The 72,089-nt window shown below is 42.1% G+C and overlaps 1 protein-coding gene across 1 annotated transcript; it reads right to left on the reverse strand.

The window, feature by feature from the left end:
* Positions 1–3,746: 3,746 nt before the first annotated feature.
* Positions 3,747–53,047, reverse strand: LOC126175364 (cytochrome P450 4g15). Its single transcript, XM_049922129.1, has 12 exons — positions 52,793–53,047; positions 32,001–32,107; positions 28,137–28,227; positions 27,710–27,892; positions 27,497–27,566; positions 25,438–25,564; positions 16,965–17,115; positions 11,951–12,060; positions 11,793–11,861; positions 10,882–11,050; positions 5,827–6,012; positions 3,747–4,288 (listed from the first exon to the last, which is right to left on the reverse strand). Exons 1-12 carry the CDS (start codon positions 53,025–53,027, stop codon positions 4,101–4,103), a joined length of 1,686 nt encoding a protein of 561 aa, XP_049778086.1. The 5' UTR covers positions 53,028–53,047; the 3' UTR covers positions 3,747–4,100.
* Between the last annotated feature and the right edge of the window lie 19,042 nt (positions 53,048–72,089).

Below are 72,089 nucleotides of genomic sequence, written 5' to 3' on the forward strand. Positions count from 1 at the left end.
CTGTACTTGTTGTTGGGAGATTTTTGATTCAGCTCACTCATTGTACACTTAGGCTCTGAATACTTTATTTCTTCTCTTTTGATTATTTTGAAGGTGTAACTTTATAGATGTGAACTTGTAATTTGTAATTCTAGTAATTTACGTTGCCTGTGCACTTATTTCTATAGTTTAGTGTTGTAAAGTTGTAGTTTTGACTTTGCATCATTTGTCTTGAGACAGAACGTTCCACAGGTCTGTAAATCTGAATGGCGTGTCCTGATATGACTTGTATAGTAGATATTTTTCTTACGTTTTCTGTAATATGTTATGTATCTGATACTTCTGTACATCTGTAGTCTATCTTTTGGCATCGTTTTGTGCAGCATTTGCTAAAACTTATAATAGGACACAAAATATTTTAAACACATTGTTTCCGTATTACTTGAGGGAGATATCAATGTTATTTTTCGAATTTTGGATGGCTCAGTATAATCGTAGTTGTATTCCTGAAAAGTTTCAAATAGTGTTATATTTAAAGCTAAAATTTGTGAATAGGGATTATTATTTTGGATGTTATAATCGATAAATACTAGTTATGAATGTACAGAAAATTATTTTATTTAGAAATGTGTAAAATTACGAGTTATTTGGCACATTTAAAATTTCTATTATTAATTACGCAATCTAGTACTGTTTATTATATTTATTTCGGGATTAATTTACGAATTTGTTATCGAAACTAAGAGAAATTTGTTTCGTCAGGAAAAATTGTAAACTTTTTGGAATACTGTTATTACTGCAAAGTGAAGGTGTAGTAAGAATGCCTCGGATGTGATCGGACGTATTTTTGTATTTTGGGCGACCAATGTGATTTCGGCTTTGTTAATGTGAAAATTAAAAAGAGTGTGTGATATACTGAAATGTGACTAAATAAATTAACGTAAAAACAACAACTCTGCAACAACGATCTTCAAAATTATTTAGATCAATTCAACCATGAGGACCTAAAATGTGAGAATTTCAGCTGCAAGAATCAGACCCCTAGACAAGAAGAACTGGAGCCAACGCTACTAGAAAAAGCAAAGTAAAATAAAGTGTTTATCGTAATCTTACTCCTCTCAAATCGTCAGAAAAGACTTTGCTTATTGTGGACAATAGCTGCAACTAGGACAGAAGGAGTAAATTACAGTCATATACACAGGTCTTAAGTGTATGATAATTTGTGAGTGATCGGGGAAACATAGTGTAAGAGAAGAAGAATCTATGACAATCAAGGTGTTCTTCTCTTAAGGACGCACATATTCAAGTGTCATTATTTATTTCCATCCTATGCTGACTCTTCACACCACTTTCGTAAATACTACGTCTATTCTAGTTGACACTTACTTCTTCAGACTGGTAGAACACGTTGAGTAGAGTACAGTTTTTCAGAGTAATCTTTGGCCAGCACTCTTTGTTTATGATTTCTGATTTGTTCTTGTGCTTTCCGAGAGATGCATCTTCCTTGCATGCAAATTTGACTTTCGTGATTCTTGGTGTGATCAAGTGAGAATATTGTTCAGTTTCGAGACTGCTTAACAAATCTATGCCTAATATCTTGGCCATTCGTTTTTGCAGCCATTTGATGTGCTTTTAGCGTCCTCCAGCTCTACAATGTAAACAAATGCAGCGCCCTACCTTCTCCACGCGAGTTAAGATATTGGACAGTACACACAAGTATCTGTAGGTACCTCCCTAAGACAAAACAAGGACACACCACGTAGGAATTATCCGAATGGTAGGGAAATGGGCCGATGTGACTTACATACACAAATAAGAAATGATAAAAATTTAAAATAAAGGGATGATTTATTAAAAAAAGGTTTCACAAATTGAGCGGGCGAGTAATGTGTTGGTCCACCTCTGGCCTTTATGCATGCAGTTATTCGTCTTGGCATGGCTGTCCTCCTGAGGGATATCGTGCCACATTGTGTCCACTTGGCGCTTTAGATCATCGAAATATCGAGCTGGTTGGAGGGTGCTGCCTGTCCATAATGCTCTTAACTTTCTCAAATGGGGAGAGATCCGGCGACATTTCTGGCCAGTGTAGGGTTTGGTAAGGACGAAGACAAGCAGCAAAAACTCTAGCCGTGTGCAGGTGGGTTTTATCTCACAGAAATGTAAGCCCAGGATGGCTTGCCATGCAGGGCAACAATATGGGACGTAGAATTTCGTCGATGTCACGCAGCGCTGTAAAGACAGCGCGGATGACAAATAAAGAAGTCGTGCTCTGGAAAGAAATGCAATCCCAGATCAGTGCACCTGCCTGTCACACCGTATGGCGGGCGACAGTCAGGTGGGTATCCCACCATTGTCTGGGGCATCTCAAGATACCTCTTGGCTAGTCATCAGTGCTTACCACTGAAGACAGTTCTACTGCAATGAATGAGATTCCAGGCCGAAGATGCCCTGGACAGTGGTGAGATACCACCCTGACTGACGCCCGCCATATTGCCCAGTAACCTGGAGTGATAATCTGGGGTGCCATTTCTATTCATAGCAGGACGCCTTTGGCCGTCATTCGTGGTACATTTGCAGCATAGCTACACGTCGTCGGTATTCTACGCTCCGTTTTGTTGCCCTTCAAGGCACGCCATCCATGGCTTACATTTCAGTGAGGTAATGCCCGCCCGCGTGTGGCGAGAGTTTCTACTGCTTGTCCTCGTGCTTGCCAAACCCTACATTGACCAGCAAGGTCTCAAGATCCTTCCAAAACTGAGAACGTTTGGAGCTTTATGAACACGGTCCTCCAGCCGGCTCGGGATTTTGATGATCTAGAGCGCCAGTTGGACAGAATCTAGCACGATATCCCTCATGAGAATATCCAGCAACTCTTTCAATCGATGCCGAGGAGAATAACTACATACGGGCCATGGTGGACCAATGCTTTATTGACTTTCTCAATTTGTGATGCTCTTTCTCTTGATGAGTCATCCAGTTTTTCTGAAATTATAATAATTTGTTTGTCTGTAAATCTACACCACTTCTACTGATTTCTGTCCCATTCACCCCATTCGGATAATTCCTTAGTGTTTCTTGTTTTTATTACTTAGAGTCTACATGAAGTGCAGCTGCTCATAGAGGTCCAGTATGGGCTCTGATTATCATATGGCAGCGAAACTTGGTAGATATTCTAAAGCGTTAATGAAGAGTCGATTTACACTCCAGAAAAAAATTATTTCAAATTTTGGCCATCAGGTGCAAATCTGGCGCTGTGAACGCAAGAAAGACGTATTGAAATGTTTCCATATATAATATATGAGGAACGGGACGTGGGCAGAAAAGGTCAAACAAGTGAGAAAGGCATAATGTTGATTTTATTATGCACCAACACTTACTCAACTTGTTCAGTATGAGCCCCAGAGAGGTCTACAAGATGCTGTACAGCGCCAGTTTTGCACCTGATACCCAGAATTGGAATTAATTTTTTTCCAACTTAAACCAGTTCTGCGTTAACGCGTAAGCGTATCTGCGAAGTTTCGCTGCCATTCGATAATTACGATTGACACTAAACCTCCGTGAGGAACTTAATACCAATTGTAACCATCTGGTACATAGACAAAGCTAAATATCTGTAATAGCACCGCACGAAATGCTCTTGATAGTTGTAAGTGTAGTGTAGTATTGCTTTCATCATAAATTTGCGCTTGCGGTGTCCCTGCAGTTCCAACCAAAGAAGACGAAGAGACTAGGAAAGGGATGCTGATTTCAGAAAGAAGAACTCTGTATTTATTGGAAAACGTTTATTAAACAACAAATTTCAATATACAGAATGGTCCTTGGATATTCCATACCCTAAACTCAAAAGGCATCCAGAATGTTCACCACGCGCTTACCAGCGCAGAGAAGCTCCGAAGTAGTACCTACAGCGACACGCTAAAGTCTTTGGTGCATTAACATTGTCGATTACTTTGTTACTAGACTAAAATAGTACTGTAGCAGAAAGTGCCTGAGGACCTACATAGTGAGAAACATTGAAGCTAGTTACGTTAAATAAATACGCTCTTTGTATAGGATGCATCTTATGCACGGAGAGAGGTGACGTCTGTCGACCCGGCAGGGAGCGAGAGTGCAGTGTGACGTCAGTGCGCCTTGACGGCGGCGGAGCGTCTCACGCGGGGCTCCATGCGGACTTTGAAGCCCTCGGCGCGCTTCAGGATGATGTCGGCCGTCAGCTTGAAGTCCTTCTCTCTGAGGTCTGAGTACACGCGGTAGTTGCGCAGGATCGTCGACAGGATGATCTTCAGCTTCAGCATGGCGTACTTGCGACCTGTAACAACACACAAGAACACTCCGTTAATTCAAGGGGAAAGCGCTGTTGGTACCACAGATTCATGCATTAGGGTAACACAAGAAATTTAGTCGTAATCAGACACTAATGAATTTTGGGAGATAGTGAATGAGTGCTCTTTAAAGGCAGTAATACTGAACACTTCAGTTACAAAATTTATACATTCCATCAACAAATTCCTCAAATACGTACAATCGTCACAGACATGTAAACAAAAGGCACGTGCTCATTGTCAAGAACTGTAACAAAATCGTTCTGTATGTCAGGTGTGACACCATCTGCAGAATCTGATGTAACTTACGCGAAATTCAACACTGCAGTACACATCGGCTATTGCGTATGCTGCACCATGCGTTAGACACTTGTCACTCGTTGGGAAGAGTGACAAGTGAGTCAAAGAGAATAATTCTTAGTTACAGCACTCATAATGTTGCGTGGCAGTTTATCCCCAACCTGTCATGCAACCTATTTTACAATGTAATATGCACGTCCCAATATTCAGTAACTGGTTCTTTGAAGCTGCACCATAGCTGCAGACAATATTCAACGATACCAATGGTTGCCCAGCTCATTACTTCTTTTCTTGCCCTTCATAATAGTGTTATTTCCTGCAGTTTCTCTTAGCTGGCTCGTGCCACATGGAAGTTTACTGTAAAGGCCTAGAGGAACACAGACATGTCTGGAGCTGAAAGCAACCCTAATGAGCAGGTGGAAGACAGAGAATTCGCTAAGTCCCATCTCCACACAGCAGGAGCCTTAATGGCGGACCGTGAGCCGGAAAATTACTTTGTGTGAGACAACAGAAGAAATCCTTCTTCGAAAGATGAAATCGAAGCCAACTGTAGCCTTCGGAATGGGAGAGTGTGGAACCTGCTGTTTCCCAGCTGCAACGCCATGAAAGAGTGTTCATTTAAAATACTAGTTAACAGAAACTCTGATTGTTTCACAGTAATTATTTGTGTAGAAGACAGACTTTCTCACACAAGTGTATGTGCAAGCATTTAGATTGGCTAGCGTTAGAATATTTCATGAAGTGTAGAGATTTTCCGTGTTCCTCGCCACGCCAGGCCATTATTGGTGAATCACTGCAAAATCAGCAAGAAAAGGACTTTGTTAAACTTATTTATAAAGTTATTACTGGTCAGAACTTGGAAGGTCTGCGGCAGTTGTTAGGAGTGATTGCTAGTTTTGAGAAGTTAAGTTATTCAAGACTTGGTTCAAATGGCTCTAAGCGCTATGAGACTTAACATCTGAGGTCATCAGTCCCCTAGACTTACAAATATTTAAACCTAACCAAACTAAGGATATCACACACATCCATGCCCGAGGCTGGATTCGAACCAGCGACCGTAGCAGCCGCGTGATTCCGGACTGAAGCGCCTATATCCACTCGACCACAGCGGCCGGTCTTCAACACTTGCTGCTGGAGGATCGTTGAGTGACTTGCCGCGTAGACACCGAAGAGAGTAACCTTGCTGCCGAGGCATTGTAGTGTGGAAACAAAAATAGTTACTTACCAACGCAACTCCTCGGGCCAGCGCTGAACGGGATGAAGGCGTAGTAATGCCTGTCAGCGGTCTTCTCTGGGATGAAGTTGTCAGGATTGAAAACTTCCGGGTTGGGATAAATGTCTTCTCGGTGGTGGATCTTGTAAGTGCCCACGACTACGGTGCAGCCGGCGGGCAGCGTTACGTCCATAGAGGCTATAACGAAATACAGCATAAAATTATTTCGGGAAGAGGTACAACGTAAAACGTCTTGAGGAGAAATATAGATACTGAATTACTGCTGAACATATGAAAGACTTCGTACTTATTCTGTCGGAATAAGACTGTTAGTTTGCTGGAAGTTAAGTTGCTTAACAATGCACATTTCCATCCGATTATTTATTTATTCACTGCTGAATTGTCGTGAGGTGTTTCAAAAAGCAAAATGTTTGGCGCCAGTTGAATCTGCGATATTCTTGTGTCGACTCACAATTATCTTTGCTTCGCAGTAGCTCTAGCGTGCCAAAGAATGGTGTTGCAGTAAACTCTAAGCAACAGTAGCAAATACTATTTGCTGCGCGGAAACGAATCGGAAACTAGAAGTAGTCGTCGTCCATCCGAAGTTTCAGCTTTCCTATTTACAGCTGCCAATGAACAACGACGATAAGTATCGGCGAGGCATGAATTTTAATGTTGGTGGTCCGGTTTCGTTTATAGGTAAGACTGCCTCTGTTTTCCTTAACTGCTCAGTCTATAGAAGCTGTTTGGTTAGTAGATATTTTTAATCGAGATATGTAACAGGTTGTTTAAATGAATGGTTAATTAGCTATTTATAGAAAGGTTTCGCTTGGGATAGCGACTAGTGTGCACAGAATAAGCGAGTTGCAAAGACTGACTTTCCGAATGTTTATGAAGGAAATCTTTTTTACTAAGATTATGAAATTTTGTGCAGCTATTTTCGTTTTGTTTGCGCGGCTGTTAACATATTGGTAAAAAAAAAAAAGGTAATGCGAGCCACACCGCCACAAAATTTTAAAAGTATTTTGTGATTGCAGACTGTTTATTATAACAACGGCCATTGTGTGCGACGTAACATAAAACTCGTCTCCTAAACCTATATTTATCTGCTGGGCTTTGCAAAACCTCCATCGTCTTGTTTTAAAGTACCCTTATAGTAGAATGACTACAAAAGTATGACTAGCTTGTAGCTGATTTAGTACCCGGCGTATAGTCGACGGCGCTTGGGTGGGAGGTAGCTGGTATGATTTTTCACTGGAAATAACAGTTCCACAGCGATAAACTTAACTTTTTTTTTAATTTTCTTTGCTCGCTACTAGTTGTGGTATGACTCGAAGTAGCAAAAGGATATTCTGTACGGTGTATGTAGGGAGAGTTTTAACACATTACTGTATAATTCCTGAAAAGCTACAGTTCAATAAGAAATCTAAATCACGCTACAGCTATATTTATTTTAGATATGAAAAATATTTCCAGAGACAGACGTCACGTTAATTAACTGGAAAAAGTATTTTAGCAATTGTAAACTGAACTGTTGAAACTACAAAGATGTCAAGCAGGATTTGTTCCAGTGACAATTTCACTTTCTCCGCATGGCTTCATCTCACAGTTTTCTTAGATATTCAGTTTAAGTGCAGTTGATTTTTCAAGTCTCTGTAGTCACATCATCTGGTCCAAGCGTTCCTAAAAATTCATGTGATTTATCTCGTGCGTTCTTACAGTTCTCAAGTTTTGAGGCAATTTTGGTCCATAACAATAAGACCATTTCTTTTCTTCTTCTTCTTTTCTATAGTGCGATCCAGTGTGCACTTCCTTGGTTGGTTCCCGCCGGAATTTTCTGTCGAACGGCATATTCGATTTGAGACTGTCCAACCGCTGCTCCTTGGGACGGCCACGGACCGTAATGAAGGACTGTTTCGCCATTGAGTTTTCCTCACAACTGGCTGTGTGTTCATACTACTTTGGCATGTTTCCCGAAATTTGGTGGTAATTTCTGTGCCCTTGGGATAACCAGTGACCGTTCAAAGTTTTCATTTTCATTCCATGCAGCGGTTGTTAATGTTTTGTTGTCGCTGGCAAATATTGTAAATGAAATAGAGTCACTGGGCAGATGGCAAGTCTACAAAATTCCCCATTAAGATGATAGGGCAGTTTCTTCCCACACGCCAATAGCATATAATCTTGAAATTCGTTGTATAACAAATGCACATCAAAATAAATTGTATGATACAGACGTAGGGAGAAACTGGTATCGTTAATGGAAAAAAAAACATAAAATGAAAAAAGCCCTTCTAGAGGTCCTATCCGCAGCTGATCCAATGGAAAATAGATCAATCAGTATGCTCGACGAGGACCAACTAACGTTACTGACACCTTGCCCGTGATTTCAGTGCAGGATATCCTTGTCGTCAGAGATGCTGGGTGTGGATCTGCAAAAGTTTCGAAAAAATAAATTGCCTTGGCGCAGCATTCAGTTTAGGATTGGATTTTATTGAGATACAGTGCAATAATGATGGTTATTGTATGGAAGCACGCCGAAAACTACATACGATCGACATCTATTAGAAGTTTAAACTAGTATGTGAACTATTGCTGAAAAAGTTGTGTTGTCTCTGCATACGTTGTCGACATCAGAAAAACTGCACTCTCGTAAATGTTAATACCTTATTCTTTGGGTTAAATGGGCACTGCTTCTCCCTCCCCCCTTCCTCCCCCCGTGAAGAAAAACTAACGTATCGAAAATAGCATTCAAACTGAACGCGGGCGGCTTAAAAGCGAGAGGTTTCCGACAACGGTGGAGGTCGACATTCGTGATCTCAGATGGATGCATAACGACATGATTAAGTGCTGAAGATAATTTTGAAGGCCGAGGTCACCATACACTCGCCACGATCTACGCGCAAGGTCTTAGGTTTCCCTCGTTCGAAAACTAGTCGTTAAACCGGAATACAGCGGTTTGCGACAGCCTGTCGAACCTGTTTGGAAACTGGAGATTTTAACAGAGAAAAGTAACAAAAATGCGTGTGCTGGCCTGTGAAATATAAAATAAGTACTTATCCAGAAACTGGCAGTTGAATTATAAAAGGCGCATCATTCATTTCGATGATCTTGTTGCGGCCGATACCTTCATTCAGTCTGACGCCATTATGAACCAGCACAAAAGGCATAACAACCATCAGCCGATGCTTCCTTTTTGCATAACTCTAAACAAGTAAGTAAAACAAACTCAGGGAATACGTCCCAAAATCAATTCATCAGGAGTTGTTCTCAATTACCGTGGTGCAAATACAATATTAAAGACTTGTCGATCTTAATCCTCAAGTTTTCTTTGAACTCTAGAAATCCAAAATCAATTTTTTTCTACTAGTGATCAACATGATTAGAAACTGCTATGACAAGAAGTCTATTTTTAATGATTGTGGTATCTTTATTGCATTCGATTACATTACGGTTGTAAGTATGAGTTTCGGTTTAAAAATCCAGTTTGAAGTCTTTAGCTGCAGCTGGAGGCAAGCTTAACAATAAATTTGGCACTTCGATACGCTAGTTAAGTCACGTTCTTGAGAGTCTTTAATTGCCTACCATGGTGTAATAAGACATGTCGAATTATATAATTGATTAACAATTAAGTAGACGAAGATGACAGTAGACAGTAGTCAAACACTCACATGTCTGGAGACTTCACTCACTTTGATAGGTATACCACTCGTCAATCGAGACGACGTATTCAAAATCGCGTTGCGTTCCAGCGTTCCGATCTAGTGTGACTTCAGATGGAGTTTTACAGTTAACTCTGCTCTTCTGTAACTGCTTTCTTATAAATTCTCTGTGTTACATGGTTCACATTTATTCAGATACTGTACATTTTGCTGTCAGGTTATCCCGACTGCTTTTTTACCACATCGCAGAAAGTATACGTCAAAGTAGAGTTAAATCTGACGTAAGAGCAAAATTCTAGACAAAATTTGACGTGTACATTCATCAAGGTAAAGGTACTCTGTTGCCTTTTTTTTTCATTTATTCGTAACTGATGAGCAAAGATTTATTGTTTGTTAAAGTAACCCCAGAAAATCATTCATATGTAAGGAAAAACGCAGGGAGATCAATAAGGAGCTAAAGTGGATGAGTACGGTTTACGTGACGTACTGAAGGTCAAGACATAGACAATCTATCAAAGGATACACTACGAAATTCGTTTACGTGATGGCTTGATGTCGTAGGCAGGTGGTATAAATTCTCATATCATAACTGACTACTTAATCAAGTAAGTAGAAATAACATTTATACAGCAAAATATAAATTATCAAATAAACTGGTCTTGTTTCTGTTGCTAAATACATCTGGAAAGATGTCACAGTTGTGAAAAGAAAGCTTAATCATTAAAACTAATAAACTCTTTTACTTCCTTTTCATCAGTTGACATTTAATTCAAGCTACTATAAAAGTATCTGAAGGGATCCTCGTGAGTAGTACTTGACACATGTAAGCTGTCGACCATGCTAAACGCAGGAAAATAACAATATCAGATAGATACTAATATTTTTTGCTTTCTAAAAACAGAATGAAGAGTCACACGACGAAATTGCTACTCGAGAATTCCAATAATAAAACACTGAATGCAACTACGAATTCCATACTTGGAATTTTGATTTAATTTCCCTAGCCATGTCTAGATTATAAATTTAGGAGTCTGTGACTGTAGCTTGATCTTGTATCGATTCAGGCCACTTATTGGCCCGCATAGAAGACTTATGAATTTTCGTGTAGGAACGATCATTTCAATTATGATTTGTCTGAATAAGGTAATTCATTTGCACACTCATTTCTCATGTACAAATGCAACTAAAGTGACGGAAACGTGTTATTCAATGCAAGTGCCGTAAGTCAATAAACTACTTTATGGCCGTAAATTAATATAAAATTGAATTTTGTGTGTGTATGAGAGTTAGGTGTATATATGTATGTGTGTGTGTGTGTGTGTGTGTGTGTGTGTGTGTGTGTGTGTGTGTCTGACAGATAGTTTAGAAGGTATTCCACCTCGAAGTAGACTTTCGTGCAAATATTTACCGAGTTTGAGTTCTTCGTGGAGCTGTCTGGCTATGATAGGCACTGGTGGGAACATGCGAAGCGTCTCCAGGATGCAGCGCTCGAGGTACTTCATTTCCAGAGTGTCCTGGAATGTGGCCGGCCTGTCTGAGTCCCCGAAGATCTCATCCAGCTCCTGGATCACTTTGTCCTGAAACACGTACATTTTCTCGTTTTTTGTTGATTTTTGCGGTGAAGTCAGTAACACTACACACAAACTGTAAAATATACAAGCTTTATGAAGGTACAGATTTTCATTCCGAATTACTATGTCATTCTGATAGGCCTCATACATTTGTCGTTATTGTTCGTCGTAGTTTGCACAAGACAGGAAGAGATGAGAATTTCAGAAGCGGTGGGAGCGAGAAATAGAAAGAGAGAGAGAGAGAGAAAGGGAATGGGTATGAAGAGAAGCATGAGGAGGATGAGTGTGAAAGTATTAGTTTGCCAGAGGTAGCTGTTGCGAGATTACTGGTCATAAACGTTCAGATAAAGAGTGGATACAAGACGAGATTCATTATATTGACCTATATCAGTCAGGTCAAGTTTTATTGGAAGATCACATTTCAGTGGTTTGGTAATAAGTAGCTTATAATCTCCTGGTAGTCTATTAGTGGAATCAACGGACAGTTCACTTTTGTCTGCAAAGTGGCTGCAGTTAAATTTCGCTTTAAAATAGAAGAACTAATACTTGGCACTTTCATAATATCTGTAGCTGTCAAGACTAGTAAAGGATGGTGTAAAAACAGAAAACATTCTAGTTGAGTTTTCCTTAACATATGTACTACAGTTGTTTGATAAGAGAAGCAATCTTGCATGAAAAAAAAAACCTCTAAAGCAATGCTAGAACTTCCCGAATCAGGATGAACAAGACCTCTGTTTAGTTTCATTACCTGAATGTCTTGATGAATGCCCATCAGCGACAGGAAGAAACTACTGCCAGCAGCTGTGGTGTCGTGTCCCTGCAACATCGAGAAGGTAATGTAACATAACGAATGTCGTGGTTTTCATGTTTCTAACACTCAAATGCATAATCTGCCTACACACTCACCTCAAACATGATGGTGTCCACTTCCTCTTTAATTTCTTCATCAGTCAGCACCACTCCATTCTGGGCGCTTTCGATCATCAAGTCCAAGAAGGCCAACCTCTTCTTTTGACCTGGAAATAAACAGTAAATGGTACGGAACATTGGGTGGAAGGTAAACGTATGCGCGTAGACATTAAAATATACGTGAAACCAGCATGTTAGAATTTACTGCGTCTTGATATTTTTAGAATATTCGTGATATAATAGACCGAGCTTTAAGAAGGGAGGCGTTTGTTGCTAAATAATTTATTGCCAGTCTATTTATTTTGTTTTGTGCTAACTTTAAAACTTTGGAAAATTCTGACTGCCACAAGGAAAGTCATGAGTAACTTATATTAAATATTGAACACAAAGAAAATATTTCTTTGTAGTGGACTTAAAGTCAACTTGATAATAAAATGAAATAGATTCAATAAGAAATGGAGGTAGGGTGGAAATCGGACATGACGTTGGATAGACAAGTATTCATTTGTTGTCAATTACGAAAACCAGGAGAATCCTTAATCAAACTTAAATCCTTTCCGTAGTCTGATTGTCGATTTACGATTTCTTTGTAGGCTTAAGTTTTTGTTGCTTATAGCTTTTAGTTAGAAACGTTTGTTTATATATATTCAAGCCATTTTACTACTCTCAGCAAATTTAACGTGCAGTATCAAAGGAAACAAAAGAAAAATTTGGAGTAGGTGTTAAAATCCAGGGAGAAGAAATAAAAACTTTGAGGTTCGCGATGACATTGTAATTCTGTCAGAGACAGCAAAGGACTTGGAAGAGCAGTTAAACGGAATGGACAGTGTCTTGAAAGGAGGATATAAGATGAACATCAACAAAAGCAAAACGAGGATAATGGAATGTAGTCGAATTAAGTCGGGTGATGCTGAGGGAATTAGATTAGGAAATGAGACACTTAAAGTAGTAAAGGAGTTTTGCTATTTGGGGAGCAAAATAACTGATGATGGTCGAAGTAGAGAGGATATAAAATGTAGACTGGCAATGGCAAGGAAAGCGTTCCTGAAAAAGAGAAATTTGTTAACATCGAGTATAGATTTAAGTGTCAGGAAGTCGTTTCTGAAAGTATTTGTATGGAGTGTATGGAAGTGAAACATGGACAATAAATAGTTTGGACAAGAAGAGAATAGAAGCTTTCGAAATGTGGTGCTACAGATGAATTTTGAAGATTAGATGGGTAGATCACGTAACTAATGAAGAGGTGTCGAATAGAATTGGGGAGAAGGGAAGTTTGTGGCACAACTTCACCAGAAGAAGGGATCGGTTGGTAGGACATGTTCTGAGGCATCAAGGGATCAAAAATTTAGCATTGGAGGGCAGCGTGGAGGGTAAAAATCGTAGAGGGAGACCAAGAGATGAATACACTAAGCAGATTCAGAAGGATGTAGGTTGCAGCAGGTACTGGGAGATGAAGAAGCTTGCACAGGATAGAGTAGCATGGAGAGCTGCATCAAACCAGTTTCAGGACTGAAGACCACAACAACAACAACAACAACAACATCAAAGGCATCTTCCTGGAGCACACCCGGCATGCCGCATGCCATTACAGCTACGTAGAAACGGCATTTTAAACCCTCCTCCAGCGCGCTGGGTGAGCTTGCTTTTCCACAGCTCTCTGTATCCGATGGGCGAGACGTCACGCATAGAAGACGCTAAATTGACATGATGTCACTGCCTGCGACCCTACTTGACCAGTGCAGCTTTTTAAGCAGACACGCTCAAAGCTTCCCCTCCAAATTCAATGTATCAACATTTGTGCGGAAGACTGCAGTGAGGGCACATTACTTTGACGTAGCACGATTCAATTAAACATTATTAATATTCGGGGACTATCAGAGCGTATCAGTACTCACGACTGTTGTTTTTTATCAAGTACATTACTCTCATTGCCATTGCATATACCTCAGCACCACAGAAGAACCTGCAGCACTTCGAAGTTAGGTATATCTCAATTACTAAATGTGACAATTCTAAATAAACTTATTAATATTTTATAGTTGTCTTATAGTGCCACTGGCCACATCCACTACCGACACAGGAGACACAGTACATATGTGCAGTAGTAACATGTTAGTCTCACTTCTGTAATTATGGGTCTTCTTTGCTCAGCCAGAATGTGAATCAAAATGCCACTGACCTCTCCTCTCATGCAAGAAATTGGGTCCCATATATCGCGAAATCGTTGAACGTGTATTATTAACATACTGTATGAACAAGACATTTTGCATTTCTTGTAATTCATTAATTTTAATGCAAACAAATGAGGTGATACCTAACATGTTTGGAACAAGTCTAAATATCTTCTTTATATCAAATATGAACGTCTGCACACATCCATAACGGTATTCTTCCTCTTTCAGTTTACCAAGTAGCTCACTACGATCATAATATCGCCTTTTCCCTAATACCAGGGCAAGCTGAAAAGTAATGGCTCCGTATTTTTTATGTGATGATTCTTAAAGCCTTTTAAATAAAATGAACGTTACTAATATTCTACATCTTGATTCTTCATGTCTACATATTTGTTTCTCTACGTAGTCGCCCTGGCGGCGAACAAATTTCTCCCAACGAGACATCAGTTTGTTGATACCGTCACTGCAGAATGTTTGACTTTGTTGACAGAGACACAACCTCATCTCTGCTTGCATCGCTTCGTCACTATCGAACTGAAGTCCTCGAGGGCGTTCCTTAAGTTTATGGAAACAGATGAAAATCGACTGGACGCAAGTTAGCACGGTATGGAGGATGGTCGGTGATAGCGAATCCGAGACGTCGGATTGTAGCAGATGTCGCAGGGCTCGTGTGTAGTCTGGTATTGTCGTACTGAAGGAGAGGATGCTACATGTGTTACAGCACGCTGTTTCTCACGCATCTACGCAGTTACGTTACACATACTGCAGTTCGGAGCCCTCTAGCGGCAGAGGTGTGCAAATATCCAGACATGAACCATAAAGAAGTAGATTGTTAATAACGTTTGTTTTATTTAAATAACATTTGTTTCACTTAATATCGTTTGTTTTCACATGAAAGATTCGGAGATATTACCTTTCAAGCATGCCTTCGTAAATGGGGTTATTGCTGTCCACTACGTGCGTTTGCTTTGGAATGACAATCATTTGCGTATCAAAGCATGTATCAAATTGACGACTGCTGCGGGTCGTCTTCATGATGGTGCATTTTTGTGTGCAGCATGCACACAGGTGAAAAAAGCCGTGGGATACCTCTTAAGATCGTGTCGGATCTCCTTTGCCGGCCTAGTGCAGTAACTCTACGTGGTATGGACTCAACAACTCATCGGAAGTCCCCTGCAGGAAGACTGAGCCACGCTGCCTCTATAGCTGCCCGTAGTTGCCAAAGTATTGCCAATGCTGGATTTTGTATACAAACTGACCCCTCGATATGTCCGATAAATGTTCGATGGGATTCATGTCAGGCGATCTGCATGGCCAAACCATTCGCTCGAATTGTACAGAATGTTCTTCAAACCAGTCGAGAACTATTGTGGCCCGGTTACATGGACACTCTCATCCATAAAAATTCCAACGTTGTTTGCTGCGAACCGTCTCCAAGTAGCCGAACGTAACAATTTCCAGTCAATGATCGGTTCAGTTGGACCAGAGGACCCAGTCCATTCCATATAAACACAGCCCTTTCATTATGGAGCCACCACCAACTTCCACAGTGCCTAGTTGACAACTTAGGCCCATGGCTTCGTGCGGTCTGTGCCAAAATCGAACCCCACCAGTAGCTCTTACTAAGTGAAATCAGGGTTCATCTGACCAGGCCATGATTTTCCAGTCCTCTAGGGTTCAACCGATATGGTCAGGTGTCCAGGAAAGTCGCTGCAGGCGATGTCTGCTGCTAGGAAAGGCACTCGCGACGGTCGTCTGCTGCCATAGCCCATTAACGCCCAATGTTGCCCCACTGTCCTTACGGATACGTTCGTCGTACATCCCACAATGATTTCTGGGGTTATTTCACGCTGTCTTAGCAGTGAGAATTCCACGCAAACGCCGCTGTTCTCGGTCGTTAAATGAAGGCCGCCGGCAACTGCAATGGCCATGGTCAGAGGTAATTTGGTATTCTCGTCATTCTGACATTGTGGATCTCGGACTACTGAATTCCGTAACGATTACTGAACTGGAATTTGCTTCAGCGCATGCTAATTTCCGCCGTGCGGCCATTATCACGCCGGAAACCTTTTCATATGAATCACCAGGGTACAAAGGACTGCTTTGCCAATGCACTGCCCTTTTATACCTTGTGTACGCGATACTACCACCATCTGTATACGTGCACTTCGCTATCCCCTGACTTCTGTCACCTCAGAGTTTACGGCCCGCGCACATTCCTGTGCATCTCCACTACAGTGTCCCATTTAAACACTAAGAATTTATACACCGTGGATATTCCGAATAGCCGAACAAAAGAAGCGATTTTTCTGTACTTGATGTGCAAGAACTGGTTTTCTGCCATCGCTGCCCTTCATATCGCTTCACAAGGCTCGCCCTTATGTTTGGTCCATATAATCGAGTGCCTGCGCCTCTGTAGCTGAGTGATGAGTGGAGCTGACTGCCACGGAAGAGGCCCACGTTCGATTGGCAACCGGATCGGGGATTTTATCTGCTCGGGGACTGGGTGTTGTGCAGTCTTAATCATCGTTTCGTCATCGACATGGAAGTTGCCTAAATGGCTTCAAGTAAAAAGACTCGCCCTCGGCGGCCGAACAACCTCTGATGGGGTCTCCCGGTCAATAATGGCACACCTATCGTTTGATTCCCCTCAATTGGGATTTAAGCGTAGTCGCAGCCCAGTGGAACAGAGTCGTGATCAGATGGGCCGAGGAACGCAGCTCGGGCGGCCACGTGCCGGCCAGCACGAGCCGCGCGCATCTGTAGGCGGCTGCTGTAGGCTGACATCACGCCGCCTGGCGACCACGCGTGCTCGCTGCCCGCCAGTCACTGCTTACCGACGTCGTTCTCGTCCTGCTCGTCGAGGTCGTCGCGCAGCCCCTTGTTGGCGGAGAGCGCCGCCGCCGCCGCCGTGTCCGTCTGCTCGGACGCGATGTACCGCTTGGCGCCGCCGCCCTTCTGGAACTCCTCCTTCTTCTTCTTCAGCACCTGAAGCCCAACACGCCAAACTTTAAACACCACTCTGCCTCTTAACAGATCAGTGTAATAATGTGGTCGTCCTCTGAACGAAGCAGCGACCAGTTACTAGCGATTTTTGTCTTCGTTTTCTCGTACAACTCATTATACCTCTTATCAGCACCGGATTACGAATCGAATACATATCCAAACCTGTGTATGCTTTCAAGTCCATTATTTCCCAGCGATCACGTTCGTCGTTCTTGAATTGGGTATCAGATTCAGACAATGTACACAAATGAATCGCATCGTGTTTCAGACTGCAGTGTCTTACGGGTCAGCCCCTGATACAGTTTCCAAATGCCAAACAAAATCACATACATTCTAAGAAAAAAAAAAAAAAAATCGACGCACCACGAAGCAATTGTCCGAATAGCATGGAAATGTATAGACAAATAACATTACAATTTCAGAACTATTAGATGATTTATTCAAGAGAAAGAGCTTCCAAAATTGAGGAAGTCAATAACACGTTGGTCCATCTCTGGCCCTTATGCAAGCAGTTATTGGCCTTGGCACTGATTGATAGAGTTGCTGGATGTCCAGAGTAGTATCGTCAGAAATTCAATTCAACTGGCGCGTTACATCGTAAAAACCCCGAGCTGGTTGGAGGATCCTGCCCATGATCCTCCAAACGTGCTCAACTGGGAAGGGATCCGGCGACCTTGCTGGCCAAGGTAGGGTTTGGCTAACACCAAGACAAGCAGTAGAAACTCTCGCTTTCTGCAGACGGGCATTATCTTGCTGAAATATAACTCCAGGACGTCCTGCTATGAAAAGAAATGGCACCACTGATCATCACTCCTGGCAGCTGAGCCATATGGCGGGCGATATTCAGACTGGTATTCCACCGCTGTCTGTGGGATCTGCAGACACGTCTTCGGCTTGGAATGTCATTGAGCGGTGAAGAATTGTCTTCAGGAGTCTCACTTCGAACAGAGCCCCGTTGGCCAGCGAAGACGTGTCTGGAGGCGCCTCAGACAGCGCTGGGGTGCCAACCTTACTTTAGTCCGCCATACTACCCGACAACCAGGAGTCACGGTCTGGCGTGGTATTTCTTTTCATCGCAGGACCCATTTGGTTGTCATCCGTTGCACCTTGAAAGCACGATGGTACGTCTGCGATATTCTACTCGCTGTTTCATAACCCTTCATGGTTAGTTAACCTGGGCTTACATTTCAGCAAGGTAATGCCCGCCTGCACACGGTGAGAGTTTTTACTGCTCCTCTTCGTGCTTGCCAAACTCTACCTTGGGCAGCAACATCGCCGGATCTTTCCCCAACTGAGAACGTTTGGAGCATTACGGGCAGCTCCTTCCAACCATCTCCCGATTTTGACAATCTAACGCGCCAATTGGATAGCATTTGACACGACATCACTCGGAGGACACCAAACAACTCTATCAAGCTCTTCCAAACAGAATAACTGATTGCATAAGTATCATAAGTGGAGCTACGAGTTACTGGCTTGCTAAATTCGTGAAGTTATTTCTCTTAAATCAATCTCTCAGTTTTTCTGCAATTGTAATAATTAGTTTTTCTTACATGTACATCACATTTACTGATTACGTTCCATTCGGATAAGCCCTTTCCGGTACGTTGTTTTTTGTGTCACAGAGTGTTTTTCATTTCGTCTTCGTCGACAGGTGTCTTGAGTTTATAAACCCATACAGAGGTGGTTCGTGTAGGCCTCTTCTGAAATTGTGGTAACACTCGACACTACCTCACCGAACAGTCCATGATATATGCACACAGTCCAAGAGACATAAGGACCATTATAAGAGCCAGATGACACTTGACAGCCACGTGGTATTAGCCGAGCGGTCTGACGCGCTGCAGTCATGGACTGTGCGCCTGATCCCGGCGGAGGTTCGAGTCTTTCCTCGGGCATGGGTGTGTGTGTTTGTCCTTAGGATAATTTAGGTTAAGTAGTGTGTAAGCTGAGGGACTGATGACCTTAGCAGTTAAGTCCCATAAGATTTCACACACATCTGAACATTTTTGACACTTGACAATAGCCGACGAGTACTCGGACGATGGGCCTGGGGGTTAACTTGGCTGAGGTGCCTGGAAGCCCGAGAAGATTTTACCTTATCGCCGCAAGACGAAGCATTCGTAAACTACAATTATAATAAGAGAATTAATTTGTGTAGACGGTATTAAATAGCTATACTTATCTTTATTTTGACAGTCATCTCAGTCACCATCTGACCACCCTTGGACATAAATTATGTATTTAACTGTGCTTTCGGCAATTGCAATATTTGATTAAAATCCTGAAATATGCCGCTTTTATGTAATCTGTGATAATACTGATCCTGTTCTTCTACCTTCCAACGTACACTATGATAGTTTGCTCTGGAAAGCTAAAGCAGGTACATGATTAGTTACATCACAAGTTATGCCAAAATGGAGCATTTCAAGATTTTAATTAAATACTGTAGTTGAGGAATACAAAGTTAAATACGACTTTTATGTCTGAGGATGCTCCGGTTATGACCCAAATTGATTTGCAGAATTTCTCTGTATTGCAAAATTCCATTCCTAACGCTTATAATAAGATTATTTTTTATACTTATATCAGAATGTAATTGTAAACAGTTATAGAGTTATTTTTTCTTACTCGGCGCACTTCACGGACTCTTTGGTAGACTTACGTATCCTGAAATTTTTGGCATGTTTTAATCTTATCAAATCAACATCTTCTGCCCCTTACCTATTTACACGTTAATAGCTAACTGACGACGTGCTCTGTTGGTTTTGAAAGGCGTTAGTCAATCAGCCTCTCACATAATTCTGTGGTTTAGCGTTATGAAATGCGGGAGAGTATCTTTTCTCTGCCTACATTTGTTCATATTTTCCGCACCAGAGAATATCACATTGAGAAGCTAACTTGTGTGTTTTTACTCTCCGTTTAACCATAGCTGATAGAACAACATCTGTCCCTGTCCCCAACATGGATAATCGCTCGTTTGAATGAATGTGGGTGTAATTACAACTGCATACAAGTAGACTAATTTAGATGGAAGTCCTTGGCTTAGCTTTGCAATAGGAGCCTGAGAAGACAGCTGAATGTGATCTTGGAAGCCAGCTCTGGTGACGACAGTCTGTCGTAATCTCTGTCGCCACAGGCGACTGCGCCTTTCGAATCCAAGCGTAAGGACACCGACTTCAGAATTTTTAGCCAATGAACAGAATGGAAAATTTTAGTCCGAAAGAACCTGGCGTTGTCTCTCCTGTCTTCTGACTGGAGGAGATGCATGTTCTTACTAGCAAAATCATCTTGGTGATTTGTCAGTTCGCCTCCTAAGACTTTGTTCACTCTCTGTACGCGAGGCGAGGCAGTATAAATTTTGATAGAACTTACCGGGGCGCCGAGGAGTCGTGTAACAGCATCAATATCTGCTCCTTGGTCAAGTAGGTATGGTGTGCTGTCTCTGTGCACACGTGAGCAGTGGTTTTTGGATGGAAGTTAGTTCGATTTTGAGTTAGCATTCTCTATAACGACCATACTCAGTCGTGGGGAGCACTGGTGATTTCTGTGTCATATTAGGTAAGTTCAGATGGGGTCATTATTCTTGTTACTCTGAGTCACGAGCCGGATTTGACAATTCGTTCGTTAATGGAAAGTGGTGAACTTTGCTTTCGATTACTCATATGAATCGTTGTGTGTGAGAAATAGCGCCACCATGTTGCATTTACACAGCCCACAAATCCTTGCTGACCGGTATATTATTATACTCTGCTCATGAAGAACCATAGGATTAGTATTTCTATTTGTGTTACATGTAAATACAGTTTTTGGAGTACGCTTCATATGTTAAATGTTCATTGTGCAGCTACTTAGTTGGTTAAAATTCGCTACAACGACAACACTTACACACTTGCCCCCTCCTATAATACCTAACTTCAGGCGCCCTGTGAAAGAAAACTACTTCAAATATTTAGTAAAGTGTAAGCTTTTATCGAACGTTTTGCAGTCCACTAACTACAAATCCACTGCGTAGTTTTCTCCTAGGATAGGGTCTAAGGCTAATAATTACTCTTCATTAAATTTCAGACGATTTGGCACTTAGTGCTAGGTAGATAATGTTAAGCGTGCTACTTGTGCAACAGATAGCTATCCGTGGTATAAGATGAAAGCCAGCCCTACCAAGAAATTAAACAGGTGGGACTATTATTTGCAGCCTTCCCATTCGGCAAGCAAGAGTCCCTTCCTTCACTTTACAATTCAAAGCTTACGAGGTCCCGCATAACCTGTGCTATAAAAACTTTAGCACCAGAGCAAATTTTTGTCTGTGACAACCGCTGCCCTGGTAAATTCTGAAATAAAATTTCGCTTAATAGTATAAAGCTTTCCATAGATGAAAAGCAGAAATTACTGCTTCGGCAATGCAATACTCTCAGCTTAAGGCCCCAGATTGATATGTAAGCTAAATTACGGAATGTCAGTTTACAGGAGAAGCTATAGCACGCGTAGAGTTTCTTATTGCCAGGTGGAAGCCCATTCTCTATGAGAGACTGTTTAGGTTGCTAGTGAAGTGTTTTGTACATTTGAAAATTATTCACAAAAATAAGAAACAATGCTATTTACCTCGAAGGGTTCCCTTAATGCTATTGATAAGATGCAAATAAGTGGAAATAGCTAAAGGTGTTGCTTGTTACGGAGACATCACGTGCTTCTCACATAATCATCGCGGAGACCAATTAGCAGCAACGTCACACATTTTGTATGCTCATCTGGCTTAATGGTCAACGACCTACCGTTTACGAGTAACAGAATGTATCTACCGAAGAAGCACGAGGACAGTTTCATGAAATTGCCCAACTGGATTTACAACAGAATGCAATAATTCATCGAAGATTTGCAAGTCATAGAACAATCATGATGAAATGGCACCACCAAATTTGTACACTAAATTGTTCTGCCAGTGTTTGGTTTATTGATACATTTCCCATCAGAATAAAATCCATACTCGACAGTTTATGGTAAGATGATTTGCGTGTAGCTCGAGTAGGCTGAGTTCAGTTTGGTGCAGAAATGAGACGCATAATTCTCCACTTTTTGACCACGGATATCACATATGTATTAGGAGCTTCACTAAATGATTACCAATGGCAACGAACGACGTATGGTATTCACTGTCCAAAGCAATGAAAGTGGCATACAGTCTAATACTTATTGCAAGAACTACCTGAACTGTATGCAGCAAGAAAACGAGACAGCTGCTAGCTCACAAGGGATACTCATGGACACATTCGTTTGGATATGAGAGGGCAAGAAACCCCTGACTTGCTTAAATTAGTCGCTGTACCGCTTGTTGCATGAATTATTCATATTAAGATAGGGTGCAGACTTCATGGCGTTTGTATGTGTAGAAATCACAGTGGAGGCTGCGGAAGACGGTGTAAAAGTATGCTTCATTGCCTCACTTCTGCTAACGGATCATCCAGACATGTCAGACATTGGTGCTCATTATGATAAGTTCAAAAATTAAATTGCTCTGAGCACTATGGGACTTAACATCTGAGATCATCAGTCCCCTAGAAGTTAGAACTACTGAAACCTAACTAACCTGAGGACATCACACACATCCATGCCCGAGGCAGGATTCGAACCTGCGACCGTAGCAGCAGCGTGGTTCCGGACTGAAGGGCCTAGAACCGCTCGGCCACTGCGGCCGGCATTATGATAAGTGTTTAGGAGAATATGTTTATATTTGAGTGCAGTTTACGTGCCATCAGATGGTAAGTTCTAAGAAGAAAACATGTTTTCTCAAAGGGTATTGGAATATCCATAAACGATTGAAAGCGAATATGTGGTATTTTACAGAAGGGAACCGTTAACACGTTCACTGGATATGAATATTCTCTTATAGAGAAGCTATAGCGACTTTACAACCTCCACACGAAAATTAACTAGTAAACAAGAGTTAACTTCGTAAAAAGTACATCTAAACACATCTCTAGTGAACGTCCGAGCATATCTTTAGTGAATACCACAATTAATTTATGTACTTCGTCGAGCGGGACCCCGAATACTATAACGCGCCATACCTCTGAGTTTTAGGACTTAACGTTAGTGTAGGAAACGTAAGGTGTACCAGACGATTAGGTTTTCCTTAACGCGAACAAGCTGGAGTATTTGTTGGTCACCATACTCAATTTTACCAAAAAAATGCTATTAACATCTGTGTAAGAAAATTATGGCTCTGAAATACTGATGCTATCGAAACTACGTTAACACACTTTTGTTATCTTGGAGAGTTCTTACAATGGTTTCATGAAGTACATTATTAGCATCAAGTATCGTATGTAATATTTCAGTTCGATGAAACCCCAAAAAAAATTTCAAATACCGCGGGTCTATCAAAGGTTGATGACAGTGGCGGTGAGAGATAAGCCGGCGTATTCAGTTTCTGACGAATATGCTTCTCCGCTTTCGTAGACAAAGGCCGAAAAAAGGTATTGCGGCAAACGCGAGGCGAGGCTGAAGAAGTGGAAGGAATCCCCCCCCCCCCAAAAAAAAGGTAAAAAATGCAGGTATCTGAACGGCCAGCGTGTCTAACGGACATTCTGTGTAGACAGGTTCGATTCCCAGTACTGCCAGTGATTTATTTCGGTGGGAAGTCGGAATCGGAGAACACTCAGCTTCCACAAGAGAAACGGTTTAAATTCTCACATTTCATACTACACGTTTAACCGTCACAGCTGTAAGTGAAATAACGCAATTTCACAAAATATCAATATTACGCCCACTATTTGTGTGTATTCCATAGAAAATTTTTGTTTGACTTGGTACGTCAGTGGGTAAGAGCCAGACGGCAAACAGGTCCTGGGTTCGATCCCCAGTCAATCCAAGGAATTATCTCTTTCACCACTACTGACAATAATTTATGTTGTGAAAAATGTCGATATTCACCATCGTGAGGCATCCACGTTAAATTGTAGGTCCCCTCACAACTGACTAGGTATGTTGGTTCGAAGGTTTGACGAAGGCAAGGGCGCACTACGTCCAATAGCACCAGTCCAAGTAAATCACTGCAGTGTTCAAACATTCAGGTTGATAACAGTTTTGTTGTTTTACAGAACGTTAATCCTACATCTACGTGGTCTACAGATGAAACTTCCTGGCCGATTAAAACTGTGTGACGGACCGAGACTCGAACTCGGGACCTTTGCCTTTCACGGGCAAGTGCTCTACCAACTGACCTACCCAAGCACGACTAACAACCCGTCCTCATGACTCTCTCACGAAAGGCAAACGTCCCGAGTTGGTGTGGTGTGACTTGGTCCGTCACACAGTTTTAATATCGGGGCCCACTCCGGTGCAGAGTGAAAATTTCATTATGTTCTACAGATGCCAACATATTCTGCTAAGTGAGTGAGTCCAACTTCTAACTATAACAACAGCACTCATTATCATGTAAGAGACATTGTAGTATTGTCCCGGTTAAGGCTATCGAGGTCAGGGCGAACTGACAGTAATCTATTTGTTAATTTCTTTCCTCGCCGGATGCATTGTTTTATTCACGCAGTACACTGGCGTCACACGGTAAGTCGCACTAAAAGAACCACAATGCTAATGCCCTTCCGTTTGGTTTGCGAGAGCATGAACATAAATCCTGATATTTTTACCTCTTTATGATTCTCACCTACGGATTTCTCCGCGAGAATTTGTCATGGACGTCTTGTTTCATAATGGGAGGTTTATTACAGACAATAGCAAACTCGTATGTTTTCTTTCACTTGTTGCTTCTACTTGTATGAGAAAGATTCTGAAGTCGGATACGCGCAACAACTATAAATTGTCATTTTTTGACGGTAAAAGAGATGTGGATTTACTCTTTGCACATTTTTAGGACTATTCGTGTACAAGGAAGAACCATGCAAGAAGAAAAGAAGGACTGTTGTTTTAGGCTCTGATTACATCTTACCCTAAAGGGATGTGTGACTTCAGTGTCACAGTACAAGAAAGCAGGCGTTTGAGAAACAGTTGTACCAGAGTGCAGAGCCCAGAGTGCCGAGGATGACCATAGGTCGGCACGAAAAATCTTAATACAAGTATGTTTTGCGTATTGATAGTTTTTATCGTGAGTAGTGTGTTTCGCGTCATTTATAATTTTGGTTCTGCGTCACTATGTGCACCTTTTACAAATTACGAGCGTTCATATCTCTGGAGTTAGTGCAGTGTTGCGTCTCAGGACAATTGCCTGTATCGACGTCTGATTACGCATATTATTGTTTTATATGATTCTATGTTTTACTCTTGCCACGAATTACGTAAAATACTCACCTTCTTTGTAAGTCCGTGAATGACATCCAGGAGCTTGACCTGCTCCGTGCCGTATCTCGTCAGGTTGAACAGCCAGTCGGGACGGAGCCACAGTTTGGTATGGCGCAGGTGGAGGATGTCGCACATTCTGAAATGGAGAAGCACCCTATCATTGGAGCGCACAGTGTGTACAGTGTGTATGCGACAGCCGATTGAGTAACGATTAGTGCAAGACGTGGCACATTTGTTTCTATCTATCAGAAAGACGAGATATGGCTCGCTTGAGTTGTGACCCAGTGTAAATGTGTTACATACTGAGGCCCTAAAAATATTGTTACTGAGCTTTTCAAATTCTCACGTATAATTTTCAGTAAATATGCCTTATTTTCTAATTGTTAGAAATTTCGTATAGCAGCCTCTTCGTTATTACGTAGACACTGAGGCACTGTGTAACAAATGGGCAGTTGCTGAAAAGCGATGACAAATATAGCGGCTACTTTAAATTTTGAAATGTAGTGAGAATCAATTTGGAAGCGTTAACTGTTGTAGTTTGCTACTATAACATTAAACGCTGTGACAAGTTTGCTACTATAACATTAAGCGCTGTGACAGAATGTACCAAATGAGCCACTGTTATATTAGATTTTGAAGCATTACGCGTTATTTGATAAGGGTTATATCACTCAATATGTCTTTGCCCTGTAATTTTAGTGAGATAATCTCTTTAGCAGTCTTACACCTGGAAGTGACCCAATAGTTAATTGTAAATTTACCAGAAATTAAAGAGTCCTTGTGATAATGCTCTTCGGATGCCAGATGACGTCGTGGAGAATGGAGAAAGGGGAGGAGGAAGATCATCTGAGAATTCGTGTTTGGTAGGGTATCAGCAGCTATGGCACTTGTGCACCAGTCTCCTGCAAGCTGCAGCTGGATCATAATTATGATGCAACTGATGATCGAACACAACTGATCCAGATAAGAAAGGGGGGGGGGGTATTGATGTCAGTTCGCTGTTGTGCAACATGGCTGCGGCAGCTGCAGCTGTGAGGCTCTTAGTTGCGTTCACGCGCACCTTGTCAATGTGCAGTATTGAGTTTGAATTAAAGGACTTTAGTAACCTTATCACTCCCTTGCTAAATTTCATCTTTGGACTTTCTGTTGGGTTAAATGAGTTTGGAGAAACAAAGCACGCAACGTAAAAGGATTCAACCGTTTGGCCACCTGACGCAAGCCCATTTTCTGATTGTTGTGGTAACTTTCCTGTGAATAATTAACTGTCAGTTATTTTGCTATTATCAGATAAAGAGCCAATATGACAGAACATGATCCATCACCGTTCAGAACGTCATGATCACGTAAGATGTTGACATTTAAACAATCGTTTTAAAGAAACAGTAGCAGAACATATGCTGAACGGCACTGTAACAAAATTGTACATCTTGCTGAGTGTCGTTGGTTGGCTCACGTAGTTTTTCTTTAGGTTCTCTGTTCATATGGACTTGACTTTACTGCTGTTAGGACGCGGTGAGTAGTTGATGATCTATCGGTAATATTAAGAAAAAGAAGCAGTCTCCCTAAATTAGTCAGCAATCATTGTTGATTTTTGCGGATTATGACGCCTAGATCGCTTAATATATTTCTTTATGTGTAACTACGTTTCGGTTAGTGTCATAATTAGATCTTCATTAAGTTTAAAGGAAAATAAGGCTGACGAGTGTTAATTGCGCATTACCATGGGGAAGAAGAAAAATAAGTTAGAACTTAGTATCATACGCTACAAAAACTTTACTTAAGTGAGTAGTTGTTTGTAATGTATTATTGTAGAGACATTATAAATCTAATACAACAAATTCGACATCGGAAACCATCCATTTGTGGCCACCTTTTCCTTGTATCTGACCACTCTACAAACTTCATTGAATACGCTCTAGAAGTCTGTCAACAGAGTTAATATATTTTCTTTTATCGAACGAGGGATCTGTAGAGTAATTCTAGTGCAACATATATTCATTTTCAGTGGTTATTAATTGTAGTCTCGGGAACGAAGCTGGATCGTGACAACTGCCGGAAAAATACTTACTTCATTACAGCCATAGCGTACTCGTATCCGCTCTTATCTTGTGTCGATTTGGTCACTCCCATAGCGGTTTCTGTAAATAATGAACAAGCAACGAGCATTCACTATCTGTCTTCACTTTCGATCATTCACTTTCATTATTAAATACCTAAAGCTAACCATCTACAAGACATACATAGTCGGACGGCGGAGCTTCGATGCAATGAGAGCACTCACCGAGCAAGATTTCGACGGTACACTCGCTCATGTAGTCGTGGACATCGAAAGTCTTGGTGCCTTCCTTGCGCAGTTTGTTGACAACATCGCGGCTGTTAGCGTTGAACAAGTCAATGAATGACTTCAACACATTCAAGTGGAAAGTGGGTGCTATCAGCTTGCGGTGTGACCTCCACTTCTGACCTGAAAAATGGAATTATGATGTAATTAACAAGCGACGTGGTTGAAGAAATTGTGCCAGTTTATTGTAAAGAAATGCACTGAACCCTACTTTGTCTTCAAATCAACTTGAATATCATGATAATCAAAACTTTTTTGTCACCAGAAGCTCTGAAACACTTTTAGTCTCGTGACGTCCCCTATTACTGTGAGATATACTGATCTGCCGTTACTTGGTAAAAACGGACAGGAAATACATATGATGTACCTGAGCTGATTAAAAGGCCTTCTCCCAGCCAAGGCTTGAAGAAACGGTACTCTGTAGACTTGTCAATATACACGTTGCTGCTCAGGATCAGCTGCAACACACGAATAAAACAGATTTGTTAATTACATTTTCATTCAAAACTACTGAATAAATTCTAATATCAGAAGATTGGAAAACTAAAACTGGAGACTACTTCAATGAAATGAGTGTCATTATTTGAGTTTGAAACCCATTTTCTTAATGAAAGGAGACAAACAAGTCAAGGAAATTTCCCATCATTAATTATGAGGCGCGTTATAGTTGCAACTGTCGGAGTCCGGCAATACAAGTAGAAACTTTTTTCAGCGTTTCAGAACATGTAAAACTAAAAAGGCTACATAAAATCTTTCTATTACGCTTGTTAATTCTGTTGCAAAGCTGTTACGTGAAATATACTGTTTTGGCCCAAGATACTGGTAGCTTATAGTCAAGTGCTGGAAGGTAGGATTACGTTTACTGATCATCGTTGTTTCAATTAAGTGCCAATAATCCAGGTTTTTCGGCTAATACGATCTTGGATAAATCTAAACATAACAACTTCGTTAAACATTTATCATTATTGTTGTCAGTTTAAAATAAATCGTTTCTGAATCTTTTGCATTCCCGAGATGCTTTGTAGTGAACATTACAGTAACGCATTTAACTGCGACAACGACGCAAGAAAAATGTGATGAACATTTCAGATGATTCAGCATTGTGAAATGCTAGAAAATGTGAATGAATGTGTGAGAAAGTTTCTCACACACGTAGCTGCAGTATAGACGTTGCTTACTGTTCACAAGCCTTGGTCTCCCTCTACAGTATTTACCGCCCACACTTCCCTCCATTACCATATTGGCAATTCCTTTCTGCCTGTCGATCTACCGATCACTTCTTTGAGCCAAGTTGTGCCATAAATATCTTATTTCCCTAATTCGATTCTGTACCTCCTTAGTTATTCGATCTACCCTCCGGCCATCCAGAGATAGGTTTTCCGTGATTTCTCTAAATCGCTTAAGGCAAATGCCGGGACGGTTCCTTTGAAAGGGTACCCGTTTATCTTCCCAATCCTTCTCTAATCTGAGCTTGTGCTCCGTCTCTAATGACGTCACTGTCGACAGGACGTCAAACTCTAAGCTTCCTTTCTTCCTTTTCAATCTACCCAATCTACCTCATAAACTGAGGTGACAAAAGACATGGGATAAAGATGTACACATATATAAATGATGGTAGTATCGCTTACACAAGGTATAAAAGGGCAGTGCATTGATGGAGCTGTCATTTCTACTCAGGTGATTCACGTGGAAAGATTTCCGATGTGCTCATGGCCGTACGCGAAGCGATAGTTGGAGCTAGACGCGTGAGACGTTCAATTTAGGAAATCGTTAGGGAATTCAGTCAGAGATCCACAGGGTCAAGGGTATACTGAGAATACCAAATATCGCGCATTACCTCTCAGAAAGGACAAAACAGTGGCCGATAGCCTTCACTTAAAGGAGCGAGGGAAGTAGTGTTTGCGTAGAGTTATCAGTGCTAACAGACAAGCAACAGTGCTTGAAATAAGCGCAGAAAGCGTACGACGAATGTATCCGTTAGGACATTGAGGCGAAATACGGTGTTAACGGGCTATGGCAGCAGATGACTTGACGCCAGTGCCTTTGCTAGTAGCACGACATCGCCTGCACCGCCTCTCCTGGGCTCGTGACCATATCGGTTGGACCCTAGACGACTGGAAGACCATGGCCTGGTCAGACGATTCCCGACTTCGGTTGGTAAGAACTGATGGTAGGGTTCGAGTGTGGCGCAGACCTCACGAAGCCGTGGACTCAAGTTGTCAACAAGGCCCTGTGCAAGCTGGTGGTGGTTCCGTAATGGTGCCGGCTGTGTTTACAGGGAATGGACTGGGCGCTCTGGTCCACCGATCGTTGACTGGAAATGGTTGTGTTCGGCCTCTTGGAGACTATTTGCAGTCATACTTGGACTTTACGTTCTCAAACAACGATGTCATTCACCTAGCCACAGTTGTGCCCGATTGATTTGAAGAACATTCTAGACAATTCGAGCAGATCCTTTCGTCACCCACACTGACCGATATGAATCTCATCGAACATTTATGGGACATAATCAAGAGGTGAGTTCGTGCACAAAATCCTGCACCGACAACACTTTCGCAATTGCCCGCATCTCGTGGTCGTGCGGTAGCGTTCTCGCTTCCCACGCCCGGGTTCCCGGGTTCGATTCCCGGCGGGGTCAGGGATTTTCTCTGCTTCGTGATGGCTGGGTGTTGTGTGCTGTCCTTAGGTTAGTTAGGTTTAAGTAGTTCTAAGTTCTAGGGGACTTATGACCACAGCAGTTGAGTCCCATAGTGCTCAGAGCCATTTTGAACTTTCGCAATTATGGGTGGCTGTAGAGGCAGCGTGGCTCAGTATTCCTGCAGCGCCTTCCAATGAATTGTTGAGTCCACACCAAGTAGAGTTACTGCACTACGCCGGTCAAAGGAGCGCCGACACGATTTTAAGAGGTATCCCTAGGCTTTTGTCACCTCAGTGTATGTGGCAGCACAATTCAAAAGCTTGCAATCTCGTCTTGTCTGAAGTGTACATCATCATATTTCATTTCAGTACACGGCTACATTCCAGACAAATATCTTCCGAAAAGACTTCCCACCACTGAAATTTACGTTAGATGTTAACTGATTCCTCTTCTTCAGAAACGCTGTCTTTGCTGTTGGCAGTCTGCATTTAAAATTCCCTCTACTTCAATTGTCACCAGTTATTTTGTTGCCCAAATAGTGATACTAATCTTCTACTTTTAGAGTCCCATTTTCTAATCTAATTCCCCTAGAATTGTCTGATTTAATTCGACCTCATTCCAACTGTTTCAGTTTTGTTTAAGTGGATTTTATAGCCTCTTCTCAGGACAAGGTATTTAGGGTGTTTACTTTCAGTGTTTTGTTACTGTAGTTTTTTGATGATGTATGTACAATGAAGAATAACCTAGTTGCAGGAATTATGATATGGATTATCAGTGAAGCAGATTCTCACAATACGCAGGCGCGACTGCTTCAACAGGTCCCAGGAAAAGGCGTAACTGAATCTTGGAAACCTTGATCATGGAGCTTTCACTCTGAAACACGTATCCAAAAAAAAAAAAAAAAGCCTAACAAACGAAAACAGAGTAGACCGACTTTCACTGATAGATATCTAGTCTTCACTGTATCTGTGCGCCAACTAGATTTATTATGAGCTCTTAATAAAGAGAAAGAAAATTACTATCCGCCCCATCATCTAGGGCCTTTGGAGTCTCTGACAGATTACAATGCCTTCGGCAAGAGTTTTTGATTCCCCTCTTTGAAATTTAGTCTCGTTTCCAGTTTCTCCTTGGTTTCTATAGCTACTTGTTCAATTTATAGAATGAATAACATAGGGGATAGGCTACAGCCCTATCTCACTCCCTTCTCAACTATTGCTTCCCTTTCATGTCCTTCGATTCTTACAACCGAAGGTTTGTTTCTGTATAAACTGTAGATAAATTTTCACTCCTTGTATTTTATCGCTCCTACCTTATGGATTTCAAAGAGTGTACTCCAGTCAAAGGAAACACAAGATTACATGACTATTCTGTGAACATGAAAGATTTTGTTATCGTGCATTAATGTCTGTTGTTGCGACAGCAAGAAGGAATAAATTGAAAAGGCCGTATAAATCGGCAGGGAGCTGCTCGGCAGCAAACCTTGGGTTGAAAGCGCGAAGGAAGAGAAGGAAAGTGCGTAAGCACCTCCATAATGCATGAGGCGGTGCCTGAGGCCTAGTGGCTGGTGGCGAGCTGCCAGCCGCGGAGACTCACCTCCACATCGCGTGGGTCCGTCAGGAAGATGAGCAGCTTGGGCCCGATCCACGTCTTCACCACGCTGCCGAACTCGAAGCTCATCGTGTACACGCGCTCGAAGATCTCTGCAACAGCAACACACAAGCGGTCGCGTTAGCCAGCCACGCCGTCATCGGGAAGTGGCCACGTTATCTATTTTCCTAACAAATACCACAAGAAGTGAATTTTCTAATGGAAGTATGGTACAAGTGGGAAGAGGACTTTACATGAGCTAAGAAAAAGTGTTCTTCTTCTATGGATTTATTCAACAGATATGTTTAGAGTACGATTGGTCAAAGAAAAAGGAAGAGAAACTAACGGTATGTTGCGACCAACAGATGTCCGTCTAATTCGAGACGGTCAATAAGGAACCATGCATTTTATAGCGGGTTCTTGTAGGGAGGTCCTTTTAACTGTACTTGTTGATTTATCTTACTGAAATTAAGGCGGTTTATGAAATACCGTTCTTGTAATGAAGACAGAAAAATATTACCTGGTCCAGCCATCCTCAAATTTAATTTTGCTATTTTCTTCCTTAAGTTTCTCGCAAATGGCGAGATGATTTCTTACCATCAGTCATTAACATCACTTTTCCAATTAACAACTCGTTATGATGCGTTTTAGTGGCTCGAAACTAACATCTTATTCAAGTATATATGTTTTCGCAATTATTGATTACATTTGTTGCGCTGAGGCCGACTGTATGTTTCTTTCTGTTTCCCAGGGGCACTCCTGTGATTTAAATAATTTTACAGACCTTTCCAAAACATCTGTACTGTTCCGAAATATATTGTACTGAATTAATCTTTCACTCTGTTGTGGAGTGTGCGCTGTTATGAAACTTTCTGGCGAATTAAAACTGTCTGCCCGACCTGGATTCGAACCTGGAAGCTTGTCTTTGGTGACTAATGCTCTTTACCGACTTTGTTCTCCATCCATGACACATGACCCGGCTTCGCAGCCTCACTTCTACCAGGTATGGTTCAGCTTTCTGGCCAAGGTGCGGCACCCACCTGCTAGAAAGTTTCAGAACTGCATGTTGCTGCCTTCATGGCATCCTGAAATTTGAGCCTGCTTCCTCTTGAAATTATGCAGTACTGATCCACAGCCATCAGTCACGACAAGAATGACCTAAGACGTTGCACCAGCCACACATTACTGACCTGCACTCTACTGTCTCCTGAGCCGCTTTATCGTCAATATTCGCATTACATGGAATTGCATCATTCAAGAGATTCAGTCTTGTTGTGTCTCATTGCGGTGGAAATGTGTGGACTCCTACCCTTTACGGTTGTGTCAGCATATGTCAGTTTATCGTGCAAGTTAATATAATAACGATAAATACATCATGCTCGGAGCGCAGAGGTTAACGTGCAAAATTATTATTGTTGAATGAATTGTCACCTACAGCGGAATATGCGCTGATTTGGCGACTGGTAAACTGTCAGGACGGATCATGCATCGTACCTGCGTAGCTCTATTGGTAGGTCATTCGGAAGCGGTAGGTGAAGCTTCTGGATTCTAGTCCGGGTCTAGTTCACAGTTTTATTCAACCAGGAAGCTTAATTATACTTTTTATTATTCATTGTATGTAGTTATTGTTCATACAATGTAGTGACGTATGACTTGAACACTTGGCAATGCTATAGTGACACTATAGAATGAAAAATAAAAAAGCAATAGAAAAGTTGCTGCATTCAGGAAAAAAATCACCGGCCACGACAACAAAAAAGTAACGCCAGAGAGTTACATATACCAATAATATCTGAACTGTCTTTGCCTGAAAATGGCGCTGACTGCCGCCTCATGAACCTGTGTAGAAGCGTGTGGGATAATGGAAACATGTAATTAATTTTTTTCTTTGGCAAGAAGCTTGATACACGGAAGTCTATTCTCACGTCTGCAGGTTAAATTGCTGGTTAAATTGTACCTTCTTCCTACTGCATGTTAATCGTCCGTTATTTGCTACACAGACGTGTTCAGTCTTTCATAAATGTTTAGAGGCCGCATCGAGAGTGTTTTCTTAGGTTCTCGATGACATCAGGCATGTGTTTAACAAGTGGTCTGCAGACTTTTTCAGACTTTCCGTGCTGTGTCCGTTTGGTTCCGTTGGACGTGGGAGCGAGAGTATCACCAGAGCGCTCTAGTTACCAAAGCGACGCCTTAAGAAACGGATCATTACGGTTGTTGGCATACCTAATAGCTTGCTGGAGAACTGGCAACGAGGCCCGCTGTGCTTGCGTTAATGATAGTACGGATTTCATTACGTTTCCGTCAGTCGTCGAGTGTGAAATCGTGGCGGCTGCACGCCACACCGTGATCCCATCAGACGGGCCACACCGAGAAAAAAGAACAAAATGCTGGAGACCCATGATTTAGCGCCTACCCCTGTAACCGGCTTTGACTTGTACTCTCACAACACAAGGATCTCCCAGAAGAATAGGGATCCCCTATTTTTGTTATTAATGGTACGTAATACTTGCACGTTAATACGTATTTCAAAGTAGTGATAAAACTGCTGCAGGTAAATGACTTTTTGTTTCATTGTTACTGGCAGAATTTTCGTCCAATAGCTTTGCTATGACTTTTGCTAAATATTCATGATACTTCTGCTACAAATCTATGCCAAAAATTAGAAATAAAAACGAACAAAAATGAAGAAAGACCCACAGTTTTATTTTCTAATGCAGCTACTACCGCTATTCCGATCTCCAAGACGGTGAAATATTATCAGCTAGAGCAGTGATCGCCAAACCGTCAATCGCGAGCTATTAGTAGCTCTCGGGGATATTTTCGGTGGATGGCGGAAACTTTCAGGTTGGCTAACCTGGACTGCTCCATTGAAGTCAGACCGGGCTGAAAGCAACTGATGGTTTCTCCCGCACAGTTGCCATAGTTAGCCAAGAATATTACACTGTCAGCCTTTTAGTTGACTGTAACGCGTGAGGTTATGCACTTCACATTTTTCGTGTGTACATCATCCGTTTCCTAACGTAATAGTGTGATTTACGCATTGATACTAAGCTGAATTTGTTCTGAAGATGGCGTGTTCAAGCAAAAAGCAAAAAACTTATCACTTGCATTCGGTATGGGAAACCGATTATGAACTTCTTTACCTAGATTAAGGAAAAATGTATGTGTTTACTGTGTTGTGAAAGTGTACCAGGATGGGAAAAAGGAAATGTCGAAGGTCACTTCAAAACAGTTAAGTCATGGATTGGAAAGGATATCCCACTGGATTGTGCTCCAAAGAAGGAAGTAAGGGAGCTAAAATTCAAACTTAATGCTCACAATCATCATTTTAAAGCCATTTGACAAGAATGAAGCAGCAATTGAGGCATCATTCTTCGTTGCAAAAACTATCGCACAGAATAAAAAACCATACGAAGACACTGAAATTATCCAAAATGCATTTTTAGTAGCTGCCGACTCACGATTTAATAGTTTCAAAAATAATATTTAATTAAAATCAATATATTTATTAGTAATTTAAGTATATAGGCCATAAAATATAAGATTTTTTAAAGTTCTTATTTCTGTCCTAGTTCATTTTAGTAAATCACAGTAAGATAAGATAACTAATATTAGTGACAACATAGCTGTGCGAAAAGTGATTGTAATTTGAGAGATATATCACGTATTGTGTGCAAAATGCAGTGAGATGGTTAGTTTTCACATTGTAACACACCTCAACGCATCCCGCTCCCCTCCCCCCCCCCTTCACCCCCCTAGTACAACCCTTATAAAACACAAAAATTATGGAGCCAGGTTTGAGCCTTCCAGGTGTGTGGCGTGATAAATTATTTTACAGCTGTCATGGGATGTCGTACATTCCCCTAATAAAAAATCATCTTATCATAATTAAGTAATCCACAAACGACCGCACTCAGAAGGGAGATTATTTTTCGGTATTGTTAACCTTCTTGACGACTTTATTTAGCGATAGTCTGACATAATGGTTTTATTTGTATCTCTCAGTTCTTCAAAATAGCCAGAATACACCCGTGCATCAGAATCCATACCGTTATTTGAAATTATGCTGTCGATATCTTTCTCTTATGTCAGCACAACAACGACTGGGGTCTAGAGAACAGCATAAGGCTCTTGAAATTTTCACAGAAAAAAGAGCAGCAGCTCGTTAATTAACGCTACAATCTCTGCCACGTCCTTTTGTCGCCGCAGTGACTATGAATACGCTCTTCAATGGTGTTTTGACATTCCTGAGGGGATAGTTCTGCCGTGACTAAGGTAATCGCAGTGGCAGTGCAAGAAAAGTTGCTGCGTTATGACCTGCTTTTTGAGATCAACACTAGTATGATATGCCATCCCTGCCACAGCCAAGGACACCCAGACAGCAGAATTTAAGAGTGGTTCGTCTTGAATATTGCCTTAACCCTGGGAGCGGTTTAGTGAGCGAAATACAATCACGATAAACTGGTCTCCTGTTAATGGGAAACAGGTCTGTCCAGCTGGTCTCGTGTAGTTCGATGCTCGGGAGTTCACTGGCCGTCTTGATGTTATTCACTGAAACTACATATAAAACAGCAAGAGCGGCGTAGGATCTACTGTACACTGTGATTTAATGTGGTATTGGGAGATATGTTTCTGTGTACAACAAGGCCTTCAAAAGTATCTGACACATAGTGCCGTACGTAATGAGTTCGAAATTTGTTTTGTTGGCCTTCGGCAACTGTTAAATTAACGTGTGAAACAACACCTAATATTATATAATTCATTAAGAAGAAGTTGATACTTCAGTGAACCATACTATTACTGACTTATCAAACAATTTAGGAACGCAGATGAGAAGTGCGTTTTACCCGTTGCATCCGGAGCAGTTCGGGAAATCTTGCTAAGGGCAGATGTGTTAGGAGCTGATCTCTTAATACGGCACTTGGACATTTAGAGGTATAAAGAGTACTGGATTGGAGCAAGTCAGTAGTCCGTCCAGTTTAGTTTGAAAAGAAGCAGATAACAAATACAGAATTAACTGTGGATTGTAAAGATAGGAAAGACTTGTGAGTGGGGTGTGCCGCGTTGTTGGGCTGGTTCCTTCGAAAGTGCACGGCCAATTTCCTTTCTCATGCTTCTTCCATTCGAACTTGTGCTCCGTCTCTAATGATCTAGTCGTCTACTGTACTTTAAATCCTGATCTTCCTTCCTCTGGTATATTCCATAACAGTGTTAACGAGTGGGCGGTGGGTGGTAATTAACTCAGCATAACTCACAAAGGTAATTAGAACTAAAATCGCTGTTGAAACTCAATTGTATTTTGACATTCAGTTAATTTGTTTGGAACTGCAAGTACACGACAAACTTGATAGCTACATTAGCCCTGATGACAGGCACACAGTGGAAGCCATTTTCCAAGGGGATCAACATCGTATGTTTAGGAAGAAAGGTTGGAGTTTCAGCGTCCCGTCGACAGCGCGTCATTAGAGACGGGGCTCAAGCTCGGATTGCGAAATGATATCGGCCATGCTCTTTCCAGAGCTACCATGCCGGTATTTGCCTGAATAGATTTAGGTTAATCACGGAAGACCTAAATCTGGATAGCCCGACGGGGATTTGGACCGTCGTCTTCCCAGCAGGAAGCCCACTATGCTAACCGTTGCGCCACCTCACTCGTTTCTTGTATCAACCTTTATGCTCGTTTGAGGCGGTTATTGCCCGAAGGCAAGGTTATTTGGGAAGCTACGCATCCCGTATCTACTAATAAAAGTGTATGACTTATTTTTATTCCAGCACCCATTAGAAACTTAGCAGACGTTTGATCCAATGCTGTTGTACTCTAGATAACGTATGAAAAGTAAAAACTTTAATACATTGTTAGTTGCCGGTCGCGGTGATCTAGCGGTTCTAGGCGCTCAGTCCGGAGCCGCGCGACTGCTACGGTCGCAGGTTCGAATCCTGCCTCGGGCATGGATGTGTGTGATGTTCTTAGGTTAGTTAGGTTTAAGTAGTTTTAAGTTCTAGGTGACTGATGACCATAGATGTTAAGTCCCATAGTGCTCAGAGCCACATTGTTAGTTTTGACACGTTGGGGAGAAAGAGAACATCTCTCTTGCCTGCGCGTTATAATGCCAGCTCGTAATCTTTTATTTATCTAATTACTTATTTTTGGACTGTTCGGCACAACAGTCCAACAGGAGCGTTTCATCCCCGACGATAATGTAGGCTTCTAGTCGTGGAAATATCAGCCACGTAGACACTTTAAATTTGTCGAGTACTACGAACAGTGCGTGGAAACGACAGTGGTCGTTTGATGTCCATCTTGAGGGACGTGAGAGGGGCACAGAGTGCTCTCGTAGCCAGTGAAATCGGGGCAGGTCGCTTGGCCAACGGCTCGCAATGCTGGCTCTCGCTGGCGTTGGTGGCGACCACACACATACGAACAGCTCCTCAGCGGCCGCATATTGCACAACGGCGTTTTCCGGAAGCGCTAGCTAGCGTCCAGGTACAATGTGTGCAAAAACAGCCAGCAAGGCGTAGCCTATTCCTCCATGCTCAAGCCGAACGTTCTAGATCCTAGCGTCGCGGTGACATGGCGAACCTTGCACACTCATAATTGCACTACAGAGTTCTCAGAGAGTAACGGATCGAAAAACAACTTCCAAAAACGCAGAGACTGGTTCTTCTGACGTACACAGGAACCAGTCGCACCATTCATATCAGTAAGGTGGCTGGAAATTTCAGGTCAACCCTGTATGTTTCCTTGGAACTTGCACGTCTTTTGGAAGTCTCTAATATGTACGACTGTTACCCTAGTTTTATAAATCTTGCTCTCAATAGATAATCCCAAATGATTTGGTCTTGAATAGTGTTCTGTTCAGAAATTGTGTTTTGATGTTTCGCTTTCCACTTGACCTTTGTAAGGCCTGATAGATTAGTGGTGAAGCGCGTGCCTGGAACCAGAAATCTTTCGGAATTGAATTTCAGTCAGACCATGCGACATCTCAGTGTGCCTTTAACCTATCCTTGTGAGGAAACGTCAGGTACGACACGTGATTCGGATTCCACGTTGAACTATAGGTCACCTTTTTCCAGTAGAGCTACTAGGGTATGTTCGGAACACGTAAGTTGCTGAAGTGTGTCCAGTGCAAAAAATTGCACCAGATCGTTGGGCAACACGAAATTACAGCACTTGAATTTCATTCTTATATTTGTTGATTGTCACTTTTTAACAGGTATTTTAAGGCAAAATTTTTATAAGTTCTTAACCACTGTTGACTTTAATTATACACTTAGGTGACTGAAGTCATGAGACACTTCCTAATATCGTGTCGGACCTCCTTTTGTCCGGCGTAGTGGAGCAATTCGACGTGGTATGGATTCAACAAGGCGCTGGAAGTCCCTTGCAGAAATACTGAGCCATGCTGCCCCTATAGCCGTCCATAACTGCAGAAGTGTTGGCAGTGCAGGATTTTGTGCACGAACTGACCTCTTGATTATGTCCCACAAATGTTCGTTGGGATTCACTTCGGGTCATCTGGGGGCCAAATCATTCGCTTTAACTGTACAGAATGTTCTTCAAACGGATGGTGAACACTTGTGAGTCTGTGATATGGTGCATAGTCATCCATAAAAATTCCATCGTTGTTTGGGAACATGAAGTCCATGAATGGCTGAAAATGGTTCCCAAGTAGTCGCACATAACCATTTCGAGTCAGTGATCGGTTCTGTTGGACGATACGATCCATTCGATACCATATAAACACAGCCCACACCATCATGGAGCCACGAACAGCTTCCACAGTGCCTTGTTGACAACTTGAATCCATGGCTTCGTGAGGTCTGTGCCACACTCGAGCCTTACCACCAGCTCTTACCAACTGAAATCGGGAATCATCCGATCAGACCATGGTTTTCCAGTCGTCTAAGATACAATCGATATGGTCACGAGCGCAGGAGAAGCACTGCAGGTGATGTCGTGCTGTTACTGAAGGCCCTCGGGTCGGTCGTCTGCTGCCGTAGCCCATTAACCCCAAATTTCGCCTCACAGTCGTAACGAATACGTTCGTCGTACGTCCCACATTTATTTCTGCAGTTATTTCGCGCAGTTTTGCTTGTCTGTTAGCACTAACAACTCTACGCAACCGCCGCTGCTCTCGGTCGTTAAGTGAAGGCCATCGGCCACTGCATTGTCTGTGGTGAGAAGTATTGCCTGATATTTGGTATTCTGCGGATCTCGGAATATTGAATTCCCTAACGTTTTCTGAAATGGAATGTCCAATGCGTCTAGTTCCAGGTACCATTCCGCATACGAATTCTGTTAATTTCCGTCACGTGGTCATAATAACGTCAGAAGCCTTTTCCCAGGAATCACCTGAGTACAAATGACAGCTTCGCCAATGCACTGCCCTTTTATACTTTGTGTACGTGATAGAACCTTCATTTGTATATGTACGTGTAGCTATCCCATGATTTTTGTCATCTCAGTGTACAGGCCCTCAAAGCTTCCAGGCTCTAAATCGTCGGAGGCATAGCATCGTTCTCATCGCCATTTATTTTTTGCACCTTATTGAGACTCGAAGACAGGTTAAGATCCTACATAAATGGCTGAAGAAGTGTATCTTGCCTTTTGAGGACATCAGGAGTTAACTGTCTGGCGTGGTGGGGAAGTCATAATCACCCAACATACATTTTTTCGTAATAAATTTATGAACGAGAAACTTTGCCTGAGACCCAAACTGATCCCACATACGTCGAATATCTGTTTCCGTTTTATCATCTTTGGGTGTAGTTGGGCCTCTTTTTTCGCGGTTTGGGTACGTGCATGGAGTTTGCTTGACTGCTCCATAACTGGTTCTTATGAGCAGTCACAGAAGCGGCAACAAATAATGACGTCTTTCTTTAAAGTGCAATGATGCTATTTTGCGTAGCAAACTGGAGCTTTGATCTCTTCCTAAAACTGAATAGGAATAATAATTTCCTGTGGCTCAATGGCCTGATGTAAGCCTTTTCAATTGGACGCCACTTCGCCGACTTGCTTGTCCCTAACATACCGCAGTTATAAAAGCGCGGAAAGGGGACATACAGTTTAATGTGGGGTCCCAACCACGTGTCGTTTCTGGGCTGTCCTCACATCGTAGAAAGAGGAAGATTAGCTTAAAACGCAAACTGGAAAATCCATGTTCCAAACGCGATTCGATCCCGCGACCTCTCGGTTTCGAGGCAAGCGCTTTACCGCTATTTTTACCCCCCCCCCCACTTCCCTCTTCCTTTTTTAGTCATTGTTCTCGACATTTGGTCCGGGCGGACGCCACGTGGCAGACCTTCAAGTTCATCGTTCAATACTTCACTTTTTCTATTTTTTTCTTTTTGGTTCGTGTAATAGCTCTCGTAAGTAATGCATGGGAGATAAAAACTGATATATTTTTTTGTTCATTTCAATGTAGTTGTTATTGAAACTGAACAGTAGAAGTTGTTATTGAAACTGAACAGTAGAACTTTCTATGTGTCCTCACAGTAAGTGGACTAATTGCAGCTTCTTTTTTTTTCATTTTCTGTGCCACGTTCATACATGTCAGTAATCGGTCCACGGTGTGCATAAGAGCATCTTGAGACCAACGTTAATGAGAAGTTAAAAGTCCATATTCTCCAACACGTACTCCGATTTCGGAAAAATAGATGTTGCATTTAGAAATTCAACTACTGTACAAATTTTTGATCTTGCAAATATTCCGATAAGAGTAATTGATTTTATTCTAGCGACATGCGTGGTGGTAACCGTAAGAAATCCTCTCAGATACATCCTTTCTGCCAAGTGCTGGTTCTGTTTCTGTCTCTCTGACAAGACGTTCTAATTTATCACAGATTTAACCAATACCATATTTCGATGAGGTTCAAAGCGCTTTCTCCCAGATTATCTGTATATGCACTGAGTTGGTTAGTTTTGTTTAACAAAAATGTCTTCCCTAATTTCTCTCCGAAATTACTATAGCGGTAATTATACAAAGCAACGATCACCTACCAAATGTGTGTCTACTGTTTCCCCAGAGCATTGTTAACCAGGCCCTCGAAGAGGGTCGTGAATATAAACAGTGGGGAGCTATGGATCAGTAATGCGATAAATCAGATGTTCTATAACGCGATGGAAATAATAGATACACTGGAACTCATAGTACTCGCACTAAAATTTTGTGGTTTCAGGAAATATTTATTTTAAGCATATATCACTCGATTCTTATTTTGTAAGTCGATAAAATTATGGCTACTGACGTAAATCAATACGTTAAACTTAGTCACTTGATAAATTCAGTATCATATAAGTGATAATTGATTTTGGAACACTCGTACTTGAAGCATAAGCAGGAGACTGAGAAAGTTATCTTTATGATGAGCTTGCGCAAGAATAACTCTGTAGACGATGAGAATGATACTCGAGGGCGACAATTAACGTGAGAGCGTTTTCGATGTCGAAGGAACTTTCCGTTTCTGCAGGCTTGCTAGATGACTCAGTGAACGTTGTGAGGCTGCCGTAAAACAGCAGCTCCGTCACGGCCGCTCGCCGTGACATCTGAGGTCGGCAGAAGGACGGATCTGGACGAGTCTACTCTGACATGACGTTCCTACTACTGTAGCAGTCACTGCGAATACGGATCTAAACAACAGTTACGATCGTTGAGACGTCACAGAAATACAGTACAAAAAATGGAGAAATACATCTTAAATCGAAATAACTTGCTGCTTACATGTGTATATAAGCACCATCAACTACGCTGTCAGTTAATAGCTCAAATGAAATGCAGCTGCAGTCAGTGCTGTTTCGCCTTTTTAATAGATCTGGCTGAAGTCACCGGGGCTTTTTTCGATAGTCCGTAACACCTTTGTTACTGTAAACTATTGCTGCACATCTTTATCCCTCAGTACGATAACTGTTAATTTGCTACAACGTTTCTGAATGTAACATCTACACGATCTGGAGTTCTGATTTTGTTAATGAATGTAGATCTACATCTACATCTACATCTACATTTATACTCCGCAAGCCACCCAACGGTGTGTGGCGGAGGGCACTTTATGTGCCACTGTCATTACCTCCCTTTCCTGTTCCAGTCCCGTATGGTTCGCGGGAAGAACGACTGCCGGAAAGCCTCCGTGCGCGCTCGAATCTCTCTATTTTTACATTCGTGGTCTTCTCGGGAGGTATAAGTAGGGGGAAGCAATATATTCGATACCTCATCCAGAAACGCACTCTCTCGAAACCTGGACAGCAAGCTATACCGCGATGCAGAGCGCCTCTCTTGCAGAGTCTGCCACTTGAGTTTGCTCCGTAAAGCTATCACGCTTACCAAATAACCCTGTGACGAAACGCGCCGCTCTTCTTGGGATCTTCTCTATCTCCTCTGTCAACCCGACCTGGTACAGATATCACACTGATGAGTGTCGAACGAGTGTTTTGTAAGCCACCTCCTTTGTTGATGGACTACATTTTCTAAGGACTCTCCCAATGAATCTCAACCTGGTACCCGCCTTACCAACATTTCATTTTATATGATCATTCCACTTCAAATCGTCCCGTACGCATACTCCGAGATATTTTACAGAAGTAACTGCTACCAGTGTTTGTTTCGCTATCGTATAATCATACAATAAAGGATCCTTCTTTCTACGTATTCGCAATACATTACATTTGTCTATGTTAAGGGTCATTTGCCACTCCCTGCACCAAGTGCCTATCCGCTGCAGATCTTCCTGCATTTCGCTGCAATTTTCTAATGCTGCAACTTCTCTGTATACTACAGCATCATCCGCGAAAAGCCGCATGGAACTTCCGACATTATACCAATTGGTATATCAACAATTCCACGTTTTGCGTAAGCAAGCTTTCTATTTTCTCTAAATCTTTTTATATTAGACTTTCTTCATCATACGAAATCTCCACATTTCTTGACGTGTAGTTGACCGTTCTTGTGTCTCTCGGCTCGGAGATGTTTGCGGTTCTTCTAAACGGCATTTGTGTACAGTACATAAAAATAAATAAAAAGTATTTACTATCCCTTAGGTAATACTGTAAAAGATATGCTCCCGTTATACTAAATTCTTTTGTCCTGGCTTGTCGTGAAGATATGATCCATATTTGCAATACAGTTTCACACGAGGCAAAAGTCATTTACATAAACGAATTGAACTGCGTTCGGATCATGACACCCTGGGAAACGCAAGGTGAGCTTACGCTGTGGCCTATTGTGCTTGTTCTCTCGGCTCAAGTTCCCACGATAGTCCTCGAATAATTAGCCCAGCGAACTGTTCCGCAACGTCATTGCGCTACTACAATAGACTTGACAATAACTGATGTACAATAGGAATACGCATAGATGGTTGAAAACATTCGTGCTACTTCAAGTCTAGCGTGTAACATACGAAGGCGCGCCGCAGCGTGGGCGATCGGCGTTCCTGCACGCGGGGCGAGAGCTCACGGCGGCTGGGTGCGTCGTCTCTGCCAGCGGCGTACCAGCGCCGCCCTTACGCAACTCTTACGGCGGCTGCCAGCAGGATAATGGATTCCCACTGCTCTCCTTCCTCCCTTCCGGTGACTTCCCCGGCACCGCCGTGGATAAACACGACGATGTGCTATATCTCTAGTTAATGTCCGTTTGGCTGCGCTATCCCCTGTCAGGGATCAAAGCGGCTGCATGTGTGGAACACAACTTTTCCCTCCACTAGATCACCGCATCGAACTAGCACGCTACGTGATCTGCTTTTAATTTTCACAGAACGTCACACCGCGCGGGGTAGCCGCACGGTCTATGGGGGCCTTGCCACGGTTCGCGTGGCTCCCCCCGTGGGAGGTTCGATCCCTCCCTCGGGCATGGGTGTGTGTGTTGTCCTTAGCGTAAGTTAGTTTATGTTAGATTAAGTACTGTGTAAGCTTAGTGACCTATGACCTCGGCAGTTTGGTCCCATAGAACTTATCAACTTACCACAGAACGTCTGACTCTCGCAAGTGTATCGTACGTATTGCCTCCTTCGATTTTCATCTACGTCTACGTGACTGCTCTTCAACTCACAATTGAGCGCCAAGCAGAGGGTTCATCGAAGACCCTTCAGACTGTTTCTCTACCGTTCCACTCTCGAACAAATAGTTCAAATGCCTCTGAGCACTGTGGGACTTAACATCTGAGGTCATCAGTCCCCTAGAACTCAGAACTACTTAAACCTAACTAACCTAAGGACATCACACACATCCATGCTCGAGGCAGGATTCAGACCTGCGACCTTAGGGGTGGCGCGGTTCCAGACTAATGCGCCTAGAACCGCTGGTCCACAACGGCCGGCACTCTAGAACAACGCGTGGAAAAAAAGAACACTTAAATCTTTTCGTACGCGTTCCGATTTATTTTATTATGATGGTCGTTTCTTCCTACCTTGGTTAACGTCAATAAAGCATTTTCGCATTCAGAGGAGAAAGTTGGTGAGTGAAGTTTCGTGAAGAGATCTCGCCGCAGCGGAAATCGCCTTTGTTTTAGTGATTGCCGTCCATCATATCCGTCCTCTGTTTCACGATAATACAAAACACGCTGCCCTTCTTCGAACTTTTTCGATGCCCTCCGTCAATCCCATATCGCACAGCAGTAATCTAGCCGAACACGGGCTAGTGTAGGTGCCCTGTTAGTGGATTTGTTGCATCTTTTAAGTGTTCTGCCATTAAAATACGGTCTTTGGTTTGCCTTCCCCAAAACATTATCTTTGTGATCTTTGCAATTTAAGTTTTTCGTAATTGTAATTCCTAGATATTTAGTTGAATTGACATCCGCTAGATTTGTGTGATTTATCGTGTGATCGAAATTTGACGGACTCCTCTTAATACTCATTTGGAAGACCACATACATTTTATTACTAAGAGTCAGCTACCATTCTACGCATCATACAATCACTTTGCGTTTGGTTTTCATCTTCAGATGATTTTACTGGACAGGAAATGTCAGCATTGACTGCAAACAATCTAAGAAAACCGCACAGATTGTCGCCTAACTCGTTCATATAGAAAATAAAACACTTTTTTTAAAAAATTTAGAAGTCTGAACTGTGTTATTGAATACTTATTTTGTCATTGAAGAAAAGTGCATTTCACATGTCTGTATCAAATTTTAGTTACCTTTCATGTCATCATAATTAAAAATAAAAATATGTTATTTTTATTACAAAATCGTCATTCAGTCTTTTCTAAACAGCATTCATTTTTTTAATGAATATCCAGTTTAAATAAACGTAAAAAAATGCTACTAGCAAGATTGGAACTAGAGATGTACGATTACAACGCTACTACGCCATGCATACACCTGACAGAGACTACTAATATCCCGGAAACCCAAAAAATGTTTTGTACTCAACAGAGCTCGGAATTTCAATCTACGAAGATTATTTTTTCTTCGGAAATTGCGCTGCACTGCGTTATGACGTTGACGTCCGTGCACTGGTCTTCAGTTCATGTAAGTATGAAAAAATGGAAGTGAGTCAGTCCGTAAGCTGTCCTTGCTAGACTACCTTAGAATTTTTCGGTGCTTTCTCGTAGGCTATTGCAGCTCGCTGTCTGTACCTTTTGCGAGCGGACGCTGAGTGTAAGCGACTGTGCAGTGTGCCTTCGCTATGTAATAGAGCGACCTATAAGTGTATGTCAAAAAATTTCCGTTTGAGGGCGTTACTACAGCGTGTATGCGACGGAGCGCGACTCTGATGCGGGTATAAACGCACCGACATGTAGACTAGGGTTGGTTGGTTTGTGAGATTGAAGGGACCAGACTGTAGGCTAGGGGTTAGTGTGGAATTCGTGTCTCTTCGAAGTGCGTGCAGAAATTGCGGAAACGTGAATTATGGTGAAGTTGTTGCCAAATGTGTCTAAACAAGCCCAACGTGTTGTTATTCTTAACTGCCGAAGGACAAACACCAGTAGACATCCATCGGACAATGAAAAATGTGAGTAATTAAGACGAAACGTCTGGGAAAACTATGACAAAATGTGCTGATGCTTCATAATAACGCACGTCCCCATACCGCAGATATGGTAAAGTAGAAATTACGCCAACTCAAATGGGAGACAGACGAGCACCCACTCTACACTCTTGATGTGTCCCCATGCAAAAAATGGCTCTGAGCACTATGGGACTTTACTGCTGAGGTCATCAGTCCCCTAGAACTTAGAACTACTTAAACGTAACTAACCGAAGGACATAACACACATCCATGCCCGAAGCAGGATTCGAACCTGCCGCCGTAGCGGTCGCGCGGTTCCAGACTGTAGCGCCTAGAACCGCTCGGCCACTCCGGCCGGCCGTAATCTTCCCTTAGTTTTTTAAAGACGTCAAAAGCTCACGTTTCCCACGTAAATCTGCAACTCAAATGGTATGCCTTGACTCAATTCAAAATACTCTCGTGCCAAGCAATTGTCAGAGCACTGACAAATACGAGCTCCCTTTCTTGGAAACGGTTGCCGTATGTCATAAGTTATACAATCTGCGTAATTCACAAAAACGTACCAGACACGTTAATATATAAGTGTAAAACCTCGCCATTTGTGCTGTAAAGACCCCAGAGGGGTGAAAGCGAGGTTGCTGGTTTATAGTCGTATCAGCGGTTGGCCTTGCGTGACAACTACTTTTTTCCCTTTCATCTGCGAGCGCTCCACTGGAATGACCTCCTTCGTTCTCATCATATAATGAAATAAAGCTCCTTGCCGACCTTCGTTCAGTCCAAAATTGTGTACCAAAATTTCCTGGATTTATAACAGTGATAAAGTTATAGTGGAAAATTACAAAGGTGCGCACTGATTGTTTACGCTCTTCCAGCTCTGAATGACACTTCGAGGAATTCGTTTCTCAAACGGCAGTTGGTAGCAACATGGGTTGATACTGACTTCGATAGACACAAAACACTTTTACAGAAGTATGCTCTCACGAGAATTCACTACGTATTTGTGAAGCTGTGTTTCGTATTTCTCAGTAAACTGGAGCAAAACAGTGCCCCGTTGCTTCAGGTCAGACAAGACTTATTGAAGATCAGAATACTGGCCCAGATCGCTATAATGTCAGCTGGTTTTCACATAATGTGCCATACTGGTTTCTTGGCATAGTTTTTATGGGGGCAAATTGATGTTTCAGTTAATATTAATGGTTTGTCACATTAATATAGGTTGGTAATTTGCAATTAACAGCCACTGACGACTTCAAGGAAGTGATGCATACAAAGTGCAACTGTTAGTGAAGAGTTGTTACGCTAAGAGAAACTGCCAAGAAAGCGTTTAATTTTAGAACCAGTTCAGGCGATTATCGAAATATTTCTCCAACAATAGCTTGAGAATTTTAGAAATGAGAACTTTTTAAAGAAAAGGAATCTAAGAAATCTGAGCAAAAAAAGGTAGCATTAGTGTTCTTGCCACTGCAAACTACGAAAACATCTGTAAAAAATTCTGAAAATTTTCACACAATTGCGCCGTCTCCTGCGAAGTACACTTCGTTAAGTACTGACAAGCGGCATTCTTTCTGCAGTAGCGCACAGAACTGTTGTCTGGAGGTAATACTGTTCAGGACGCAGACCACGCAGAACCGGTTCATACGTTGCTGGCGCTCCGACCACGGTCACTCTTATTATCATTCACCTTCAGCGACCAGTCTGCATACTAAGCCGTTTGTGGAGAAACCTCCAATAATTTCTCCAACATTTCGTGTTCAAGACGTTCATCTTGAACATAGTTACACCTTAAGGGCGATCCACGAAGCAATGCATGTAACTTCAGTCAGGCGATATTTCTGTTGTTTATTTCACGCTTGGTCTGTTCGGTTTACTAATATACAGTGATTGGACCAAGTAGAATCGCGTCTGCCAGGATGTTTTCTTTCACTGGTGTCTTTTGTCAACAAATACGAGACTCTGCTAATAGCTCGTAGCCTCTCAGCTTACTTTGTAAAGTATCTAGAAATGAACAGCAAGGTTGGCATGTTGTATAATAGATTTGTGCAGCAAAGTAGCAAAGATCCTGGTGAAAAAAGCCTTAATTAGCCGAAGCTGTCGATCGGACAAGTACGGTGACGAATGCGAAAGAGAACAAACTAGGAATTAGATGTACTCTGCCTAGGGGTTGAGTGATCTGTAAATATACTGAATTTGTCTCTGTAAAAATCGTCTAAAACAAACTAAAATACAAATTGTAACGAGGTCAAAAAGAGCAATTTTTCTTTTTATTTGTGCCATTTCTGAATAAGAAAGTATCATAAAAATTTATAATTTCTCGCTACAAACGACCAAAAAACGACGCTAACTGTTCAGCGCTTCTGTGCTATTTTCATTTATTTTACTCTGAGAGGAATGAAACGTTAACAGTAAATCATAACGCATAGACTGCCCTCGTATCGTTTATGTAGTTGAAGAAGACTAACACCGGAACAAATTATATGCACTAAATATTGTTGTAGTAAACAATGGTGAAGGAAATCGGCCGTGCCCTTATCAAAGGAACCACCCCGCTATTTGCCTGGAGCGACTCAAGGATATCACGGGAAACTCAACTCAAGATGGCGGTACGCGGATTTTAACCGTCGCCAAATCGAATGCAATACCAGTGTGCCAGCCACTGCGCCACCCCGCTCGGTGATCTTGCTCCTACCGTCACTAAAGAAAGAAAAGGCACAAAGGTAGTTGACTAATGCAATTGCTTTCATAATTATGCTTTTGAAGCTTCCTTTTCCCTAAAGATATGCACAAAATGTCATTTTTTAACGTAATATGATTAGAAGGTCGCTAACTTTATGAGTTTAGATTCGAAACTCGGCAGTGAAGTTCGTACAGCAATATCATTGCGTTGTTAGACTTCTCGCATCGCCTTCAGAAACAGAATTTGTTGGGATGGTGTATCTAATACCGTAGTCCCAAGTTCATTCTGCTTCCACGCTGCATTTGTCGACTATGAGCGGGAATTAATCTCCTTGTTGCATAAAACATTGGTCGTGCGGTAGCGTTCTCGCTTCCCACGCTCGGGTTCCCGGGTTCGATTCCCGGCGGGGTCAGGGATTTTCTCTGCCTCGTGATGGCTGGGTGTTGTGTGCTGTCCTTAGGTTAGTTAGGTTTAAGTAGTTCTAAGTTCTAGGGGACTGATGACCATAGATGTTAAGTCCCATAGTGCTCAGAGCCATTTGAACCATTTTTTGCGTAAAACATTGAAGTGAGCTATAAAACAGTCGATGATAAGACGGAACCATTGCCTGTGAAGAATGTCATAGGCTGTTTCCGGTGAGCCGGTGATGTCACTGACAGCCGCTGTCAGGGAGATAGCGGAACCGGCCATTACCAACGGACTGTCTCCAGAGGAAATCTAAATGAGCATCTGTGGCCGCCGATACGCAATCCAGAGGGTTCCATTGTGCGTCTCGGCAATGCAACCACAACAGATGTAGTTGCTGTTATGTATTGAAGGAAAACTAGTAATAATCGGTTTTGCGTAGTTGAAAAGTCTCAGGAAACCCACAAAGAGTAAATTCCAGACAAGCGTATCCTGCAACTGCCATCATCTAAGTGGACTGGTCAGCTTTTGTTTACTGTTTTAATTTCGGTTATTTTTTAACTAGAGATTTACTGTTTCGCTCGTTTACGAAATTTGTGCTTGTAAAGGATCTTCACCAGTGTTGTCGGTAGTCTTAATTATATGTTGTTTGGCCTCACAAACTCAGCGTTGTAGGTTTGTTTGTTTGTTAATATAGTCTTATGTCACAGGTCTTCGTGAGAAGATAATAGCAAAGCACCATTTCTCATTAGGAACGATGAGATAAGTTTTTGTTTTATGCCGATAGGTCATTAAAGCAATAGCGGGATGAATACGAGTAACAAAACTTTAAAGTGAACTACTATAAATTTTAGATGTAAGACCATTTCAAAAGTTGATTGTACGAAAACAAGTTTGTCTCTCCAATAACAGTTGATTAGTAGTGTGTGGAAATAAGAAATTCTTAGTCTCGCTGTATATGCATCTTAATTAGTGTACGTTCATTAATGCTAAGTGTTTAAGGGCAGTTAGTTCGTACTTAAGGATTATGGAAGTTTGTGTCCTTGCTAATTTCCTACGTTCGTATTTTGAATTGTATGTTGTGGATGTATCAGCCACAAATACTTTCCGATCTCCTTCTAACTTTCCGAATAATTCTCCTTTTATCGATCCCTCGTGGGCGGTGGCGCCTTATAGGCCGAACAGTCCCGAGGCGAAGTACCGCTCCACTCCTAGCATTTTTTCCATTCGAGCATTTCGTACACTCAAAGAATTTTATTCAGTACGTATTTTTTACGTTGGACGAAATTTCCATCAGCTGACTCTTTCTACACGCACATTTTTCCTGTCCACCTGGCACCGGATGATGTCAAATGGTAGATACGTAGAGGAAGTACTGCTTATACTCTTTCCTCTCCCCCAAAAATTCTGTGTACGGCTCTGAACGCGACTTAATATATTTCACACTGTGGGCTATGCCTGATCTTACGTTGAGATGAGTAACATAATAATGGTACCATTGGATGTATAATATAATCATTGAATTGTCTTTAAAGACAGGTTCTTCCCTCCCTCTGCGACGCCTTACTCGTAAAAACTTCAGTTGGACTTCCCCAGGCGTTTTTGTAACTACTTCTCCAGCAGAGAAGTTACACCTCCTCCGCACCCCGTCCCCCACGCCCAGGGTCTTCACCATCACCTCAGGATTATCCAAGTCCATTACGAGATTTACGTGGTCGTTCCAGTTTACGTCACAATGAATGATCATTGCGAGTATTTACCTGATGTTTCCACTTCATGGCGGTATGGTACAGCTATCATAGATATATTAGATATATATTTTGGAGAGAAAAGCAGTATTGGCTACAAAGCAGGCTTTATTGTTTTGTATTCTGCCAATAACGAGTTTCGCCTTAATTAAGGCATCTTTAGATTGGCTGGTATAACAGATATTAAACACAGATGCTGCCGTCCATGCAAATGTTTTAGCAGGGACACACCATTGTCAATATTTTAAGGACATCGCGTGGTGCCCTGATATAAAGTAGTATTGAGTTAACGGGAAGTCACTTTTAAAATACATAAAAAGCTTCAGCGGGCAGTTACTCTTATCGAATTTTAAAAGACTTTGCGGAGTGCCCTAGCATATGGTGCAGCCCAAAGAAAACAAAAAACCGTATCAGGGCTACAGAAATGCATCACTTGTGCATGAACTGTGGCCTGTTTCCTTTGGACTGCGCCGTATATTCTGCAAGGGCACTGTCCTAAGTCTCTTAAAACTCGACAAGAGCAACTACCCGCTTTGATTTTTTATATATTTTAAACGTAACTTCCCGTGTACTTATCACGATTTTCTATCAGGGCACCATGCAATGTTCTGAAAATACTGACAACTGTGTTTGCATGCTAAGACATTTGCATGGACTGCAACATATGGGTTAACACCTGTTATGCAAGCCAATCTGAAGATGCCTTAATCAATGCGAAACGCTTTATTGCCAAAAATAATAAAGCCTGGTAATAATAATAAAACCTGTTTTGCAGCCAAGACTGTTTATCTCTTCAAAATGTTTATCTGCTTTCACTGACTTTAGAGGTTTATCACTCATGATATATCAAACCAAATGATTTTACTTTCGGGCGTCGATTTGCATTCACCTACGATTGAAGTGCGCCGCCAGTAGTTGCACAAACCGATAAAATTATGGCGCATTCCCTCGAAATTCTAGGGGTATATCGTATCTCGGCTCACCTAGTAACGAGAAAAGCCTCAGTGGCCACTCGGACTGATACGCACCCTCATTCTTTCCGATGAACGAAAGCGCGTTGCCGAGGACTGGGAGTCCCGGAGGTCCGGGTATCTTGTCGGCGAGCTCGTACATGCGCCGGCGCTGCAGCCGGTAGTAGATGAAGTAGAGGACGACGGCGGGCAGCAGCAGCCAGTAGAAGACGGTGGAGGCGGACAGGGCCGACTCTGCGACCGCCTCCGGGCCGGGGGCGGCGGCGGCGCTCAGTGTGTCTGCGGCCGACATGCTGCTTCTGGCTGCTGGCGACTGCTGCGACCGCCGGCGCGCTCCGGCATATATAGACGACGGCCGGCGGGGCGCTGGCGGGGAGGGTTAGAAGGCCTCCACCGGACACCGGCCGCGCGTCCGCCGACGTTCCCAGCACCATTGTCTTCGTCCGTACTCTGCAAATCACGGCCGAATCCGAGTCACAGGGCAGTTGTTGCTATACCTCTCCTCCTGTTTCATTCGTGGACAGAGCCTGGGAACGAAGATTGCCTATGTCTGTCTGTACTGAAGCGTTAAAGCAACTTCTATAGGCATTCGTATTCAAATACAGAGATATGTAAACAGACAGAATACGGCGCTATGGTCGGCAACGCCTGTATGACAAGTGCCTGGCGTATTTGTTAGCTTGGTTACTGCTGCTACAGGTTATCAAGATTTAAGTGAGTATGAACGTGGTGTTATAGTCGGCGCAAGAGCGATGGGACACAGCGTCTCCGAGGTAGTGATGAAGCGGAGATTTTCCCATACGACCATTTCACGAGTGTGCCGTGAGTATCAGGAATCTGGCAAAACATTACATCTCCGACATCGCAGCGGTCGGAAAAGGTCCTGCAAGAACCAACGACGACTGAAGAGAATCGTTCAACGTGACGGAATTGCAACCCTTCCGCAAATATCTGCGGATTTCATGAGCAAGTGTCAGCGTGCGAACCATTAACGAAACACGAACGCCCAGTCGTGTGCCCTTGTGACTGCACAGCACAAAGCTTTACGCCTCGCCTGGGCCAATCAACACCGACATTGGAGTGATGATGACTGGAAACATGTTTCCTGGTCGGACGAGTCTCGTTTCAAATAGTATCGAGCGGGTGGACGTGAACGTGTAGGAGACAACCTCATGGATCCATGGACCCAGCATGTTGGCAGGGAACTGTTCAAGTTGGTGGAGGCTCTGTAATGGTGTGGCGTGTGTCTAGTTGGAGTGATATGAGATACGTCTACATACGATTCTGACATGTGTACGTAAGCATTCTGTCTGATCACCAGTATCCATTCATGTCCATTGTGTATTGCGTTGGACTTGGGCAATTGCAGCACGACAATGCGACATCCCACACGTCCAGAATTGCTACAGAGTGGCTCCAGGGACACTCTTCCGAGTTTAAACACTTCCGCTGGCCACCAAACTCTCCAGACATGAACACTGTTAAGCATACCTGGGACACATCGTGACGTGCTGTTCACAAGAGGTCTCCATCCCCTCGTACTCTTACGGATTTACGGACAGCTCTGCAGGATTCATGGTGTCAGTTACCTCCAGCACGTTAGTGGAGTCCATGCCACGTCGTATTGCGACACTTCTGCGTGCTCGCGGGGTCTACACAATATTAAACAGGTGTACCAGTTTCTTTGGCTCTTCAGCGTAATATAATCGTTTACCGTTCCAGTGTAGCGATATACGAGGCGCTAAGCAAAATTACAGAGAAATCGTTGAAAAAAATTAGGAAACATACTTTACACTTTAATCCCCAACAGCACAAAGTAGTGATGGGCAAAAATATCGATGTATGAAAATATCGACATTTCTTGGTAATAGTATCGACACATACCGTCGGTATGCAAAATACTGAAGTATCTACTGATAGATATCAAGCAATGAGTATCGAAAGTAATATTTTTACTGTCTGTCTTTTCTTGACTCATAGGCACTATAATTCTCACCGGGAGATTATCTTGCCCATTCCACCTTACTCTTTGCAATCGAACAGTAAATGTCTTACAATGGGCTTAATTTACTTTCACATTAAGTACTGCAAATGAGCATCAAATTTGAATATGAATGTATCTGTACTGCATCTTCATGAAAGTTTGTTAGTTCAGTGTGTCATTTCTGCTATAGCATGTGATAGGTACGGGGTGTAAATCGAGCATGTTTTGCGACACCACTGCACAAGAATGGTGGACATTACCACTCCCAGCTCCCAACTATGAGACAGAATATGCGCTCTCCTTACCCCCTGAATCCCCGTATCAAGAAAATATAGACGCACTTTAAAAGTAACGTTGACGCGGCACAGAAGTCACGCACGTTACTGCACTGGCATTTAATGGGTAATGGACTATTGGTGTCTGAAATGTTTATGGAGAGTACAGTATTTCGTGAGCAGAGCACATATCAGAAGTGTTTCACCCTCGTGATTTTTCTCGCTCAGAACTAGGTCAAAATGTCGGTACTGCAAAAATCTATATTTTAGTCTCGACAGTATCGACGTCTTTTTATAAAGATCGAAGCGATATATATCGATATTCTTAAAAATTTGACCATCATGCTACAAAGTAGTCCCCTCGCGCTTCTATGCAACGCTTCCAGTGATTTTCCCATTGTAGGAAGCACTGCTGGAAGTGTGCTGACTGAATAGCGTTCAAAATTAATTACAATTCCGCTTGATTTCCTTCTATAGCGTACAATGCCACCACCCTTTCAGTTTCAGATTCATTTTCAAAAAAAGGAAGAAATCACAAGAGATCTAGATCAGGAGAGTGGACTGGGTGGGTGGACAGTGATCATGCTCTTCTTTCCCAGGAATTTCTTCACAATGAGTGAGGAGTGTGTAGGCACATTTTTATGGAGCAGCAACCAGTCTTGGTTCTCCCGTCTGTCAGGCCGTTTGCGTCTATTATCATCCCTCAGTCTCCTCTAAACATCGCTGTATAGCTTCCCTGTAACTATTTGAGCACATGAAAGAGTTCTTTACGGGAAATTCACTGCATTTGTTTACCCATGTCTCCGCAATATCCTTTCTTCCAACCACTGCTAGTCTCACAATGTATGCAGGAGTACTTCTGTAAGTTTTCAAGAAAGGAGATGACGTACTGGCGGAAGTAAGGCTGTGAAGTGAGAGCGTGAGTCGAGCTTGGATATCGTTCACATGATCTTATGTGAAAATAAAATCAGAATTTGAAATAGAACTAGGAAGAAATTAGCAGTTATCAAAAGAACCACAAGAAGTCATGCTTTGCAGCTTTGCAACCCGCCTCGAAATGTTACCCGTCCGCAACGCATAACAGTTATTGGTGGCTTATGGGAGAGTTAGTGTTTTTCGTGCTAACAAACACGACGTTGAACTTAGAAGAGTACATGTTTTATATTGCTGTTATTGGTGGCTTATGGGACAGATAGTGTTTTACGTGCTAACAAACACGACGTTGAACTTAGAAGAGTACCTATTTTCTATTGCAGAAGAACATTTTAATTTTCAGAAGGACACTAAATATAATGATTGGTTTCCAAATATTATATCTATTGCCCTATGTGAGCTACCATGAGGAGGACAGTTTTGCTTATTCTTTTCTCTTCCCTTACTACTCAGGAAACTTTCTTATGTTGGTATTAAAATGAAAACTGTTCCCATATGGCAGAATTCCTCCTCAGACGAACTTTTTTTCGTTAACCGAAAGTTATATAGCGTTCTTAGAGGCATCACATTGCTTCCAGTGGGTAATAACTTAAATTGTGGAAATGTTTTCGAATGAATACTTGTTATGAATTTTTACGGCGTTATTTTGACTGTTTTGAGCTGTGTTATAGGAAGAACTCTCTCCACTGGAAGTGGCAATCTGTTATTTTTTTTACCTTAATTTGTTAACTCAGTTTGGTTTTACAATTTAAGGCTTATATGAGAACAAACATGTGACAGTGCCTTGTGTCGGATTGTGTTTTCGCTACGAGTGGAAATTTGGGAAATTATCGCCTTTGTGCCAGCGCCGTCGAAGGTAAGACTAATTTGACTGTTTTGAGTTGTGTCAGAAAGAAGACCTCTCGCCATTGGCTGTGGCAGTCTGTTAATATCTCACTTCAATTTACTACTTCAGTTTGATCACACAATTTAAAGCATATATGGAGAAAACATGTGACGGGGTTTCACAAGTTTCAAATCAGCGCACACTTCGCTGTACAGTGAAAATTTATTCTGAGATTCCATGAATTTCGGGACAGCATTATTAGCATTCCGCTGATGTTGCTGTGAAGGCGGTGCACTTTTTGAGCCGCGGACAGGTCTGCGTCTTCCACTGCGAGGATTTATGCTTTCTTTCAGGACCATAATCGTCCACCCATAATTCATCGGCAGTTAAGTCCCTAGGCAGGCAGTTTAGTTAATGTCGAAGAGTCATTTGTAGTTCAAGCCCGATAGTCTCGTTGGTCGGCGTTCGAAAAGCCGAGGTACGAACTTTGCTGCGTTTCGTCTCATGTTCAATTCATCAGCTATAACGCATTAACATATCCCGCAAGAAATAAAAAAAAAATGGTTCAAATGGCTCTGAGCACTTTGGTACTTAACATCTGAGGTCATCAGTCCCCTAGAACTTATAACTGCTTAAACCTAACTAACCTAAGGACATCACACACATCCATGCCCGAGGCAGGATTCGAACCTGCGACCGTAGCAGCAGCGCGGTTCCGGACTGAAGCGCCTAGAACCGCTCGGCCACACGGCCGGCGCAAGAAATTCCAACGGTTTTACAAACATCATGCATTGTCTGGCTTTTGTCCTTGTGGATAAAGAAATCTACAATAACGTTTCCTACCGATGAAATCAAATAGGGTGAAGAACTGGCCGATTAAGGTAGTGAGGTGGAATCCTGAATCGTACATGTGTAGCTCAGTCGGTAGAGCACTTGCCCACCAAATAGCCAAGATTCGAATCCTGAAATGGCACGTAGTTTTAATTTGCCAGGAAGTTTCAAATGAGCGCACACTCCACTACAATGTGAAAATTCGTTCTAGAATTCCATGAATGTCAAGAAAAAATCATTAGCACCGAGTTGATGTTGCTGCTAAATTTGCAGACCGGCAGGTGAAACACACAACTAGAGCTTTCTAGAATGAGAACTTTAACTGCTGAATGTTTCGGTACAATATTCAAATTCTCGGAAATTTTGGGTAACACCTCCTACAGAAAGTTAAAGAATATATTTTTTAAAAAGTGCCGCCCTGAAAAAAAATCTTGTAATTTTCTAAGGAAGTGTTCGCAAAGAGGTAAGCTTCATTCTTCACGAGTCTCTCATATCAACTCTTCATTATTTCTGTTAAGCTGCTGTTCCCTAGAATCCGAACAATGAATCAAAGCTTGTTTCATTCGCAAGTGATGGCTTGCCATCATGTCACTTTATATCCTTACGTATTTTTGCTATCAGAATTTCTACGGCATGTTTACTCCAGTTGCAACTCATTAATCTCGCGTTCACGGAAAATAACGTTTTTGTGTTCCGCGCTTTGCATGACGTAACAATCTTCTGCACAAGAGATGACTAAAACCCCGAAGAAGTTATGGTGCTGCGTTAAGTCAATAAGCAGATCGAAATAATCAATTCAGTCGCTCAGTGACCACGAAACGGAAGATGACAGAGAGAATGTCGAAATACTGACTTCAGTATTCCGAAATTATTTCACCAAGGATGTTCGTGATACTGTTCTCTAGCTCAGTCATCGTACAAACACGGAACTGATCGCTTAATGAAAAATCAGCTAAAATTACTCAATAGTGGAAAGGTATCTGGAGCGGATGAGATACCTGTGAGATTCTACATGGATTCTGAGAAAGAACCAACTCGCCTTCTAGCAATAGCACGTCGTAGATCGATTTACCAACGAAATACACTTAACTATTGAAAAAAAATAATGAGAGATCATTCCCGTTTTCTAGAAGGGTCGTCAGAACTCGTGCACAGAATTAGAGGCCTACACCGTTAATATCACTCTATTGTAGAATTATGGAACATGCCATTGACCACGTAATATGAAGATTCTGGAGAACGAAAATCTCTGTCAAACCCAACACTGACTGCGTAAACAGACATCTTGCGACATACTGATTGCTCTGTACGTCCATGAAATGTCTCCCATAGCTCCCAAATGAGACTCTTCATCGTTTCTGTTAAGCAGTTTTTGTAATCAACTTAAAACGAACTGCTGTTCCCCAGTATCCTACCAATGAATCAAAGCCTGTTTAATCCACAACGTACATGCTATTAATGCAATTCTATGATGTGTCGGCCATAAAATATCGATATACAGTCAGATAAATAACTTAACAACTTTTCTTTTTTTAGTATACGTGGGATAAGCGGGGCCTCAAGTACTGATTGTTAGAATTCGGCACCAATCGGGAGATTTCGCGTCGACCGTTCTGTTTCAGCATGCTGTCACCCACAGACACCATAATTCATCTTTGTAATTGCCTGACGAAGTATTGTTGTGTTGTGTAAACAGATGATTGATTGATTAGTTGCAATAATCGTACTTGCGTTTATTTGCATTATGCAATATGCAGCGTGATCACAAGTATTTACTAAATGTTTTGTTTTATCCTTCTACCCATTGTGTTATATTCCAACAGACGTAATTTAATTCCATATTCCTTACCACAGATGTTTACCAAATTGAAGATGACCGTCTCTGTAATGCATATTCACGATTCCCTGTTACTTCCGTTTCAAATTTATGCCATACAGCTTGAAATTCGTGCCATAGGAGCTGAGGGGAGCTATGAGTTGTCAACAACGGCAGATAAACAATAAAACATTCACCCTCTCACACCTTTAATCCTGCGGTGGCAGCTCTACTTACCCCTCTGTCCCCGGGGTAAGCTGCCAACTTTCCTCAACTTACGGCCGAATTCGTCAACGTCAATAAAAATTAAGCACATCTCAAAATATCACTGCCTCTTACATACTTTTATTTGCCACTGATTATGAGCAGTAAAACTGCACTCCTAATAATCTCGGCTGTTAGTTGCTAGATGCATAAAGTTTTATAATTCGGCCGAGAACTGCGGGCCGCACGAATACTTGATTCCGGCCACATGCGGCCGGCGGGCTGTAGTTATACGACCATTGGTCTACATCAATGTTACCAATCAAAAGAGCCCCCATTAGGTACTGTACATCTATACGAAAGCTTTTACCAATCCCCGAAAAACTTCTGGAACTCGATCTTTGCATAGCTTTTAGCTCTCTGAACGATGCGTTTTTAATCTCATCTGCACTTGTAAACTGACGGCCGTTTGAAATTTTTCTTCCTTTTTGGAAATACAAAAAATTCACATGGGGCCATACCTGGTGAATATGGACGCTGAGGAACCATTACTGTATTGTTTTTGGAACAGGTGCATTATCGTGATACAAAAGCCATGAATTGTTTCGTCACAAATCCTTGTGTTTTCTCGGATTCCTTGACGCAAACGCATTTTAATTTGCAAGTGGTACCCTTCAGTGACCGTTCGAACTGATGGGAAAACTCTTGGATCACTGTACTGTTAAGATCGAAGAACAAAGTGTACATAACTTTCACATTTGAACCGTGTTTGTCAAGCTCTCTGTGGTCTTAGCGATCCAGAATGCGGTGACAGAGCTTTCGTATAGAAGCCTTATCCGTAAACCCATGCTTTATCACCTGTGATGACACATTTCACTCTTCTGCATCGTTGTTCATGTAGCGACTTCCGAACAACTTGCATTCGCCGCTGTTTTCGTTCGAAATTCAGCAATTTTGGAACACATTCTGTCAAGTTTCGATCTCAAAACATCCAGAAATGTTTTATAGCATGAGCCAGTTGATATGCCGACATCATCAGTGTTCCTTGACTGTTCAGAATTATGTGTTCCACTTTTTCCACGATTTCACAGGCAGATGAAGTGCTCAGACATCCAGGGTACTGGTCATCTTCAGCTTCTTCCTGGACTTCTCCAAATTCTTACACTACTCATGAACTCTTGTTTTACGCATAATAATACTCACCAAAGCATAGTTTACATTTCTAAACTTTATTGCACTTTAACCCATTCTTATTGTAAAATTTCATATAAATTTTTATGCAGTGTAAATAATTATTATCGCCGATATTGCCAAAGTATCTGTATCCTCACCGATACTCCGCCAGCCACCTGACGCTGTGTGGCGGGGCGTACTTCTTGTACTATTAACTGATCTCCCCTTCCTTGCTCCACTCACAAACGGTGCATGGGAAGAATGATTGTCGACGAGCCTCTGTATTAACTATAGTTTCTCGAGTTTCTCTTCGTGATCATTTCGTGAGATGTATGTGAGTTGAAGTAACATGTTTTCCGACTTTTCCCAGAAAGTGCTCTCTCAAAATGAGTGTTACACAGAGCCCCTTTTACCGTCTGCCGTTGGAGTTTGTTCAGCATTTCTGTAGCGCTCTCGCGCCGACTAAACGATCCCGTGACGAAACGTGCCGTTCTTCGTTGGATCTTCTCTATCTCTTGTATCAGCCCTAACACGTAAGGATCCCGTACTGATGAAGAATATTCAATAATCGGTCGAATAAGCGCCTTGGAGGCCACTTCTTTCGTGGATGAGTTACATTTCCTTAAGATTCTTCCTATGAATCGCAGTCTGGTATCTCCTTTTCCTGCTGTTTGTTTCATGCGGTCATTCCACTTAAGTTCACTCTGGATATTTAATGTATTTTCCAGCAATACGTCGTCAATATTGTGGTTTTACGGTATTGGGTTTCTGTTCCTGTGTACACGGAATATGTTACATTTATTTACTTTTAGGGCCTGCATCATTCATCAGTCCTCTGCAGGTCATTCTGCAAAACGGTATGGTCTTGTGGCCTTGCTACTTTCTTAAATCTGCGAGCAGTCTAAAAAAATCTCCCGACGCCTTCTGCAAGATCATCTATATATTGCAGTCAGCAACGGTCCTATCAAACTTCCTTGCGGTATTCCGTAAATTAGCCGCGCTGAATGGCCGTGCGGTTCGAGGCGGCATGTCACGGACTTCGCGGCCCCTCCCGCCGAAGGTTCGAGTCCTCCCTCGGAACTGGGCCCTTCCGCCGAAGGTTCGAGTCCTCCCTCGGGCATGGGTGTGTGTGTTGTTCTTAGCATAAGTTAGTTTAAGTTGTGTGTAAGACTAGGGACCGATGACCTCAGCAGTTTTTCCCTTAGGAATTCACACACATTTGAACAACTCCGTAAATTGCCTTTACATCTGTCGATTTTGTTCCGTTAAGAACGAGGTATTGTGTTCTGTCTGTAAGGAACATATAGCATAACTCTACAACATATTGACGTCATCGATATAAGCCTAAAATTATGTGCCTCTGTCCTACAACCCTTCTTGAAAAGGGGAATGACTGTGTCTTTTTCGATCCGTTGATTAACCTTCGTTATTTCAGCGACGTACGATAAACTGCAGCGAGAAGAGGAGCAAGTTCTTTTTCATAATCTTTGCAGAATCTTAAAGGTATCTCATACGGTCCTGATGCCTTTCTACTACCAAGCGACTATAGTTTCTTTCCTATTCCTCGATCGGTTATCTCAATATCTGCCATTGCGACGTTCGTACGACGATTGAAAGGAGGGACCGTATTACGGTCTTCCGGAGTGAAATAATTTCGGAAAACCGAATTCATTATATCGGCCTTCACTCTGCTAGTTTCCGTTTCGGCGCCTGTATGACCACTGAGTGGCTCTATAGATGATTTCGAACCGCTTACTGATTTTATGAAAGACAGAAACCTCTTAGTATTTTTAGTCAGAACAGATGACAGTAGCAAAGTCACTGAACTCTGGTCATTGGTCTCCTTCGCTCACTTTCACTTCCTTCAGCTTTTGTTTGTCAGCTAGGTTTTAAGGTCTTTTGAATCTATGATGACCCGCTTGGTTTAAGTAGCAGTTTTCTAACACGAGTATTAAACCACGGAGGGTCTTTCCGTCCCTTAAGATCTTGCTCGCAATATCCTTGTCTGAGGCGTAGAAAGGACTTGTCTGAGGCATGCTGAACCATGCTTTCGAATTTTTTCCATTTGTTCTACACCTATTCGTCTTTAGCACTGAATATTTGATCTTGACTACTCACATACTCAGCAACTTGCATCGTGCCACTCTTACTAAGCAAAAATATTTTCCTACCTTTATTAACATTCCTTGTAATACACGTTGTCATTGTTGCTACAACTGCTTTATTATCACTAGTACCCTCCCCCATGTAACCGATTCCTTAAGTTCGGGTCTGTTTGTTGCTAGGAGGTGTCAGATGTTACCTACACGAGTTGCCTCTCTAACTATCCGCTCGAAGAAATTTCCGGACAAAACGTTCTCAATGTCACATGAATTCCTGTCTCCGTCTCCAGTTTTTATAGGGTGATACTTCCAATCTACACCTGGTAAGCTGTAGTCACCCCCTATTACAACGGTATGATCAAGACAGTTACTAAAGATATCACTTACAGCTCCTGACCCAGAAAGTGTATAAAAGTACCGGCTTACCATTCTAGAAAGACCTTAGTTGCTTATCTTCACCCACATTAATTCACGTTCAGAATCAGTGATAACCTCGCTAGATATGTGTCGAATTCCTTACTGCAATAAATACGTCGCCACCTAGGGGACTAACGTATCCTTGCGGTAGATATTCTAATCTGAACTTAGGACTTTCGTTGCCGTTCACTCCTGGTTTCAACCAGTTTTCTTTTCCTAATACTATCTGGGTATTATAACCTTCGACAGATGCTCCTGCTGTTTACTAATATCTTATTAACCTTTTCTATGTCCAACCCGTGAGGACGAGCACTCTTGACGAACTTTTTTGACAAATGACCACAGACAAAATATCCGATAAGGTTAATTTTGTACAGATACTTTTCAGACATGTTTATCTTACACAACAACAACAAAAATCGCGTGAACCGGAGTAATGCAGGACGAACTGTTTTTCCCCAATATCTTTGCTTATGAATCGAAGCCTGTTTCACTCACAGTTGCTCGTTTGTGATCATTCCGCTTCATATCGTCAAGTTCTGCTACTGTCAATTATTTATATGACATACTGATTCCAGTTGAAACTTATTAACCAAGCGTTCTAGGAAAACTACAAAGTTAGATTCCCTGAATTACATACCGTAACACATCGCTATATTAAGAGATATTTGCCAGTTTTTGGACCACCTTGATATTTAATCCACATGCGACTACCCACAACAGATCCTCATAGACAACAACATCATAATCGAAATAAGGTATGGCAGTTAATACTTTCAGCTGCCACCTTAATGTAGAATGTGAACAGTAGTCGCCCTATTACAGTTTCCTGGAGAATTACTTCTGTTTCAGTGATACTCCGTGCTGCGTTCTACCAAGAAGTCTTTAGTTCATCGGAGTAGAAATGCCACATGACGGGTCGAAAAAATGCAGAAACACGGAATAAACCTTTTTTTTGTCATCAGTCTACTGACTGGTTTGATGCGGCCCGCCACGAATTCCTTTCCTGTGCTAACCTCTTCATCTCAGAGTAGCACTTGCAACCTACGTCCTCAATTATTTGCTTGACGTATTCCAATCTCTGTCTTCCTCTACAGTTTTTGCCCTCTAAAGCTCCATCTAGTACCATGGAAGTCATTCCCTCATGTCTTATCAGATGTCCTCTCATCCTGTCCCTTCTCCTTATCAGTGTTTTCCACATATTCCTTTCCTCTCCGATTCTGCGTAGAACCTCCTCATTCCTTACCATATCAGTCCACCTAATTTTCAACATTCGTCTATAGCACCACATCTCAAATGCTTCGATTCTCTTCTGTTCCGGTTTTCCCGCAGTCCATGTTTCACTAACATACAATGCTGTACTCCAGACGTACATCCTCAGAAATTTCTTCCTCAAATTAAGGCCGGTATTTGATATTAGTAGACTTCTTTTGGCCAGTAATGCCTTTTTTGCCATAGCGAGTCTGCTTTTGATGTCCTCCTTGCTCCATCCGTCATTGGTTATTTTACTGCCTAGGTAGCAGAATTCCTTAACTTCACTGACTTCGTGACCATCAATCCTGATGTTCGGTTTCTCGCTGTTCTCACTTCTACTACTTCTCATTACCTTCGTCTTTCTCCGATTTACTCTCAAACCATACTGTGTACTCATTAGACTGTTCATTCCGTTCAGCAGATCATTTAATTCTTCTTCACTTTCACTCAGGATAGCAATGTCATCAGCGAATCGTATCATTGATATCCTTTCACCTTGTATTTCAATTCCACTCCTGAACCTTTCTTTTATTTCCATCATTGCTTCCTCGATGTACAGATTGAAGAGTAGGGGCGAAAGGCTACAGCCTTGTCTTACACGCTTCTTAATACGAGCACTTCGTTCTTGATCGTCCACTCTTATTATTCCCTCTTGGTTGTTGTACATACTGTATATGACCCGTCTCTCCCTATAGCTTACCCCCACTTTTTTTCAGAATCTCGAACAGCTTGCACCATTTTATATTGCCGAACGCTTTTTCCAGGTCGACAAATCCTATGAAAGTGTCTTGATTTTTCTTTAGCCTTGCTTCCATTATTAGCCGTAACGTCAGGATTGCCTCTCTCGTCCCTTTACTTTTGCTAAAGCCAAACTGATCGTCACGTAGCGCATTCTCAATTTTCTTTTCCATTCTTCTGTATATTATTCTTGTAAGCAGCTTCGATGCATGAGCTGTTAAGCTGATTGTGTGATAATTCTCGCACTTGTCAGCTCTTGCCGTCTTCGGAATTATGTGGATGATGCTTTTCCGAAAGTCAGATGGTATATCGCCAGACTCATATATTCTACACACCAACGTGAATAGTCGTTTTGTTGCCACTTCCCCCAATGATTTTAGAAATTCTGATGGAATGTTATCTATCCCTTCTGCCTTATTTGACCGTAAGTCCTCCAAAGCTCTTTTAAATTCCGATTCTAATACTGGATCCCCCATCTCTTCTAAATCGACTCCTGTTTCTTCTTCTATCACATCAGACAAATCTTCGCCCTCATAGAGGCTTTCAGTGTATTATTTCCAACTATCTGCTCTCTCCTCTGCATTTAGCAGTGGAATTCCCGTTGCACTCTTAATGTTACCACCGTTGCTTTTAATGTCACCAAAGGTTGTTTTGTCTTTCCTGTATGCTGAGTCTGTCCTTCCGACAATCATATCTTTTTCGATGTCTTCACATTTTTCCTGCAGCCATTTCGTCTTAGCTTTCCTGCACTTCCTATTTATTTCATTCCTCAGCGACTTGTATTTCTGTATTCCTGATTTTCCCGGATCATGTTTGTACTTCCTCTTTTCATCAATCAACTGAAGTATTTCTTCTGTTACCCATGGTTTCTTCGCAGCTACCTTCTTTGTACCTATGTTTTCCTTCCCAACTTCTGTGATGGCCCTTTTTGGAGATGTCCGTTCCTCTTCAACTATACTGCCTACTGCGCTATTCCTTATTGCTGTATCTATAGCGTTAGAGAACTTCAAACGTATCTCCTCATTCCTTAGTACTTCCATATCCCACTTCTTTGCGTATTGATTCTTCCTGACTAATGTCTTGAACTTCAGCCTACTCTTCATCACTACTATATTGTGATCTGAGTCTATATCTGCTCCTGGGTACGCCTTACAATCCAGTATCTGATTTCGGAAGGTCTGTCTGACCATGATGTAGTCTAATTGAAATCTTCCCGTATCTCCCGGCCTTTTCCAAGTATACCTCCTCCTCTTGTGATTCTTGAACAGGGTATTCGCTATTACTAGCTGAAACGTGTTACAGAACTCAATTAGTCTTTCTCCTCTTTCATTCCTTGTCCCATGCCCATATTTTCCTGTAACCTTTTCTTCTACTCCTTCCCCTACAACTGCATTCCAGTCGCCCATGACTATTAGATTTTCGTCCCCCTTTACATACTGCATTACCCTTTCAATATCCTCATATACTTTCTCTATTTGTTCATCTTCAGCTTGCGACGTCGGCATGTATACCTGAACTATCGTTGTCGGTGTTGGTCTGCTGTCGATTCTGATTAGAACAACCCGGTCACTGAACTGTTCCCAGTAACACACCCTCTGCCCTACCTTCCTATTCATAACGAATCCTACACCTGTTATACAATTTTCTGCTGCTGTTGATATTACCCGATACTCATCTGACCAGAAATCCTTGTCTTCCTTCCACTTCACTTCACTGACCCCTACTATATCTAGATTGAGCCTTTGCATTTCCCTTTTCAGATTTTATAGTTTCCCTACCACGTTCAAGCTTCTGACATTCCACGCCCCGACTCGTAGAACGTTATCCTTTCGTAGATTATTCAATCTTTTTCTCATGGTAACCTCCCCCTTGGCAGTCCCCTCCCGGAGATCCGAATGGGGGACTATTCCGGAATCTTTTGCCAATGGGGAGATCATCATGACATTTCTTCAATTATAGGCCACATGTCCTGTGGATACACGTTACGTGTCTTTAATGCAGTGGTTTCCATTGCCTTCTGCATCCTCATGTCGTTGATCATTGCTGATTCTTCCGCCTTTAGGGGCAATTTCCCACCCCTAGGACAAGAGAGTGCCCTGAACCTCTATGCTCTCCTCCGCCCTCTTTGACAAGGCCGTTGGCAGAATGAGGCTGACTTCTTATGCCGGAAGTCTTCAGCCACCAATGCTGATTATTTATCAAATTTTTTAAAGGATGTGACATATGCTATTTGTGCTTTCGGTTCGCCGGCCGGTGTTGCCGTGCGGTTCTAGGCACTTCAGTCTGGAACCGCGTGACCGCTACGGTCGCAGGTTCGAATCCTGCCTCGGGCATGGATGTGTGTGATGTCCTTAGGTTAGTTAGGTTTAAGTAGTTCTAAGTTCTAGGGGACTGATGACCTCAGATGTTAAGTCCCATAGTGCTCAGAGCCATTTGAACCTTTTTTGCGTTCGGTTCCTCACTTCCGCTAACCATGTTGGTGGCCGTGGAGAAGATCTTTTGTTCCCGCTCATGTCTGATTATATAATATGTTCAAGAATTTTAATATTCAGGTGCTTGACGGTTGTTGTTGTTTGCGATTACACTTGTATCACTTCTGTAACTCTCTTTCCGTGTAAGTTACGCTTCATTGAATTGCTGCTGAATTCTTTCCTGTACGGGATGAGTATTTGACTTACTGTTGACAACGATAATAAAGAAAGTACCTACAAATTTATATTATTAAATCATTCATCCTGTACCTACCACTCTTTTCCATTTCTAAGCATAGATTTTGATATAGCAACGTGGAAGGGAAGTACGTGTGGGAAATTCGAATGATACGTACCAGTGTTTTTCTTTTACTCTCGACTCATCTGTACTGACCGACTAGAAATCGGCGTACTTATTGCATATTGTGTGTTTGATCATTCTAGTTTCCTATCGCTCAGTGCACCGAAGAATCGATTACATTTACGCCGTGAAACTGATAGTAGTTAACTTCTTATACTCTTATTTATAATTCTTACTTTCCATCCACTTTCTCTGTGCAACACATACAATCTAAAGTACCATTGTCACTCGCAGACTGCGAATATTTTATTTCAATGTCTGTTGCACATAAATAGTCTTCAGCTAGTACAGAATGTGGCTAGAAGCTACACAGCTGAATAGATCAATACGAGCAGTTATCCCTACTTAGCTGGGTTTTCGAACTGTCATCGGATGTCTAGCTACCAACTTCTGCCATCAAATAATTGCTTTGTGCAGTCGCAGCTACAGTAAACGTTGTTGAATGTCTTTCGGTGGTTATTCCGTTTCTAGCGCAGTATGTGAAAAGAAGTAATCTGATATATGACAATATCCACCCAAAAATCTTCCTTGGATAGGCGATTCCACTTCCCGTTCATGAAATATTTAAATGTTCGTTACTTCTTCACATGTGTTCTACATTGTAAGATGCTTAATATTAAGTAAATAAGTACAAGTTTCATTTAGTTTGTTATCTGCACTAACTGTGAAAAATGAGACCTATTTCTTCCACTCTTGTAATACCTGCAGTTCTCATGCATGTTAATGCGTCTTTTCTCCATTCCTCGCCACTTTACTGAAAATGACAAAATAATTAGCTGTAGTACGGAATGGTTACGAATTATTAGACAAATAAGAAAGTTATATTTTCACCAACACTGAAAGTAAATAAACGACTTATCATACATGATCGAAGTAAGTCTGAAGTTTTTACAATGATGTTAGGTACATCTGATCTGAACCCCGTCCATAATAAGGTGGACGTCCTGACTGCAGCCCCAAACTTGGAAAACCCTCTCAAGAAGGTCGGCTATGACTATCTCGATAGTTTATAACTTGCTGTCTGAATTCTGGCACAGTTGCTGAACGCAGAAGCATATGAACTTTGTTCTTGACGAAATCTGAAAGAAATCACATCCTTTGTGACTGGGATGGCGGGGAAGACTTCACAAGACAAAATGTGCTCTGCAACAGTTGCACGACTGATCCATGCATGATAAAATTCTCAATATATGTTCTAGGTTCTCCTGGGAGTTAATAAACCAACGTGGTACAGAGTAGTATTGTTAGTTAGTGAACTCTATGCCAAGAGTTACGGCTTTGTCCAAATGCACAGGGTACTTATCTTCGGTGAGAGTTCTGTAGGCAAAAAACATATGGAAAATTACGAAACGTTTATAAATGGCACAAGGCATAATCAATTTAGATTTATTTCGTATGCTTAAGAAAAACGTGAAACATCTGACAGCAAGTGATGAATACGGCGTTAGCCATCTATACCCAGTTGTTTTGTACCCCTTATCGTGCAATGCCACCCGTCTGTGAGAGGTAATGGGGAAGGAAATGTACCTTAAAACCAGCGACTTGCGACAATGTTCACGAAAAGTGATTCTAACAGACAAATAAGGCGACGTTTACGACAGATCGCGCTTGAATATGTGAATCGAGCCGTCTATGTCATCCTGGAAACGGCGTCTGTGTCACAAGAAATGTGTACGACCTGTATCACAGGATGTAGTTAGTCACATGAAATGTTTAAGTAATTCTCCACTGCAATGCAGCCTTAGAATTAATTAATTATTGTGAAAATACGCTCCAGGTGCTCATAGAGGCACATCTGTGGTTCAAATGGCACTGAGCACTATGGGACTTAACTCCTGAGGTCATCAGTCCGCTAGAACTTAGAACTACTTAAACTTAACTAACCTAAGGGCATCACACACTTCCATGCCCGAGGCAGGATTCGAACCTGCGACCCTTAACATAGACAAATGTAATGTATTGCGAATACATAGAAAGAAGGATCCTTTATTGTATGATTATATGATAGCGGAACAAACACTGGTAGCAGTTACTTCTGTAAAATATCTGGGAGTATGCGTGCGGAGCGATTTGAAGTGGAATGATCATATAAAATTAATTGTTGGTAAGGCGGGTACCAGGTTGAGATTCATTGGGAGAGTCCTTAGAAAATGTAGTCCACCAACAAAGGAGGTGGCTTACAAAACACTCGTTCGACCTATACTTGAGTATTGCTCATCAGTGTGGGATCCGTACCAGATCGGCTTGACGGAGGAGATAGAGAAGATCCAAAGAAGAGCGGCGCGTTTCGTCACAGGGTTATTTGGTAACCGTGATAGCGTTACGGAGATGTTTAGCAAACTCAAGCGGCAGACTCTGCAAGAGAGGCGCTCTGCATGGCGGTGTAGTTGCTCGCCAGGTTTCGAGATATATTGCATTCCCCTACTTATACTCCCGAGGAGATCACGAATGTAAAATTAGAGAGATTCGAGCGCGCACGGAGGATTTCAGACAGTCGTTCTTCCCGCGAACCATACGCGACTGGAACAGAAAAGGGAGGTAATGACAGTGGCACGTAAAGTGCCCTCCGCCACACATCGTTGCGTGGTTTACGGAGTATAAATGTAGATGTAGATGTAGGGCGGTTCCGGTCTGAAGCGCCTAGAACCGCTCGGCCACACCGGCCGCTTGGCACATCTATGACTGTTATGTCCCAGCACTTAGGATTCACTGGGTGTTTGAACATTTTAGTGGCTGAATGATGTTTCCTCTTTATGTATCAGAATTAGATTAAATCTAAAATACTGGATTTCTTTGTCAGTATTTCGAATGAAGCAACAGTAGTACTAAGATATTGTCAGTAAGCTTGTTTCAGTGGTTGTAACAGGGTTTAAATAAGTAGAAGATAATTCAGTTTCAGAACAAGTCTCTCGAATCCCTTACTTACTCTATGACATAAGTTTTGATTTTGACTCCAACAGTGAAAATAAAATGTAAAAATTCCAAGCTGTGTGATAACATTGGCAAAACATTCGGCCATGAATTACAAAAAGAGACCATGATGAAATTCCTTAAAGTGAAGGCGGCTGCTGTCCTATCCCATGGAAGCAAAAACTGAGTTACCACAAAATAAATAAATAAATAAAAATAAATAAGTATATGAACAAAATTCAAACATAGACGATGACGTTCCTGAGGAGGAAATTTGTGGTAAGTTCCTGTGGAACCAAACTGCTGATGTCATTAGTCTCTAGGCTTACACAATGTTTAATCTAACTTAAACTAACTTACGCTAAGCACAACACGCACTCTCATGCCCGAAAGAGGATTCGAACCTCCGACGGGGGCAGCCGCGTGAACCTAGACAAGGCGCCCCAGACCGCGCGACTACCCGGCGGGGCCTTGAGGAGGTCGTTCCGCTGCAAAAGGCGAGACATGAATAGTAATTACAACATCTGAGCAGAGGAAAACATTTTTAACAAGAATTATGAAATTCATAGTATCTTCACAACTGGAGACAACACAGAATGCCAGGTCGTAAAATTCCCCAGAACATCTTGAACTACGAGCCGAGTGAAAAAAAAGGTCGCAAGCCATCGCTTCCTTTAATCATAAATGTATGTCTGAGTGATGCTAAATGCTATTATCTTTACAAAAAGTATTATCTTCTCCATGACCTTTGAATCGTGAGTTGCACACTTAATTTTTATACAGGGTGAAAAGTATTTAAACCGACAAACTCTGGGAGGTTGCAGGGGGCATCAAAACAAACTTTTTCCCTAATGTCATTTTTTCCTATGAGGATTATTTAAACCGGTGGAGGCCGTATTACGCCCTTCAGTTGTTAGAGGTCGTATTACGATCTTCAGTTGTTAGAGGGCGTATTACGCTCTTCAGTTGTAGACAACTGCTGTCCACCAGTGTAGTAGTGCATTGTCTCTGTTTACTAATGGAGCGATACACCTGGAGTGAGTACACTGATATGGTTGG

This window comes from Schistocerca cancellata, chromosome 3 (genome assembly GCF_023864275.1).
Source record: "Schistocerca cancellata isolate TAMUIC-IGC-003103 chromosome 3, iqSchCanc2.1, whole genome shotgun sequence".
Taxonomy (NCBI): Eukaryota; Metazoa; Arthropoda; class Insecta; order Orthoptera; family Acrididae; genus Schistocerca; species Schistocerca cancellata.

Bases quoted from the DNA above. Each gene is read 5' to 3' on its own strand.
- LOC126175364 (XM_049922129.1), bottom strand. From the start codon at position 53,027: ATGTCGGCCGCAGACACACTGAGCGCCGCCGCCGCCCCCGGCCCGGAG. The intron at 25,565-27,496 runs GTAAGTATTTTT...TCTCCATTTCAG, and splicing joins TACGCTATGGCTGTAATGAA to AATGTGCGACATCCTCCACC. The intron at 12,061-16,964 runs GTAAGCAGTGAC...GTTTATTTCCAG, and splicing joins GCAGGACGAGAACGACGTCG to GTCAAAAGAAGAGGTTGGCC.